The sequence below is a fragment of the Cherax quadricarinatus genome, chromosome 2 (assembly GCF_038502225.1).
Source record: "Cherax quadricarinatus isolate ZL_2023a chromosome 2, ASM3850222v1, whole genome shotgun sequence".
Taxonomy (NCBI): Eukaryota; Metazoa; Arthropoda; class Malacostraca; order Decapoda; family Parastacidae; genus Cherax; species Cherax quadricarinatus.
In genome coordinates, this window is record NC_091293.1 from 12,121,975 (window position 1) to 12,194,063 (window position 72,089).

General features: G+C 43.5%; 1 protein-coding gene across 1 annotated transcript; it reads left to right on the plus strand.

The window, feature by feature from the left end:
- The first annotated feature begins 538 nt into the window (after positions 1-538).
- On the plus strand, positions 539-49,070 carry LOC128704412 (cytochrome P450 4c3-like). The gene is made up of 9 exons (XM_070087337.1): positions 539-645; positions 32,393-32,486; positions 33,932-34,117; positions 36,271-36,340; positions 44,869-45,074; positions 45,604-45,782; positions 46,133-46,301; positions 46,745-46,924; positions 48,656-49,070. The coding sequence occupies exons 1-9, from the start codon at positions 583-585 to the stop codon at positions 48,889-48,891; spliced, it is 1,383 nt and encodes a 460-aa protein (XP_069943438.1). The 5' UTR covers positions 539-582; the 3' UTR covers positions 48,892-49,070.
- The last annotated feature ends 23,019 nt before the right edge of the window (positions 49,071-72,089 follow it).

A 72,089-nucleotide genomic window follows, 5' to 3' on the forward strand; every position in this document is an offset into this window, starting at 1 on the left:
ACTGAGCCGCTGGAACAGAAAACTAGCTGCCCTGGGATCCCTAGTTACCCTGATGAGTCTTTTTCCCAGCTCCTTAAGGAATTTAGATGCACTCTTTCCCCATGATCCAAGGGTCTCTGAGCCTATGGGAACAAACATATAATGATGGGCAAGTTCTCCATATTTTCTAGACTTTTGGGACTCCCTGATGCTGGCAGCTGCCCCTCCTTCCTCCCTGGTGTATTGGAGATAGGTATCAGCCAAGGTAGATGCACATGTATAGTCCCACACCACCTGCTTCCCATCTGTCCAGGCTATATATATATATATATATATATATATATATATATATATATATATATATATATATATATATATATATATATATATATATATATATATATATATATATATGTGTGAAAGTGGTGAAGAGAAATGGTATAAAATCTCTTCACGATTTATTAAGACACAATGGTAGTATAGAAACAGTGACAATAGAAGATCGCATAACACTGCACTTCTTTTTATCCACTAAAAATGTTTCTGACGTGTGTTGCAGTACTCTTCAAGTTAGGTGTCTGGTTGGTGAGAGAGTACGGCCAGATGATGCGAGTGTGGATAGGCATGTCTCCCCTTGTTATCATCAGCGGCGCCAGGCAAGCAGAGGTAAGATAACGTGGGATAAGGTAAAATAACCTAAAGAGTTATGCAGCAATTCTCTATGATGCAGATTTCATACCTATGCCTTTTAAGGCACAAATATGTACACGACAGTCTTGCATCATGGAGACGTAGCCTAGTTAAGTCTCTTAACAATCTTACTGAAGGGAATTTTCTGTACAATATAAGCTATGTATCTGTACAGGAATGAGGATACTTTAGCTTTGTTGCTGTCTCAACCTTTCTGCAGCTACACCCAGAAGACTCCTCCGATGTGAAACAGCTGTTCTATAGCCCTGTAGCTGATGAGGACTAAGTAAGCGAAAAGGAGAATAATTGCCCCAAAGGAGTGTTATATCAGTATATCATTCAGTCAGTGAATGACAAGTCAACTTACAGTTTTGGGCTCTATGGCCTGCAGATGATAAGCTGTTTTGGTAATCTAGTTAGGTTATGCTTTAGTTACCTGCTGTGCAGCTATATACTAAATACATGCTTAACCAGACCTACCTGGGTATATGTATCGGACCCTTAAGAGTTACCCCAATATCCACTGTCCTGATTGAAGAACAGTGTCTTACAGTGCGCTGTTAGTCTATATAGTTCTCAATACACACTGTTACACTACACTGTCCTTCAATCTTTGTCCTTTCGCAGTAATGTCACTACATGAAGCTAAGCACACTTCCTTGTAATCGTTCTACGGCAAATATTAAGACTGTCCGAGGCACAGCAATGCGCGAAACACTGGCGTCTTTGCTAGTTCTTATAGCGTGAAGCATGAGTTCCTTGTACCAGCTCTTATTTCAGTCTGATCGTCCTGCTGTGGCTTCGCCATGTGTGCCCTCCTGTTAAACACTGCGACAGTAGTTAACACAAGATGCTTGATTCCTTGTTGTCTGGGCATAGACGATAGCTTATGATAGCCTCTACTTGTAAATAAAGTGGGTGCAGGGTTTTCCTTAATTTTTCTGCTAAGTAAAGACAGTCCTTTTTATCATTAACCCACCCTATGGTTGCAACACTGATCTCTTGCAAGCAGTGGCTTAATTATGACATAATCTTTAGGTTAATGATAAGCTTGGGGAAAGTGATCACAAATCACTCAGTTTTTATATATCATGGAATTCCCCTAATAATGACAATCAAGTCTCTGTCCCTGACTTCCGCTTGGCTGATTTCATAGGACTGAAAAATTACTTGGGTGGGCTGAACTGGAATGACCTGACTATGGGTCAGGTAGGTGGTGATGATTGCCGATATGACGTTTTCCAGGGCATGGTTCTAGCTGCTCAGACAACTTATGTTCCAAATAGGGAAAACAGATCAAGCAAAAATGATCCTAAATGGATGAACAATAGATTAAAACATCTCATTGGTCAAAAGAGAGCCATATATAGGCAGATCAATAGAGGAGAGGTGCAATTAAGAAATCAATATATTCAGTTAAAAAGAGAAATAAAAAGGGAATAAGAAAAGCAAAAAGAGTTGCAAGGGAATCGAAGACTAACCCAAACGGATTCTTTCAGGTATACAGAAGTAAGGTCAGGGACAAGATAGGCCCACTCAAAGGTTATTCAGGTCAGCTCACGGACAGTGATAAGGAAATGTGTAGAATTTTTAACACATACTTCCTCTCAGTTTTTACACAGGAAGATACTAGCGATATTCCAGAAATAATAAATTATGTAGAACAGGATGATAATAAACTATGCACAATTAGGGTCACAAGTGACATGGTCCTTAGGCAAATAGATAAATTAAAACCTAACAAATCCCCAGGCCCTGATGAACTGTATGCAAGGGTTCTAAAGGAATGTAAAGAGGAGCTTAGCAAACCTCTGGCTAATCTTTTCAATATATCACTACAGACTGGCTTGGTGCCAGATAAGTGGAAAATGGCAAATGTGATACCTATTTTCATAGCAGGTGACAGGTCCTTAGCTTCGAACTATAGACCAATAAGCCTAACCTCCATAGTGGGAAAATTTATGGAATCAATAATTGCCGAGGCGATTCGTAGCCACCTTGAAAAGCACAAATTAATCAACAAATCTCAGCATGGTTTTACAAAGGGGCGTTCATGACTTACGAATTTATTAACTTTTATCACTAAGGTATTTGAGGAGGTAGATCATGGTAATGAATATGATATTGTGTATATGGACTTAAGTAAGGTTTTTGACAGGGTCCCACATCAGAGACTATTGAGGAAAATTAAGGCACATGGAATAGGAGAAGAAATTTTTTCCTGGATAGAGGCATGGTTGACAAATAGGCAGCAGAGAGTTTGCATAAATGGGGAGAAATCAGAGTGGGGAAGCGTCACGAGCGGTGTTCCACAGGGGTCAGTGTTGGGCCCCCTGTTGTTCACAATCTACGTAAACGACACTGATGAGGGCATAAAGAGCGACATAAGCAAGTTTGCCGACGACACCAAAATAGGCCACCGAATTCATTCTGACGAGGACATTAGAGCACTCCAGGAAGATTTGAATAGACTGATGCAGTGGTCGGAGAAGTGGCAGATGCAGTTTAATATAGACAAATGCAAAGTTCTAAATGTTGGACTGGAAAATAACCATGCCACATATAAACTAAATAATGTAGATCTTAATATTACAGATTGTGAAAAAGATTTAGGAGTTTTGGTTAGCAGTAATCTGAAACCAAGACAACAGTGCATAAGTGTTCGCAATAAAGCTAACAGAATCCTTGGCATCATATCAAGAAGCATAAATAATAGGAGTCTCCTCAGGTTGTTCTTCAACTCTATATATCCTTGGTTAGACCTCATTTAGATTATGCTGCACAGTTTTGGTCACCGTATTACAGAATGGATATAAATGCTCTGGAAAACATACAAAGGAGGATGACAAAGTTGATCCCATGTATCAGAAATCTTCCCTATGAGGATAGACTGAGGGCCCTGAGTCTGCACTCTCTAGAAAGGCGTAGAATTAAGGTGGATATGATTGAGGTGTATAAATGGAAGACAGGAATAAATAAAGGGGATGTAAATAACGTGCTGAAAATATCTAGCCTAAACAGGACTCGTAGCAATGGTTTTAAGTTGGAAAAATTCAGATTCAGGAAGGATGTAGGAAAGCACTGGTTTGGTAATAGAGTTGTGGATGAATGGAACAAACTCCCGAGTACAGTTATAGAGGCTAAAACGTTGTGTAGTTTTAAAAATAGGCTAGATAAATACCTGAGTGGGTGTGAGTGGGTGTGAGTTGGACCTGATTAGCTTGTGCTACTAGGTCAGTTGCCGTGTTCCTTCCTTAAGTGAATGTGACCTGACCTGACTAGGTTGGGGCATTGGCTTAAGCCGGTAGGAGACTTGGACCTGCCTCGAATGAGCCAGTAGGCCTGCTGCAGTGTTCCTTCTTTCTTATGTTCTTATGACACACGCTGGTACAGCATCAGCTTCCAATTAAATTGTTGATCATGCAGAAGCGATGCCTGCCCCTTCTGAGAGGGTTGAAAGGGCTGAAAATGGCTGAAGGGGCTGAAGGGGCCAATATCCACCTCCCTGGAGAAAATATCTCCATACTTACGTCGTGGAGACGTAGCCTAGTCTCTTAACAATCTTGCGTCGTGGAGACGTAGCCTGGGATAATCTCTAAACAATCCTGCGTCATGGAGACGTAGCCTAGGCTAGTTTCAATCTTACGTCATGAAGACGCATCTTGAACAAGTTTGTTAAAATCAAACAGCATAAATTTATCTCTAGACACACAGCTGCTATGAAGTTTTTATGACAATAAATTCAATTGTTTTTTGTTAGTTCATGGGAAGAGAGCAGTTACTGAAAGAAGGAATACTGCAGCAGATCTACTGGCCCATGCGAGGTAGGTCCAATTCTCTCACCTGCTTAAGCCAATGCCTTAACATAGTTAGGTCAGGTCACATTCATTTAAGGAAGGAGCACGGCATCTGATCTAGTAGCACAAGCTAGCCAGGTCCAACTCACACCCACCCACACCCACTCATGCATTTATCTAACCTATTTTTAAAACTACACAACGTTTTAGCCTCGATAACTGTACTCAGGAGTTTGTTCCACTCATCCACAACTCTATTACTAAACCAGTGCTTTCCTGTATCCTTCATGAATCTGAATTTTTTCCAACTTAAAGCCATTGCTGCGAGTCCTATCTAGGCTACATGTTTTTAGCACGCTATTTACATCCCCTTTATTAATTCCTGTTTTCCATTTATATACCTCAATCAAATCCTCCGTAATTCTTCTCCTTTCTGGACAGTACAGATTCAAGGTCCTTCAATCTATCCTCATAGGGAAGATTTCTGATACATGGGATCAGTTTTGTTATCCTCCTATGTACATTTTCCAGTGCATTTATATCCATTCTGTAATACGGTGACTAGAACTGTGCGGCATAATCTAAATGAGTCCTAAGCAATGATATACAGATTTGAAGAACAACCTGAGGACTTCTATTATTTATACTTCTAGATATGAAGCCAAGGATTCCGTTAACTTTATTGCAAACACTTATGCACTATTGTCTTGATTTCAGATTACTGCTAACCAGAACTCCTGAATCCTTTTTGCAACATTAATTAAGAAAAGGATTTAGGAGTGACTAGTGAGATGGCTAGGCTCACGTTGAATGTTGATAATGATTTATTCGGGTTCACAACATATGTTTTGCGGATTTTCGTATATTAATACAATATTTTATGCAATAAAGACCACAGTAAACAGGTGATGTCACAATATGAGAAATAACCGCAGTGAAAAAATGGGATTTGGATGAGCTTTCGTGATTTCTCACACCCGGCATCGCTTAGAATTTCACTGTTTTCTCACTGGTTATTTTGCACGTTTTTGTTAATGTACGAATACACCGGAGAACACACTAAGGGTTACCTGGTGCAACCCCTAAAAAAAAAAATTAAACAATGGAGGCTTTGTTCCTTTGTGCGTGGAAGTTATGTTTTGTTTACATGTTAAGTGCGACAGAACACTGTGGTTTGTTCTCTTCGTTCTTACCGGACACAGGACATCAACACCCTGATGTACATATCTCTCGGTGTATTTACATTGAGAGGTATATATCTCCTAACGTATATGCACTGAAAGTTCACTTTAATTCTCGTTTCCGGGAATATGTCTCCTTGACAGGTTATGAACAGGAGGCAGGCATTCTTCAAGACCCCCTCGAGTACAAGAGGCAGGCAGTCTTCAAGACCCCCTCGAGTACAAGAGGCAGGCAGTCTTCAAGACCCCCTCGAGTACAAGAGGCAGGCAGTCTTCAAGACCCCCTCGAGTACAAGAGGCAGGCAGTCTTCAAGACCCCCTCGAGTACAAGAGGCAGGCAGTCTTCAAGACCCCCTCGAGTACAAGAGGCAGGCAGTCTTCAAGACCCCCTCGAGTACAAGAGGCAGGCAGTCTTCAAGACCCCCTCGAGTACAAGAGGCAGGCAATCTTCAAGACCCCCTCGAGTACAAGACAGCCTCTAAGTTAACCCCATTAACCAACCAACTCACTAAACCATCTTCAAGAACATGATCCTGCATCTCTTTTTACTGAGATGTTATAACATCAACATCATAATTATAAATACAATAATGAGGATGATGATGATGTTGATAATAATAAGAATAAGAAAAATAATGAAGATGAATGTTCAGAGAACCAACAAGTTGATAAATTAGACACATGTGCAACACTTGAGTACCTTTACTGAGGAAACTTTTCGCCACAAAGTGGCTTCATCAGTCCATACAAAGGATAATGGTGAAGAAAAGGAAGAGTTTGAGGCAATCAGTCAGTCAGCCTCAGCCTAACCATTAGGCATGACCTACTTCCACATGTGAATTACTCAAGTGTGTCACAACCTACGACTGCATCACCTCATCTGCCTATAAGCAGTTACTTCGCACATATCCTATATTCTTTTCAACATTGATAGACTCATTGCGTCGACTCAAGGCTGAGGGACTGATTACCTCAAACTCCCCCTGTTCTTCACCATTCCTTGTATGGACTGATGAAGCCACTGTGTGGCGAAACGTTCCCTCAATGAAAATACCCAAGTGTTGCACATGTGTCTAATTTATCAAGAAAAATAATATTTTTATATTTTATTATTATCATTATTATTAGTAGTAATAGTAGTAGTAGCAGCATTTAAAGTAATATTAATGGGAAAGCGCTAAACCCGCATCCGATACACAGCTGACGGGGACTGGAGGGAGTCAGTAGGTTTGATCCATTGAAAGGGAAGGTAGCTTCAATTCACAAGATCAAGAGCCAGTATCAAGACACCCCGAATACCTGTACCTCTGTACCACTGTGGTACAGCCCCACACTTGTTCCTCTTTACCACTATGGTAAAAGTGTGGGAGTGTACCAGAGTGGTACAGAAGTACAAGTGTGGGAGTGTACCATAGTGGTATACAGAGGTACAAGTGAGGGACTGTATCTTAGTGGTACAGGGTACAAGTGCGGGATTGTACCATAGTGGTACAGAAGTACAAGTGTGGGATTGTACCATAGTGGTACAGAGGTGCAAGTGAGGGACTGCAACATAGTGGTACAGAGGAACAACTGTGGGAGTGTACCGTAGCGGTACAGAGGTAAAACTACGGTACACTATAGTACACTCACACTTTTACCTCTGTACCACTAGGGTACACTCCCACAGTTGTTCCTCTGTACCACTATGTTGCAGTCTCTCACTTGTACCTCTGTACCACTATGGTACAATCCCACACTTGTACTTCTGTACCACTATGGTACAATCCCGCACTTGTACCCTGCACCACTATGATACAGTGCCACACTTGTACCTCTGTAACACTATGGTACACTAACACACTTGTACTTCTGTACCACTGTGGTACACTCCCACACTTTTACCTCTGTACCACTATGGTACACTCCCACACTTGTTCCTCTGTACCACTATGGTAGAGTCCCACTTATACCTCTGTACATCTATGGTACACTCCCACACTTGTACCTCTGTACCACCATGGAACACACCCACAATTATACCTCTGTACCACTATGTTAGAGTCCCTCACTTGTACCTCTGTACCACTTTGGTACACTCACCCACTTGTACCTCTGTACCACTATGGTAAAATCACACACTTGCACCTCTGTACCACTATGTTACAGTCCCACACTTGTACCTCTGTACCAAAATGGTACAATCCCGTACTTGTACCTTGTACGACTATGAAAGAGCCTCACACTTGTACCTCTATAACACTATGGTACACTCCCACACTTGTACCTCTGTACCATTATGGTACACTCCCACACTTGTTACTCTGTAACAGTATTGTAGAGTCCCACACTTGCACCTCTGTACCACTATGGTACACTCCCACACATGTACCTCTGTACCACTATGGTACACACCCACACTTACCTCAGTACGACTATGGTACACTCCCACACTTGTACCTCTGTACCACTTGGATTCAGTCCCTCACTTGTACCTCTGTACCACTATGGTACACTCCCACTGTTTCTCTGTACCACTATGGTACACTCCCACACTTGTACCTCTGTACCACTATGGTACACTCCCACACTTTTACTTCTATACTACTATAGTACACTCCCACACTAGTGTTTCTGTACCACTACGGTACACTCCCACACTTGTACCTCTACACCACTGTGGTACACTCCCACACTTGTAGCTCTGTACCACTGTGGTACACTCCTGCACTTGTACCTTTGTACCAGTGTGACACACTCCCACACTTGTACCTCTGTACCACTGTGGTACACTCCCGCACTTGTACCTCTCCACCACTGTGGTACACTTCCACACTTGTACCTCTGTACTACTGTGGTACACTCCTGAACTTGTACCTCTGTTCCACTATGGTACACTCCCACACTTGTACCTCTCTACCACTTTGGTAAACTGCCACACATGTACATCTGAACCACTTTGGTACACTCCTACACTTGTACGTCTATACCACTGTGGTACACTCCCACACTTGTACCTCTCCACCACTGTGGTACACTCCCAAACTTGTACCTCTGTACCACTGTGGTACACTCCCATACTTCTACCTCTGTGCCATTGTGGTACACTCCCACGCTTGTACCTCTGTACCACTGTGGAACGCTCCCACACTTCTACCTCTGTGCCACTGTGGTACACTCCCACACTTGTACCTCTGCATCACTGTGGTTCAGTCCCACACTTGCACCTCTGTACCACTGTGGTACACTCCAACACTTGTACCTCTGTACCACGGTGGTACACTTCCACACCTATGCCTCTCAACCACTGTGGTACACTATCATACATGTACCTCTGTACCACTGTGGTACACTCCCACACTTTTACCTCTGTACCACTATGGTACACTCCCACACTTGTTCCTCATTACCACTATAGTAGAGTCCCACTTATACCTATGTACCACTATGGTACACTCCCACACTTGTACCTCTGTACCACCATGGAACACACCCACAATTATACCTCTGTACCACTAGGTTAGAGTCCCTCACTTGTACCTCTGTACCACTCTGGTACACTCCCCCACTTGTACCCCTGTACCACTACGGTAAAATCACACACTTGCACCTCTGTACCACTGTGGTACACTCCAACACTTGTACCTCTGTACCACTGTGGTACACTCCCACACTTGTACCTCTGCACCACTGTGGTACACTCCCACACTTGTAGCTCTGTACCACTGTGGTACACTCCTGCACTTGTACCTTTGTACCAGTGCGACACACTTCCACACTTGTACCTCTGTACCACTGTGGTACACTCCCGCACTTGTACCTCTCCACCACTGTGGTACACTTCCACACTTGTACCTCTGTACCACTGTGGCACAATCCTACACTTGTACCTCTGTACCACTGTGGTACGTTCCCACACTTGTACCTCTGTACCACTGTGGTACACTCCCACACTTGTACCTCTGTACCACTGTGGTACAATCCCACACTTGTACCTCTGTACCACTGTGGTACACTCCAACACTTCTATCTCTGTACCACTGTGGTACACTCCCATACTTGTACCTCTGTACCACTGTGGTACAATCCAACACTTGTACGTCTGTTCCATTGTGGTACACTCCCACACGTGTACCTCTGTACCACTGTGGTACACTCCCACTATTGTACCTCTGTACCACTGTGGTACACTCCAACACTTCTATCTCTGTACCACTGTGGTACACTCCCACACTTGTACCTCTGTACCACTGTGGTACAATCCAACACTTGTACGTCTGTTCCATTGTGGTACACTCCCACACGTGTACCTCTGTACCACTGTGGTACACTCCCACTATTGTACCTCTGTACCACTGTGGTACACTCCAACACTTCTATCTCTGTACCACTGTGGTACACTCCCACACTTGTACCTCTGTACCACTGTGGTACAATCCAACACTTGTACGTCTGTTCCATTGTGGTACACTCCCACACGTGTACCTCTGTACCACTGTGGTACACTTCCACACTTGTACCTCTGTGGTACACTTCCACACTTGTACCACTGTACCAATGCGGTACACTCCCACACTTGTACCCCTGTACCACTGTGTTACACTCCCACACTTGAACCTCTGTGGTACACTTCCACACTTGTACCTATGTCGTACACTTCCACACTTGTATCTCTGTACCACTGTGGTACACTCCCACACTTGTACCTCTGTACCACTATGGTACACTCCCACACTTGTACCTCTGTACCACTGAGGTACACTCCCACACTTGTACCTCTGTACTATTGTGGTACACTCCCACACTTCTACCTCTGTGCCACTGTGGTACACTTCCACACTTGTACCTCTGTACCACTGTGGTACACTCTCACACTTGTACCTCTGTACCACTGTGGTACACTTCCACAATTGCTCCTCTGTACCACTCTGGTACACTCCCACACTTGTACCTCTGTACCACTGTGGTACACTTCCACACTTGTACCTCTGTACCACTGTGGCACACTCCCACACTTGTACCTCTGTACCACTGTGGTACACTTACACACTTGTACCTCTGTACCACTCTGATACACTCCCACACTTGTACTCTCTGTGCCATTGTGGTACACTACCACACTTGTACCTCTGTACCACTCTTGTGCACTCCCACACTTGTACCTCTGTACCACTGTGGCACACTTCCACACCTGTACCTCTGTACCACTGTGGTACACTCCCACACATATACCTCTGTACCACTCTGGTACACTTCCACACTTGTACCTCTGTACCACTGTTGTACATTCCCACACTTGTACCTCGGTACCACTGTGGTACACTCCCACACTTGTACCTCTGTGCCACTGTAGTACACTCCCACACTTGTACCTCTGCATCACTGTGGTTCAGTCCCACACTTGCACCTCTGTACCACTGTGGTACACTCCTACACTTGCACCTCTGTACCTCTGTGGTACACTTCCACACTTGTACCTCTGTACCACTGTGGTACACTCCCACACTTGTACCTCTGTACCACTGTGGTACACTCCCACACTTGTACTTCTGTACAACTGTGGTACAATCCAACACTTGTGCCTCTGTTCCACTGTGGTACATTCCCACCCTTGTACCTCTGTACCACTGTGGTACACTTCCACACTTATGCCTCTCAACCACAGTAGTACACTCCCATACATGTACCTCTCTACCACTGTGGTACACTCCCACACTTTTACCTCTGTACCACTATGGTACACTCCCACACTTGTAGCTCCGTACCACTGTGGTACACTCCTGCACTTGTACCTTTGTACCAGTGTCACACACTCCCACACTTGTACCTCTGTACCACTGTGGTACACTCCCGCACTTGTACCTCTCCACCACTGTGGTACACTTCCACACTTGTACCTCTGTACCACTGTGGCACAATCCTACACTTGTACCTCTGTACCACTGTGGTACGTTCCCACACTTGTTCCTCTGTACCACTGTGGTACACTCCCACACTTGTACCTCTGTACCACTGTGGTACAATCCCACACTTGTACCTCTGTACCAATGTGGTGCACTTCCACACATGTACCTCTGTACAGCTGTGGTACACTCCCACATTTGTACCTCTGTACCACTGTGGTACACTCCCACTATTGTACGTCTGTACCACTGTGGTACACTCCCACACTTGTATCTCTGTACCACTGTGGTACACTCCCGCACTTGTACCTCTGTACCACTGTGGTACAATCCAACACTTGTGCGTCTGTTCCACTGTGGTACACTCCCACACTTGTACCTCTGTACCACTGTGGTACACTTCAACACTTGTACCTCTGTGGTACACTTCCACACTTGTACCACTGTACCAATGTGGTACACTCCCACACTTGTACCTCTGTACCACTGTGTTACACTCCCACACTTGTACCTCTGTGGTACACTTCCACACTTGTACCTATGTGGTACACTTCCACACTTGTACCTCTGTACCACTGTGGTACACTCCCACACTTGTACCTCTGTACCACTGTGGTACACTCCCACACTTGTACCTCTGTACCACTGAGATTCACTCCCACACTTGTACCTCTGTACCATTGTGGTACACTCCCACACTTGTACCACTGTACCACTGTGGAACACTTCCACACTTGTACCTCTGTACCACTGTGGTACACTCTCACACTTGTACCTCTGTACCACTGTGGTACACTTCCAAAATTGTACCTCTGTACCACTCTGGTACACTCCCACACTTGTACCTCTGTACCACTGTGGTACACTTCCACACTTGTACCTCTGTACCACTGTGGCACACTCCCACACTTGTACCTCTGTACCACTGTGGTACACTTACACACTTGCACCTCTGAACCACTCTGATACACTCCCACACTTGTACTCTCTGTGCCATTGTGGTACACTACCACACTTGTAACTCTGTATCACTCTGGTTCACTCCCACACTTGTACCTCTGTACCACTCTTGTGCACTCCCACACTTATACCTCTGTACCACTGTTGTACATTCCCACACTTGTACCTCCGTACCACTGTGGTACACTCCCACACTTGTACCTCTGTGCCACTGTGGTACACTCCCACACTTGTACCTCTGCATCACTGTGGTTCAGTCCCACACTTGTACCTCTGTACCACCGTGGTACACTCCCACACTTGTACCTCTGTACCACTGTGGTACAATCCAACACTTCTGCCTCTGTTCCACTGCGGTACATTCCCAAACTTGTACCTCTGTACCACTGTGGTACACTTCCACACTTGTACCTCTGTGGTACATTTCCACACTTGTGAAACTGTACCACTGTGGTACACTCCCACACTTGTACCTCTGTACCACTGTGTTACACTCCCACACTTATACCTTTGTGGTATACTTCCACACTTGTACATATGTGGTACACTTCCACACTTGTACCTCTGTACCACTGAGGTACACTCCAACACTTGTACCTCTGTACCACTGTGGTACACTCCCACACTTGTACCTCTGTACCACAGTGGTACACTCCCACACTTGTACCTCTGTACCATTGTTTTACACTCCCACAATTGTACCTCTGTACGACTGTGGTACACCTCCATACTTGAACCTCTGTACCACTGTGGTACACTCTCACACTTGTACCTCTGTACCACTGTGTTACACTTCCACACTTGTACCTCTGTCCCACTCTGGTACACTCCCACACTTGTACCTCTGTACCACTGACTTACACTTCCACACTTGTACCTCTGTGCCACTGTGGCACACTCCCACACTTGTACCTCTGTGCCATTGTGGAACACTACCACACTTGTACCTCTGTATCACTCTGGTTCACTCCCACACTTGTACCTCTGTACCACTCTTGTACATTCCCACACTTGTACCTCTGTGCCATTGTGGTACACTCCCACGCTTGTACCTCTGTACCACTGTGGTACGCTCCCACACTTCTACCTCTGTGCCACTGTGGTACACTCCCACACTTGTACCTCTGCATCACTGTGGTTCAGTCCCACACTTGCACCTCTGTACCACTGTGGTACACTCCAACACTTGTACCTCTGTACCACTGTGGTACACTTCCACACTTATGCCTCTCAACCACTGTGGTACACTCCCATACATGTACCTCTGTACCACTGTGGTACACTCCCACACTTTTACCTCTGTACCACTATGGTACATTCCCACACTTGTTCCTCTGTACCACTATGGTAGAGTCCCAATTATACCTATGTACCACTATGGTACACTCCCACACTTGTACCTCTGTACCACCATGGAACACACCCACAATTATACCTGTGTACCACTAGGTTAGAGTCCCTCACTTGTACCTCTGTACCACTCTGGTACACTCCCCCACTTGTACCTCTGTACCACTATGGTAAAATCACACACTTGCACCTCTGTACCACTGTGGTACACTCCAACACTTGTACCTCTGTACCACTGTGGTACACTCCCACACTTGTACCTCTGCACCACTGTGGTACACTCCCACACTTGTAGCTCTGTACCACTGTGGTACACTCCTGCACTTGTACCTTTGTACCAGTGCGACACACTTCCACACTTGTACCTCTGTACCACTGTGGAACACTCCCGCACTTGTACCTCTCCACCACTGTGGTACACTTCCACACTTGTACCTCTATACCACTGGGGCACAATTCTACACTTGTACCTCTGTACCACTGTGGTACGTTCCCACACTTGTACCTCTGTACCACTGTGGTACACTCCCACACTTGTACCTCTGTACCACTGTGGTACAATCCCACACTTGTACCTCTGTACCAATGTGGTGCACTTCCACACATGTGCCTCTGTACCGCTGTGGTACACTCCCACACTTGTACATCTGTACCACTGTGGTACACTCCCACACTTGTATCTCTGTACCACTGTGGTACACTCCCACACTTGTACCTCTGTACCACTGTGGTACAATCCAACACTTGGACGTCTGTTCCATTGTGGTACACTCCCACACTTGTACCTCTGTACCACTGTGGTACACTTCCACACTTGTACCTCTGTGGTACACTTCCACACTTGTACCTCTGTACCACTGTGTTACACTCCCACACTTGAACCTCTGTGGTCCACTTCCACACTTGTACCTATGTGGTACACTTCCATACTTGTATCTCTGTACCACTGTGGTACACTCCCACACTTGTACCTCTGTACCACTATGGTACACTCCCACACTTGTACCTCTGTACCACTGAGGTACACTCCCACACTTGTACCTCTGTACCATTGTGGTACACTCCCACACTTCTACCTCTGTACCACTGTGGTACACTTCCACACTTGTACCTCTGTACCACTGTGGTACACTCTCACACTTGTACCTCTGTACCACTGTGGTACACTTCCACAATTGTACCTCTGTACCACTCTGGTACACTCCCACACTTGTACCTCTGTACCACTGTGGTACACTTCCACACTTGTACCTCTGTACCACTGTGGCACACTCCCACACTTGTACCTCTGTACCACTGTGGTACACTTACAAACTTGTACCTCTGTACCAAACTGATACACTCCCACACTTGTACTCTCTGTGCCATTGTGGTACACTACCACACTTGTACCTCTGTATCACTCTGGTTCACTCCCACACTTGTACCTCTGGACCACTCTTGTGAACTCCCACACTTGTGCCTCTGTACCACTGTGGCACACTTCCACACCTGTACCTCTGTGCCATTGTGGTACACTCCCACACATATACCTCTGTACCACTCTGGTGCACTTCCACACTTGTACCTCTGTACCACTGTTGTACATTCCCACACTTTTACCTCTGTACCACTGTGGTACACTCCCACACTTGTACCTCTGTGCCACTGTGGTACACTCCCACACTTGTACCTCTGCATCACTGTGGTTCAGTCCCACACTTGCACCACTGTACCACTGTGGTACACTCCTACACTTGTACCTCTGTACCACTGTGGTACACTTCCACACTTGTACCTCTGTACCACTGAGGTACACTCCCACACTTGCACCTCTGTACCACTGTAGTACACTCCCACACTTGTACCTCTGTACCACTGTGGTACACTCCCACACTTGTACCTCTGTACCACTGTGGTACAATCCAACACTTGTGCCTCTGTTCCACTGTGGTACATTCCCACTCTTGTACCTCTGTACCACTGTGGTACACTTCCACACTTATGCCTCTCAACCACGGTAGTACACTCCCATACATGTACCTCTGTACCACTGTGGTACACTCCCACACTTTTACCTCTGTACCACTATGGTACACTCCCACACTTGTTCCTCTGTACCACTATGGTAGAGTCCCACTTATGCCTATGTACCACTATGGTACACTCCCACACTTGTACCTCTGTACCACCATGGAACACACCCACAATTATACCTCTGCACCACTATGTTAGAGTCCCTCACTTGTACCTCTGTACCAATCTGGTACACTCCAACACTTGTACCTCTGTACCACTGTGGTACACTCCCAAACTTGTACCTCTGCACCACTGTGGTACACTCCCACACTAGTAGCTCCGTACCACTGTGGTACACTCCTGCACTTGTACCTTTGTACCAGTGTGACACACTCCCACACTTGTACCTCTGTACCACTGTGGTACACTCCCGCACTTGTACCTCTCCACCACTGTGGTACGTTCCCACACTTGTACCTCTGTACCACTGTGGTACACTCCCACACTTGTACCTCTGTACCACTGTGGTACACTCCCACTATTGTACCTCTGTACCACTGTGGTACACTCCCACACTTGTATCTCTGTACCACTGTGGTACACTCCCACACTTGTACCTCTGTACCACTGTGGTACTATCCAACACTTGTGCGTCTGTTCCACTGTGGTACACTCCCACACTTGTACCTCTGTACCACTGTGGTACACTTCCACACTTGTACCTCTGTGGTACACTTCCACACTTGTACCACTGTACCAATGTGGTACACTCCCACACTTGTACCTCTGTACCACTGTGTTACACTCCCACACTTGTGCCTCTGTGGTACACTTCCACACTTGTACCTATGTGGTACACTTCCACACTTGTACCTCTGTACCACTGTGGTACACTCCCACACTTGTACCTCTGTACCACTGTGGTACACTCCCACACTTGTACCTCTGTACCACTGAGATTCACTCCCACACTTGTACCTCTGTACCATTGTGGTACACTCCCACACTTGTACCTCTGTACCACTGTGGTACACTTCCACACTTGTATCTCTGTACCACTGTGGTACACTCTCACACTTGTACCTCTGTACCACACTGGTACACTTCCACAATTGTACCTCTGCACCACTCTGGTACACTCCCACACTTGTACCTCTGTACCACTGTGGTACACTTCCACACTTGTACCTCTGTACTACTGTGGCACACTCCCACACTTGTACCTCTGTACCACTGTGGTACACTTACACACTTGTACCTCTGTACCACTCTGATACACTCCCACACTTGTACTCTCTGTGCCATTGTGGTACACAACCACATTTGTACCTCTGTATCACTCTGGTTCACTCCGACACTTGTACCTCTGTACCACTCTTGTGCACTCCCACACTTATACCTCTGTACCACTGTGGTACACTTCCACACCTGTACCTCTGTACCACTGTGTTACACTCCCACACTTGTACCCCTGCATCACTGTGGTTCAGTCCCACACTTGTTCCTCTGTACCACTGTGGTACACTCCCACACTTGTACCTCTGTACCACTGTGGTACAATCCAACACTTCTGCCTCTGTTCCACTGCGGTACATTCCCACACTTGTACCTCTGTACCACTGTGGTACACTTCCACACTTGTACCTCTGTGGTACATTTCCACACTTGTGACACTGTACCACTGTGGTACACTCCCAAACTTGTACCTCTGTATCACTGTGTTACACTCCCACACTTGTACCTTTGTGGTATACTTCCACACTTGTACCTATGTGGTACACTTCCACACTTGTACCTCTGTACCACTGTGGTACACTCCCACACTTGTACCTCTGTACCACTGTGGTACACTCCCACACTTGTACCTCTGTACCACAGTGGTACACTCCCACACTTGTACCTCTGTACCATTGTTTTACACTCCCACACTTGTACCTCTGTACGACTGTGGTACACTTCCATACTTGAACCTCTGTACCACTGTGGTACACTCTCACACTTGTACCTCTGTACCACTGTGTTACACTTCCACACTTGTACCTCTGTACCACTGTGGTACACTCCCACACATGTACCTCTGTACCACTCTGGTGCACTTCCACACTTGTACCTCTGTACCACTGTGTTACACTCCCACACTTGTACCTCTGTACCACTGTTGTACATTCGCATACTTGTACCTCTGTACCACTGTGGTACACTCCCACACTTGTACCTCTGTACCACTGTGGTACATTCCCACACTTGTACCTCTATGCCACTGTGGTACACTCCCACACTTGTATCTCTGCATAACTGTGGTTCACTCCTACACTTGTACCTCAGTACCACTGTGGTACACTTCCACACCTGTATCTCTGTACCACTGTGGTACACTCCCACACTTGTACCTCTGTACCACTATGGTGCAATCCCACACTTGTGCCTCTGTTCCACTGTGGTACACTCCCACACTTGCACCTCTGTACCACTGTGGTACACTTCCACACTTGTACCTCTGTGGTACACTTCCACACTTGTACCACTGTACCACTGTGGTACACCCCGACACTTGTACCTCTGTACCACTGTGTTACACTCCCACACTTGTACCTCTGTGGTACACTTCCACACATGTACCTATGTGGTACACTTCCACACTTGTATCTCTGTACAACTGCGGTACACTCCCACACACGTACCTGTGTACCACTGTGGTACACTCCCACACTTGTAAGTCTGTACCACTGTGGTACACTCCCACACTTGTACCTCTGTACCACTGTGGTACAACTCCACACTTGTCCCTCTGTACCACTGTGGTACACTCCCACACTTAAACCTCTATACCACTGTGGTACACTTCCACACTTGTACCTCTGTACCACTGTGGTACAGTCCCACACTTGTTCCTCTTTACCACTATCGTTAAAGTGTGGGAGTGTACCATAGTGGTACAGAAGTACAAGTTTGGGAGTGTACCATAGTGGTACAGAGGTACAAGTGTGGGACTGTATCATAGTAGTACAGGGTACAAGTGCGGGATGGAACCATAGTGGTACAGAAGTACAAGTGTGGGATTGTACAATAGTGGTACAGAGGTGCAAGTGAGGGACTGCAACATAGTGGAACAGAGGAACAACTGTGGGAGTGTACCGTAGCGGTACAGAGGTAAAACTACGGTACACTATAGTACACTCACACTTTTACCTCTGTTCCACTAGGGTACACTCCCACAGTTGTTCCTCTGTTCCACTATGTTGCAGTCCCTCACTTGTACCCTGTACCACTATGATACAGTGCCACATTTGTACCTCTGTACCATTATGGTACACTAACACACTTGTACTTCTGTACCACTATGGTAGAGTCCCACACTTATACCTCTGTACCACTATGGTACACTCCCAAACTTGTACCTCTGTACCATCATGGTACACACCCACAGTTATACCTCTGTACCACTATGTTAGAGTCCCTCACTTGTACATCTGTACCTCTATGGTAAAATCACACACTTGTACCTCTGTACCACTATGTTACAGTCCCACACTTGTACCTCTGTACCACAATGGTACAATCCCGTACTTGTACCTTGTACGACTATGATAGAGATCCACACTTGTACCTCTGTAACACTGTGCACACTCCCACTTGTACCTCTGTACCATTATGGTACACTCCCACACTTGTTACTCCGTAACAGTATGGTAGAGTCCCACACTTGTACCTCTGTACCACTATGGTACACTCCCACACTTGTACCTCTGTACCACTATTTTACACACCCACACTTTTACCTCAGTACCACTATAGTACACTCCAACACTTGTACCTCTGTACCACTTGGATACAGTCCCTCACTTCTACCTCTGTACCACTATGGTACGCTCCCACTGTTTCTCTCTACCACTATGGTACACTCCTACACTTGTACCTCGGTACCACTATGGTACACTCTCACACTTTTACTTCTATACCACTATAGTACACTCCCACACTTTTCCTTCTGTACCACTACTGTACACTTCCACACATGTACCTCTGTACCACTGTGGTACACTCACACACTTGTACCTCTGTACCACTGTGGTACGCTCCTGCACTTATACCTTTGTACCAGTGTGACACATTCCCACACTTGTACCTCTGTACCACTGTGGTACACTCCCACACTTGTACCCCTCCACCACTGTGGTACACTTCCACACTTGTACTTCTGTACCACTGTGGTACACTCCTGAACTTGTACCTCTGTTCCACTACGGTACACTCCCACATTTGTACCTTTGTACAACTGTGGTACAATCCCACACTTGTACCTCTGTACCAATGTGGTGCACTTCCACACTTGTACCTCTGTACCGCTGTGGTACACTTCCACACTTGTACCTCTGTACCACTGTGGTACACTCCCACAATTGTACCTCTGTACCACTGTGGTACACTCCCACTCTTGTATCTCTGTACCACTGTGGTACACTCCCACACTTGTACCTCTGTACCACTGTGGTACAATCCAACACTTCTGCCTCTGTTCCACTGTGGTACACTCCCACACTTGCACCTCTGTACCTCTGAGGTACACTTCCACACTTGTACCTCTGTGGTACACTTCCACACTTGTACCACTGTACCACTGTGGTACACTCCCACACTTGTACCTCTGTACCACTGTGTTACACTCCCAAACTTGTACCTCTGTGGTACACTTCCACACTTGTACCTATGTGGTACACTTCCACACTTGTACCTCTGTACCACTGTCGTACACTCCCACACTTGTACCTCTGTACCACTGTGGTACACTTCCACACTTGTACCTCTGTACCACTGTGGTACACTCTTACACTTGTACCTCTGTACCTCTGTGGTACACTCCCACACTTGTACCTCTGTAGCACTGTGGTACACTTCCACACTTGTACCTCTGTGCCACTGTGGCACACTCCCACACTTGTACCTCTGTACCACTGTGGTACACTTACACACTTGTACCTCTGTACCACTCTGATACACTCCTACACTTGTACCTCTGTGCCATTGTGGTACACTACCACACTTGTACCTCTGTATCACTCTGGTTCACTCCCACACCTGTACCTCTGTACCACTCTTGTACACTCTCACACTTGTACCTCTGTACCACTGTGGTACACTCCCACTCAAGTACCTCTCTACCACTCTAATGCACTTCCACACTTGTACCTCTGTACCACTGTGGTACACTCCCACACTTGTACCTCTGTTCCACTGTGGTACACTCCCACACTTGTACCTCTGTGCCACTGTGGTACACTCCCACACTTGTATCTCTACATCACTGTGGTTCACTCCCACACTTGTACCTCAGGACCACTGTGGTACAATCCCACACTTGTACCTCTGTACCCATGTGGTGCACTTCCACACTTGCACCTCTGTACCACTGTGGTACACTCCCTCATTTGTACCTCTGTACCACTGTGATACACTCCAACACTTGTATCTCTGCACCACTGTGGTACACTCCTACACCTGTATCTCTGTACCACTGTTGTACACTCCCACACTTGTACCTCTGTACCACTATAGTACAATCCCACACTTGTGCCTCTGTTCCACTGTGGTACACTCCCACACTTGCACCTCTGTACCACTGTGGTGCACTTCCACACTTGTACCTCTGTGGTACACTTCCATATTTATATCACTGTACCACTGTGGCACACTCCCACACTTGTACCTCTGTACCACTGTGTTACACTCCCACACTTGTACCTCTGTGGTACACTTCCACACTTGTACCTATGTGGTACACTTCCACACTTGTAACTCTGTACAACTGTGGTACACTCCCACACTTGTACCTGTGTACCACTGTGGTACACTCCCACATTTGTACCTCTGTACCACTGTGGTACACTCCCACACTTGTACCTCTGTACCACTCTGGCACACTTCCACACTTGTACCTCTGTACCACTGTGGTACACTCCCACACTTGTACCTCTGTACCACTGTGGTACACTTCCACACTTGTACCTCTGTACCACTGTGGTACAGTAACACACTTGTTCCTCTTTACCACTATGGTAAAAGTGTGGGAGTGTACCATAGTGGTTCAGAAGTACAAGTGTGGGAGTGTACCATAGTGGTACAGAAGTACAAGTGTGGGACTGTATCATAGTGGTACAGGGTACAAGTGCGGGATTGTACCATAGTGGTACAGAAGTATAGGTGTGGGATTGTACCATAGTGGTACAGAGGTGCAAGTGAGGGACTGCAACATAGTGGTACAGAGGAACAACTGTGGGAGTGTACCGTAGTGGTACAAAGGTAAAACTACGGTATACTATAGTACACTCACACTTTTACCTCTGTACTACTAGGGTACACTCCCACAGTTGTTCCTCTGTACCACTATGTTGCAGTCCCTCACTTGTACCTCTGTACCACTATGGTACAATCCCACACTTGTACTTCTGTACCACTATGGTACAATCCCGGACTTGTGCCCTGTACCACTATGATACAGTGCCACACTTGCACCTCTGTACCATTATGGTACACTAACACACTTGTACTTCTGTTCCACTGTGGTACACTCCCACACTTTTACCTCTGTACCACTATGGAATACTCCCACACTTGTTCCTCTGTACCACCATGGTACACACCCACAATTATACCTCTGTACCACTATGTTAGAGTCCTTCACTTGTACCTCTGTACCACTCTGGTACACTCCCCCACTTGTACCTCTCTACCACTATGGTAAAATCACACACTTGTACCTCTGTACCACTATGTTTCAGTCCCACACTTGTACCTCTGTACCACAATGGTACAATCCCGTACTTGTACCTTTTACGACTATGATAGAGCCCCACTTGTACCTCTGTAACACTGTGGTACACTCCCACACTTGTACCTCTTTACCATTATGGTACACTCCCACACTTGTTACTCTGTAACAGTATGGTAGAGTCCCACACTTGTACCTCTGTACCACTATGGTACACTCCCACACTTGTACCTCTGTACCAATATGGTACACATCCACACTTTTACCTCAGTACCACTATGGTACACTCCCACACTTGTACCTCTGTACCACTTGGATACAGTCCGTCACTTGTACCTCTGTACCACTATTGTACGCTCCCATTGTTTCTCTGTACCACTATGGTACACTCCCACACTTGTACCTCTGTACCACTATGGTACACTCCCACACTTTTACTTCTATACCACTATAGTACACTCCCACACTTGTCCTTCTGTGCCACTACGGTACACTCCAACACTTGTACCTCTGCACCACTGTGGTACACTCCCACACTTGTACCTCTAGCCCTCTCAGAAGGGGCAAATATCTTGTTTACTGCTACAGTGAGTAATTGATCACAGATGCTGTACGAGTATGCGTGGTCAAATAACCTCTGCTCCTTGCAGTCCAGTGTTGCAAAGTGTATTTTTATAAGAGACAGTACATCTCTTACTTTAGCAGGACAATTAAGGGAAATCCTGCTCCCTATTTATCACCATAGTAAAGATAGTGGACATTGTTGTCTATGCTTAAGACAGCAAGAATCAAACATTCTGCTTTGCTTCATCGAGGAAGTGGCAAGGAAGCAAAAAGTACTAGGTCATCTTTTTTTTTTTGTTCTAGGGGAGCAACGGCGTGGGGCGCTGTGGCGTCTTCAGATTACTTTTGACTCTACTGAGAGTGACACTGACGCCAGGATAACCAACAAAGAACACTGATCTGTGCGTTAGTGTGGACAAAGTGTCTCACAAAACACGATAAACACTTACAGAGAAGTGTGATCAACTTCTTAGTGATATTGTGTGAACAATTGTTGATGAGCAGTGTAACAACGAGTGTTGCGATCCAACAGAGTGTAGTGCGACATTCTTCAAAGAACACTATTCTTCAATCAATTCAACGGATATCCGGGCGTAATTACGGGTCAGATACATATACCCAGGTAAGTGTTCTAACTCGTGATGTACTACTATTGACTGCGCAGTTGAGCATAAAGTCGTGAGTTAGTCACTTATCATAAACCCCGGTGATATGCGGACCACTGAGTCCACACAAGTAGGTATTTTGTCAGCCATCAGTGAATGACATAACACCCCCTAGGGGTAATTTATAATCTTACAAATTATATTTCTTGACAGCCCAGGTTGAGATGGTTTCGACAGCTTCTAGACCTTGTCTGCAGGGGCGGCTGTGCAGGCGATGAGTTGTCCTTTTAAGTTAAGTATAAGTATTTAAACTTAACTGGTAATGCCATTTCTCAACATAAATTGTTTTCGAGATTGGAGCAGTGGATGCAGGGTACCATCCCCCGTTTTCTTGTTGGGTGAGTCACCCAGCTCCCGTTTTCTTTGGGTGAACGCTGGGTGAACGCCCGTTTTCTTTTGGCTATCCATTCTCTGTGATTGAGTCTGGAGGGACTCATTTATACTGATTTATATTGTAAAACACTAGTTTTACAGCTTTTTTCGAAGGACCTTGGCTCATAGGTTATTTGTACACTGTAGTACAACATATTTGGACCACAGTGTGGACTTTATCCGGTTCGAAGGACCAATTTATGTTGAGAAATGGCATTAACAGTTAAGTTTAAAGACTTATACTTATCTTAGAAGGACAACTCATCGCCTGCACAGCCGCCCCTGCAGACGAGGTCTAGAAGCTGTCGAAACCATCTCAACATGGGCTGTCAAGAAATATAATTTGTAAGATTATAAATTACCCCTAGGGGGTGTTATGTCAGCATATTTCATTCACTGATGGCTGACAAAATACCTACTTGTGTGGACTCAATGGTCCGCATATCACCGGGGTTTAAGATAAGTGACTAACTCACGACTTTATGCTCAACTGCGCAGTCAACAGTAGTACATCACGAGTTAGAACACTTACCTGGGTATATGTATCTGACCCGTAATTATGCCCAGATATCCGTTGAGTTGATTGAAGAATAGTATTCTTTGAAGAATGTCGCACTACACTCTGTTGGATCGCAACACTCGTTGTTACACTGTTCATCAACAATTGTTCACACAATATCACTAAGAAGTTGATCACACTTCTCTGTAAGTGTTTATCGTGTTTTGTGAGACACTTTGTCCACACTAACCCACAGATCAGTGTTCTTTGTTGGTTATTCTGGCGTCAGTGTCACTCTCAGTAGAGTCAAAAGTAATCTGAAGACGCCACAGTGCCCCACGCCGTTGCTCCCCTAGCACAAAAAAAAAGCTGACCTAGTACTTTTTGCTTCCTTGCCACTTCCTCGATGAAGCAAAGCAGAATGTTTGATTCTTGCTGTCTTAAGCATAGACAACAATGTCCACTATCTTTACTATGGTGATAAAGTGGGAGCAGGATTTCCCTTAATTGTCCTGCTAAAGTAAGAGATGTACTGTCTCTTATAAAAATACACTTTGCAACACTGGACTGCAAGGAGCAGAGGTCATTTGACCACGCATACTCGAACAGCATCTGTGATCAATTACTCACTGTAGCAGTAAACAAGATATTTGCCCCTTCTGAGAGGGCTGGGCCCCTCAGGGCAGAAAGGGGCTGAAGGGGCTGAAGGGGGCGGATACCCCCCTCCTGGAGAAAATTTCTCCACACTCCCACACTTTTACTTCTATACCACTATAGTACACTCCCACACTTGTCCTTCTGTGCCACTACGGTACACTCCCACACTTGTACCTCTGCACCACTGTGATACACTCCCACACTTGTACCTCTGTACCACTGTGGTACACTCCTGCACTTATACCTTTGTGCCAGTGTGACACACTCCCACACTTGTACCTCTGTACCACTGTGGTACACTCCCACACTTGTACCTCTCCACCACTGTGGAACACCTCCACACTTGTACCTCTGTACCACTGTGGTACACTCCTGAACTTGTACCTCTGTTCCTCTATGGTACACTCCCACACTTGTACCTTTGTACCACTGTGGTACACTGCCACACATGTACCTCTGACCCACTTTGGTACACTCCTACACTTGTACGTCTGTACCACTGTGGAACACTCCCACACTTGTACCTCTCCACCACTGTGGTACACTCCCAAATTTGTACCTCTGTACCACTGTGGTACACCCCCACACTTGTACCTCTGTGCCATAGTGGTACACTCCCACGCTTGTACCTCTGTATCACTGTGGTACACTCCCACACTTGTACCTCTGTGCCACTGAGGTACACTTCCACACTTATACCTCTCAACCACTGTGGTACACTCCCATACATGTACCTCTGTACCACTGTGGTACACTTCCAAACTTGTACCTCTGTACCACTGTGGTACAATCCTACACTTGTACCTCTGTACCACTGAGGTACATTCCCACATTTGTACCTCTGTACCACTGTGGTACACTCCCACACTTGTACCTCTGTACCACTGTGGTACAATCCCACACTTGTACCTCTGTACCAATGTGGTGCACTTCCACACTTGTACCTCTGTACTACTGTGTTACACTCCCACACTTGTACCTCTGTACCACTGTGGTACACTCCCACAATTGTACCTCTGTACCAATGTGGTACACTTCCACACTTGTATCTCTGTACCACTGTGGTACACTCCCACACATGTACCTCTGTACCACTGTGGTACAATCCAACACCTGTGCCTCTGTTCCACTGTGGTACACTTCCACACTTGTACCTCTGTATCACTGTGGTATACTTCCACACTTGTACCTCTGTGGTACACTTCCACACTTGTACCACTGTACCACTGTCGTACACTCCCACACTTGTACCTCTGTACCACTGTGTTACACTCCCACACTTGTACCTCTGTGGTACACTTCCACACTTGTACCTATGTGGTACAATTCCACACTTGTACCTCTGTACCACTGTGGTACACTCCCACACTTGTACCTCTGCACTACTGTGGTACACTCCCGCACTTGTACCTCTGGACCACTGTGGTGCACTCCCACACTTGTACCTCTGTACCACTGTGGTACACTTCCACACTTGTAGCTGTGTACCACTGTGGTACACTCTCACACTTGTACCTCTGTACCACTGTGGTACACTTCCACACCTGTTCCTCTGTACAACTATGGTACACTCCCACACTTGTACCTCTGTACCACTGTGGTACACTTCCACACTTATACCTCTGTTCCACTCTGATACACTCCCACACTTGTACCTCTGTGCCATTGTGGTACACTGCCACACTTGTACCTCTTTATCTCTCTGGTTCACTCCCTCATTTGTACCTCTGTACCACTCTTGTACACTCCCACACTTGTACCTCTGCATCACTGTGGTACACTTCCACACCTGTACCTCTGTACCACTGTCGTACACTCCCACACAAGTACCTCTGTACCACTCTGGTGCACTTCCCCACTTATACCTCTGTACCACTGTGGTACATTCCCACACATGTACCTCTGTACCACTGTGGTACACTCCCACACTTGTACCTCTGTACCACTGTGGTACACTCTCACACCTGTACCTCTGTGCCACTGTCGTACACTCCCTCACTTGTATCTCTGCATCACTGTGGTTCACTCCCACACTTGTACCTCAGTACCACTGTGGTACAATCCCACACTTGTACCTCTGTACCAATGTAGTGCACTTCCACACTTGTACCTCTGTACCACTGTGGTACACTCCCTCACTTGTACCTCTGTACCACTATGGTACACTCCCACACTTGTATCTCTGCACCACTGTGGTACACTCTCACACCTGTACCTCTGTGCCACTGTGGTACACTCCTTCACTTGTATCTCTGCATCACTGTGGTTCACTCCCACACTTCTGCCTCTGTTCCACTGTGGTACACTCCCACACTTGCACCTCTGTACCACTGTGGTACACTTCCACACTTGTACCTCCGTGGTACACTTCCACGCTTGTACCACTGTACCACTGTGGTACACTCCCACACTTGTACCTCTGTACCACTGTGTTACACTCCCACACTTGTACCTCTTGGGTACACTTCCACACTTGTACCTATGTGGTACACTTCCACACTTGTACCTCTGTACAACTGTGGTAAACTCCCACACTTGTACCTGTGTACCACTGTAGTACACTCCCACACTTGTACCTCTGTACCACTGTGGTACACTCCCACACTTGTACCTGTGTATTACTGTGGTACACTTCCACACTTGTACCTCTGTACCACTGTGGTGCACTCCCACACTTGTACCTCTGTACCACTCTGGCACACTTCCACACTTGTACCTCTGTACCACTGTGGTACACTCCCACATTTGTACCTCTGTACCACTGTGGTACACTTCCACACTTGTAACTCTGTTCCACTGTGGTACACTCCCACACTTGTACGCTGTACCACTATGATACAGTCCCACACTTGTTCCTTTTTACCACTATGGTAAAAGTGTGGGAGTGTACCATAGTGGTACAGAAGTACAAGTGTGGGAGTGTACCATAGTGGTACAGAGGTACAAGTGTGGGACTGTCATAGTGGTACAAAGTATAAGTGCGGGATTGTACCATAGTGCTGCAGAAGTACAAGTGTGGGATTGTACCATAGTGGTACAGAGGTGCAAGTGAGGGACTGCAACAAAGTGGTACAGAGGAACAACTGTGGGAGTGTACCGTAGTAGTACAGAGGTAAAACTACGGTACACTATAGTACACTCACACTTTTACCTCTGTACCACTATGGTACACTAACACACTTGTACTTCTGTACCACTGTGGTACACTACCACACTTTTATCTCTGTGCCACTATGGTATACTCCCGCACTTGTTCCTCTGTACCACTATGGTTGAGTCCCACACTTATACCTCTGTACCACTCTGGTACACTCCCCCACTTGTACCTCTGTACCTCTATGGTAAAATCACACACTTGTACCTCTGTACCACAATGTTACAGTCCCACACTTGTACCTCTGTACCACAATGGTACAATCCCGTACTTGTACCTTGTACGACTATGATAGAGCCCTACACTTGTACCTCTGTAACACTATGGTACACTCCCACACTTGTACCTCTGTACCATTGTGGTACACTCCCACACTTGTTACTCTGTAACAGTAAGGTAGAGTCCCACACTTGTACCTCTGTACCACTATGGTACACTCCCACACTTGTACCTCTGTACCACTATGGTACACACCCACACTCTTACCTCAGTACCACTATGGTACACTCCCACACTTGTACCTCTGTACCACTTGGATACAGTCCCTCACTTGTACCTCTGTACCACTATGGTACGCTTCCACTGTTTCTCTGTACCAATATGGTACACTCCCACACTTGTACCTCTGTACCACTATGGTACACTCCCACAGTTTTACTTCTGTACCACTATAGTACACTCCCACACTTGTCCTTCTGTACCACTACGGTACACTCCCACACTTGTACCTCTGCACCACTGTTTTACACTCCCACACTTGTACCTCTGTACCACTGTGGTACACTCCCACACTTGTACCTCTCCACCACTGTGGTACACTGCCACACATGTACCTCTGAACCACTTTGGTACACTCCTACACTTGTACGTCTGCTCCACTGTGGTACACTCCCACACTTATACCTCTGTACCACTGTGGTACACTCCCAAACTTGTACCTTTGTACCACTGTGGTACACTCCCACACTTGCACCTCTGTGCCATTGTGGTACACTCCCACGCTTGTACCTCTGTACCACTGTCGTACACTCCCACACTTGTACCTCTTTGCCACTGTGGTACACTCCCACACTTGTACCTCTGTACCGCTGTGGTACACTCCCGCACTTGTACATCTGTGCCACTGTGGTAAACTCCCACACTTGTACCTCTGTACCACTGTGGTACACTCCTACACTTGTACCTCTGTACCACTGTGGTACACTTCCACACTTGTACCTCTGTACCACTGTGGTACACTCCCACACTTGTACCTCTGTACTGCTGTGGTACACTCCCGCACTTGTACATCTGTGCCACTGTGGTACACTCCCACACTTGTACCTCTGTACCACTGTGTTACATTCCCACACTTGTACCTCTGTGGTACACTTCCACACTTGTACCTGTGGTACACTTCCACACTTGTACCTCTGTACAACTGTGTTACACTCCCAAACTTGTACTTGTGTACCACTGTGGTACACTCCCACACTTGTACCTCTGTACCACTGTGGTACACTCCCACACTTGTACCTCTGTACCACTGTGGTACACTTCCACACTTGTACCTCTGTACCACTGTGGTACACTCCCGCACTTGTACCTCTGTACCACTATGGTAAAATCACACACTTGCACCTCTGTACCACTATGTTACAGTCCCACACTTTTACCTCTGTACCTCAATGGTATACAATCCCACACTTGTACCTCTGTGCCATTGTGGTACACTACCACACTTTTTACCTCTGTATCACTGTGGTTCACTCCCACACTTGTACCTCTGTTCCACTCTTGTACACTCCCACACTTGTACCTCTGTACCACTGTGGTACACCTCCACACTTGTACCTCTGTACCACTGTGGTACACTCCCACACATGCACCTCTGTACCACTCTGTTGCACTTCCACACTTGTACCTCTGTACCACTGTGGTACACTCCTACACTTGTACCTCTGTACCACTCTGGTACACTCCCACACTTGTACCTCTGTGCCACTATGGTACACTCCTACACTTGTACATCTGTGCCACTGTGGTACATTCCCACACTTGTACCTCTGCATCACTGTGGCTCACTCCCACACTTGTACCTCTGTACCACTGTGGTACACTTATACACTTGTACCTCTGTACCTCTGTGGTACACTTCTACACTTGCGTCTCTGTACCACTGTGGTTCTCTCCCACACTTGTACCTCTGTACCACTGTGGTACACTCCCACACTTGTACCTTTTTGCCACTGTGGTACACTCCTACACTTGTGCCTCTGTACCACTGTGGTACACTTCCACACTTGCACCTCTGTACCACTGTGGTACACTTCCACGCTTGTACTTCTGTGGTACACTTCCACACTTGTACCTCTGTTCATCTGTGGTACCCTCCCACACTTGTACCTCTGTACCACTCTGGTACACTCCCACACTTGTACCTCTGTACCACTGTAGTACACTCCCACACTTTTTCCTCTGTATCACTGTGGTACACTTCCACACTTATACCTCTGTACCACTGTGGTACAATTCCACACTTGTACCTCTGTAGCACTGTGGTACTCTCCAACACTTGTACCTCTGTACCACTTGGTACACTTCCACACTTGTACCTCTGTACCACTGTGGTACACTCCCACGCTTATACCTCTGTACCACTGTGGTACACTTCCACACTTGTACCTCTGTACCACTGTGGTACACTCTCACACTTGCACCTCTGTACCACTGTGGTACACTCCCACACTTGTACCTCTATACCACTGTGGTGCACTCCCACACTTGTACCTCTATACCACTGTGGTACACTCCCACACTTGTACCTCTATACCACTGTGGTGCACTCCCACACTTGTAACTCTTTCCACTGTGGTACACTCCCACACATGTACCTCTGTACCACTGTGGTACACTCAAACACTTGTACACTCTATCACTGTACCACTGTGGTACACTCCCACACTTGTACCACTCTATCACTGTACCACTGTGGTACACTCCCTCACTTGTACCACTGTACCACTGTGGCACGCTCCCACGCTTGTACCTCTGTACCACTGTGTTACACTCCCACACTTGTACCACTGTGGTACACTCCCACTCTTGTACCACTGTACCACTGTGGTACACTCCCACACTTGTACCACTGTACCACTGTGGTACACTCACACACTTGTACCTCTGTACCACTGTACCACTGTGGTACACTCCCACACTTGTACCACTGTACCACTGTGGTACACTCCCACACTTGTACCACTGTACCACTGTACCACTGTGGTACACTCCCACACTTGTACTACTGTACCACTGTACCACTGTGGTACACTCCCACACTTGTACCACTGTACCACTGTGGTACACTCCCACACTTGTACCACTGTACCACTGTACCACTGTGGTACACTCACACACTTGTACCTCTGTACCACTGTACCACTGTGGTACACTCCCACACTTGTACCACTGTACCACTGTGGTACACTCCCACACTTGTACCACTGTACCACTGTGGTACACTCCCACACTTGTACCTCTGTACCACTGTACCACTGTGGTACACTCCTACACTTGTACCACTGTACCACTGTGGTACACTCCCACACTTGTACCACTGTACCACTGTGGTACACTCCCACACTTGTACTACTGTACCACTATAGCACTGTACCTCTGTACTATTTTAGTTTTCAATTATAATTAAACTTTTAATAAGACTTTGAGTCAAGTTTTTATAATATGTAAGTATGAAAAAAATTTGAGGAGCAAAACTGGAATAATTTTTGTTTTCTTTATTGTATTTCTTTGGGAACGCTAAATCGGCAAGGGTCACTCAGAGTTTTGGAAAGCAATCAGGTTTGACCTCCGTCAAGTAATCATGTGACCTCCTCCTTCAGGTCGTACTGAATAACACGAAGCATCTTGACAAGAGTCACCAGTACGACTTCTTCCACCCCTGGCTGGGCACCACTGGTCTCTTCATCTCAAAAAGTAAGTAATACATACTCTTTAAAGGTCACTTTTATCCATTATCTTCCACCCCTGGCTGGGCACCACTGGTCTTCTCAGTATCTTCCACCCCTGGCTGGGCACCACTGGTCTCCTCAGTATCTTCCACCCCTGGCTGGGCACCACTGGTCTCCTCAGTATCTTCCACCCCTGGCTGGGCACTACTGGTCTCCTCAGTTCCAAAAGTAAGATATACTGTGTGAAGGTCACTTAAGTCTGATTTATCCCACTCGTGGCTGGTGAGTAACACAGAGTGTCTGAAGGTCATTTACGTCTCGCAATTCGTGAGAAATAAAACATATTACGTTTAAACTTTTACGAATTTATGTTTTACAAACATAAGATCAGTGTTCCGTATTGATGGTGTACTAAGCTAACCTGTCACTGTGACAGGCCCAAGAGACTTTGTCACTATGTACTATGTGACGAGGTAAATATCTTGTGCGACTTTTTATGTTACGAGGTAAGCATGTGCTATGAAACCTGACGTACGAACTTAAAAAAAAAAATTGGCTTGTTGTGTATAGAACAAGATGCTATGATGGGAAGACGTAGGGGGTCAAAAATTTTCGTATACTCTGGTTAATAATCCTCCATATTCCTAATCTCGTTTCTCTCCAGTGATCCTAATCTCCCACTGCTTGAGGAACCTTAGTTCTCCAGCTAGCCTTAACATAGTGTTAATAAATCTCGCCTTTGGTCAAGTTAATTACTTTAAGGCACTATGCCTCGCAGGTTCCTTAGAATCAGTGATAGATACAATAGAATAAAGGAAAGACGGGTGGAGACCGTTTTTATTTTAACGTTTTTACGTTCTATTGTTGTTAGGTAAGACACATATGCAACAGTTAGGTATCTTTATTTCGAAACGTTTCGCCTACACAGTAGGCTTCTTCAGTCGAGTACATAAAAGTTGATAGAAGCAGAAGATACTTGAAGACGATGTAATCAGTCCATCACCCTTAAAGTTTTGAGGTGGACTGACCACCTCAAAACTTTAAGGGTGATGGACTGATTACATCGTCTTCAAGTATCTTCTGCTTCCATCAACTTTTATGTACTCGACTGAAGAAGCCTACTGTGTAGGCGAAACGTTTCGAAATAAAGATACCTAACTGTTGCATATGTGTCTTACCTAACAACCTGTCGGTATTTTATACCATTTTAATGTACGTTCTATTGTTTTAATAAAGCTCTACAAAGAGCGACACCTTTGTCAGAATTAAAACTTGCTCTACATTGGTTCTTTTCTTAAGTCACTGGTAATTGTCCACAGCATGTATGCACTGAGAGGTGTATGTCTCAGTACATACACGCTGAGAGTTTACTTTAATCCCTACTTTACGGATTAAAGCGCCCTTGACCCCTCGCACAGTCGACAGGCTTGAAGCCCAGTTAACCAACTTTGTCCTCTTCTTCGTGTTCAGCGAGCGACTGGCACACACGCAAAAAGCTCCTCACTCCGGCCTTCCACCTCAAGGTCCTGGAGCAGTTCGTGGACGTGTTCAACATCCAGAGCAACAAACTCGTCAGCAAGCTGAAGAAGGAGGCTGACGGTTGTGTCTTCGATATCTTCCCCTACATCACCAATTGTACTCTGGACATCATCTGTGGTAGGTACTCACACCATCACCTATTATCCTTATGCCTTTCCACACAGGTCGGTATATAGGTAAAGAGATATTATCCTACCTCAGAATATTTTAAATCCAAGCAGCAGTATCTAAAATATTGTCAGTCCACAGGATATCACCAACAACAATCGACTAAATACATGAATAGGTGCAACAAGATGTCTCGCTCCGCCTGGCAGTTGAACCTCACCTCTTTTCGTTTGTGACGCAAATGCTCTTATAAGTAATCCTTAATTATATAGTATTAGTAGTAATGACAGTAGTAATAGCATTTGCAGCAGCAGAAGCGATAGTTGCTGTAGTAGTAGCAGTTGTAGTTGTAGTAGTAGTAACAGTAGTGGTCGTAATAATATTTAATTACCAGTAGTATTATTGTCATTATTATTATAATTATTTTTTATTTATTATTATTATTATTATTATTATTATTATTATTATTATTATTATTATTATTATTATTATTTTATCGTTCATAGAAGCGAGTACATTCTTTTCAATCAAAGAGAAATTTCATTACTATTGATATATTATTGGTTCCATAATGACATTTTTACGTTTGATATAATATTTAGATTTTAATGCCAGCTCCTGTTGATGTGTTGATTGCACGTGAAATGCCTAGAACTATCATATACAGTGGACCCTCGACTAACGCTATTAATCCGTTCCTGAGAGCTCATCGTTAGTCAGAATAATCGTTAGTCAAGTTAATTTTCCCCATAAGAAATAATGGAATTCAAATTAATCCGTGCAAGACACCCAAAAGTATTGAAAAAAAAAGTTTTAACACATGAAATATTAATTTTAATACACACAAACTGAAGAAGACATGCACAGTTACATGACACTTACCTTTATTGAAGATCTGGTGATGATTGATGGGATGGGAAGAGGGGAGTGTGTTGATGGTCTTAGTGTTTAGAAGGGGAATCCCCTTCCATTAGGACTTGAGGTGGCAAGTCCTTTTTCGGGGTTACTTCCCTTCTTTTAATGCCACTAGGACCAGCTTGAGAGTCACTGGACCTCTGTCGCACAACAAATCTGCCCATAGAGGCCTGTACCTCCCGTTCCTTTATGACATTCCTAAAGTGTTTCACAACATTGTCAGTGTCACCATTAAACACTTGTTCAGGTTTCAGTCCTTCACTGTCTATGTACTCCTTGAATTCCTGCACATATTTTTCAGCTGCTTTTTGGTCCAAACTGGCAGCCTCACCATGCCTTATCACACTATGTATGCCACTACGATTCTTAAATCTCTCAAACCAACCTTTGCTGGCCTTAAATTCACTCACATCACTACTAGTTGCTGGCATTTTTCTAATTAAATCGTCATGCAACTTCCTAGCCTTTTCACATATGATCGCTTGAGAGATGCTATCTCCTGCTATCTGTTTTTCATTTATCCATACCAATAACAGTCTCTCAACATCTTCTATCACTTGCGATCTCAGTTTCGAAAACATAGTTGCACCTTTGGCAAGAACAGCTTCCTTGATTGCCGTTTTCTTGGCCACAATAGTAGCGATGGTTGATTGGGGTTTTGTGTACAGCCTGGCCAGCTCGGAGACATGCACTCCACTTTCATACTTAGCAATGATCTCTTTCTTCATATCCATAGTAATTCTCACCCTTTTTGTTGTAGGGTTGGCACTAGAAGCTTTCTTGGGGTCCATGGTGACTTATTTTGCAGGTGCAATCACTAAAAAGGCTGTGATAATATGAAATGTTCCGATTGTATGCTTGGAAGCGACCTCGGTGGCTGGCTGGCTTGTAAACACTGGCCAGAAGTGGACGCGTCTCAGACGGAGCGAATAGTGTTGGTCGAGTTTTTTAGTGCTAATCGAGGCAAAATTTTTGCAATAAAATGTATCGCTAGTCAGATTTATCGTTAATCGATGCCATCGCTGGTCGAGGGTCCACTGTATATATGTATATATATATATATATATATATATATATATATATATATATATATATATATATATATATATATATATACATATATATATACATGTATATATATATATATATATATATATATATATATAAATATATATATATATATATATATATATATATATATATATATATATATATATATATATATATATATATATATATATTGACAGAGACAGCGATGGGGTGTTCAGTCAACGCCCAGGACAACCCTGAGTCAGACTACATTATGGCCATCCACAGGTAAGCCACAATTTTTTAAATGGTTGAATTTTTATGGTTGATGTTCCACCCTACATATAACATTAGTATTAATTTATTAAGTAGTATAAAATAAAGTTAGGTTAGGCAATACATTGTTTTGAGTTAACTTGCAGAATAAAAGGTTAGGTTATTTTAGGTTAGGTAAGGTAAGTCTAGGTTAGGTTAGGTTAGGTTAGGTTAAGTTAGGTTAGGTTAAGTTAGGTTAGGTTAAGCTAGGTTACGTCGTGGAAAAATATGGGTGATACTTCTTTTAATAAATCTTTTAAGCGTTGAATAAGTTCCATAGTTTTTCGATGTTGTTATGTCTACTTATGGCACCTTATTGTATGTTATTTTTGTAGCTACCAACTTGTGAATTTTATTTTGTCAATTTAAATCTAGTTATACTCTTGATCTTGTTAACAACCTATATCAGACCCTAGTGCAATTGTTCTTGTTAACAACCTATATCAGACCCTAGTGCAATTGTTCTTGTTAACAACCTATATCAGACCCTAGTGCAATTGTTCTTGTTAACAACTATATCAGACCCTAGTGCAATTGTTCTTGTTAACAACCTATATCAGACCCTAGTGCAATTGTTCTTGTTAACAACCTATATCAGACCCTAGTGCAATTGTTCTTGTTAACAACCTATATCAGACCCTAGTGCAATTGTTCTTGTTAACAACCTATATCAGACCCTAGTGCAATTGTTCTTGTTAACAACCTATATCAGACCCTAGTGCAATTGTTCTTGTTAACAACCTATATCAGACCCTAGTGCAATTGTTCTTGTTAACAACCTATATCAGACCCTAGTGCAATTGTTCTTGTTAACAACCTATATCAGACCCTAGTGCAATTGTTCTTGTTAACAACCTATATCAGACCCTAGTGCAATTGTTCTTGTTAACAACCTATATCAGACCCTAGTGCAATTGTTCTTGTTAACAACTATATCAGACCCTAGTGCAATTGTTCTTGTTAACAACCTATATCAGACCCTAGTGCAATTGTTCTTGTTAACAACCTATATCAGACCCAAGTGCAATTGTTCTTGTTAACAACCTATATCAGACCCTAGTGCAATTGTTCTTGTTAACAACCTATACCAGACCCTAGTGCAATTGTTCTTGTTAACAACCTATATCAGACCCTAGTGCAATTGTTCTTGTTAACAACCTATATCAGACCCTAGTGGAATTGTTCTTGTTAACAACCTATATCAGACCCTAGTGCAATTGTTCTTGTTAACAACCTATATCAGACCCTAGTGCAATTGTTCTTGTTAACAACCTATATCAGACCCTAGTGCAATTGTTCTTGTTAACAACCTATATCAGACCCTAGTGCAATTGTTCTTGTTAACAACCTATATCAGACCCTAGTGCAATTGTTCTTGTTAACAACCTATAACAGACCCTAGTGCAATTGTTCTTGTTAACAACCTATATCAGACCCTAGTGCAATTGTTCTTGTTAACAACCTATATCAGACCCTAGTGCAATTGTTCTTGTTAACAACCTATATCAGACCCTAGTGCAATTGTTCTTGTTAACAACCTATATCAGACCCTAGTGCAATTGTTCTTGTTAACAACCTATATCAGACCCTAGTGCAATTGTTCTTGTTAACAACCTATATCAGACCCTAGTGCAATTGTTCTTGTTAACAACCTATATCAGACCCTAGTGCAATTGTTCTTGTTAACAACCTATATCAGACCCTAGTACAATTGTTCTTGTTAACAACCTATATCAGACCCTAGTGCAATTGTTCTTGTTAACAACCTATAACAGACCCTAGTGCAATTGTTCTTGTTAACAACCTATATCAGACCCTAGTGCAATTGTTCTTGTTAACAACCTATATCAGACCCTAGTGCAATTGTTCTTGTTAACAACCTATATCAGACCCTAGTGCAATTGTTCTTGTTAACAACCTATATCAGACCCTAGTGCAATTGTTCTTGTTAACAACCTATATCAGACCCTAGTGCAATTGTTCTTGTTAACAACCTATATCAGACCCTAGTGCAATTGTTCTTGTTAACAACCTATATCAGACCCTAGTGCAATTGTTCTTGTTAACAACCTATATCAGACCCTAGTGCAATTGTTCTTGTTAACAACCTATATCAGACCCTAGTGCAATTGTTCTTGTTAACAACCTATATCAGACCCTAGTGCAATTGTTCTTGTTAACAACCTATATCAGACCCTAGTGCAATTGTTCTTGTTAACAACCTATATCAGACCCTAGTGCAATTGTTCTTGTTAACAACCTATAACAGACCCTAGTGCAATTGTTCTTGTTAACCTATATCAGACCCTAGTGCAACTGTTCTTGTTAACAACCTATATCAGACCCTAGTGCAATTGTTCTTGTTAACAACCTATATCAGACCCTAGTGCAATTGTTCTTGTTAACAACCTATATCAGACCCTAGTGCAATTGTTCTTGTTAACAACCTATATCAGACCCTAGTGCAATTGTTCTTGTTAACAACCTATATCAGACCCTAGTGCAATTGTTCTTGTTAACAACCTATATCAGACCCTAGTGCAATTGTTCTTGTTAACAACCTATATCAGACCCTAGTGCAATTGTTCTTGTTAACAACTATATCAGACCCTAGTGCAATTGTTCTTGTTAACAACCTATATCAGACCCTAGTGCAATTGTTCTTGTTAACAACCTATATCAGACCCAAGTGCAATTGTTCTTGTTAACAACCTATATCAGACCCTAGTGCAATTGTTCTTGTTAACAACCTATACCAGACCCTAGTGCAATTGTTCTTGTTAACAACCTATATCAGACCCTAGTGCAATTGTTCTTGTTAACAACCTATATCAGACCCTAGTGGAATTGTTCTTGTTAACAACCTATATCAGACCCTAGTGCAATTGTTCTTGTTAACAACCTATATCAGACCCTAGTGCAATTGTTCTTGTTAACAACCTATATCAGACCCTAGTGCAATTGTTCTTGTTAACAACCTATATCAGACCCTAGTGCAATTGTTCTTGTTAACAACCTATATCAGACCCTAGTGCAATTGTTCTTGTTAACAACCTATAACAGACCCTAGTGCAATTGTTCTTGTTAACAACCTATATCAGACCCTAGTGCAATTGTTCTTGTTAACAACCTATATCAGACCCTAGTGCAATTGTTCTTGTTAACAACCTATATCAGACCCTAGTGCAATTGTTCTTGTTAACAACCTATATCAGACCCTAGTGCAATTGTTCTTGTTAACAACCTATATCAGACCCTAGTGCAATTGTTCTTGTTAACAACCTATATCAGACCCTAGTGCAATTGTTCTTGTTAACAACCTATATCAGACCCTAGTGCAATTGTTCTTGTTAACAACCTATATCAGACCCTAGTACAATTGTTCTTGTTAACAACCTATATCAGACCCTAGTGCAATTGTTCTTGTTAACAACCTATAACAGACCCTAGTGCAATTGTTCTTGTTAACAACCTATATCAGACCCTAGTGCAATTGTTCTTGTTAACAACCTATATCAGACCCTAGTGCAATTGTTCTTGTTAACAACCTATATCAGACCCTAGTGCAATTGTTCTTGTTAACAACCTATATCAGACCCTAGTGCAATTGTTCTTGTTAACAACCTATATCAGACCCTAGTGCAATTGTTCTTGTTAACAACCTATATCAGACCCTAGTGCAATTGTTCTTGTTAACAACCTATATCAGACCCTAGTGCAATTGTTCTTGTTAACAACCTATATCAGACCCTAGTGCAATTGTTCTTGTTAACAACCTATATCAGACCCTAGTGCAATTGTTCTTGTTAACAACCTATATCAGACCCTAGTGCAATTGTTCTTGTTAACAACCTATATCAGACCCTAGTGCAATTGTTCTTGTTAACAACCTATATCAGACCCTAGTGCAATTGTTCTTGTTAACAACCTATAACAGACCCTAGTGCAATTGTTCTTGTTAACCTATATCAGACCCTAGTGCAACTGTTCTTGTTAACAACCTATATCAGACCCTAGTGCAATTGTTCTTGTTAACAACCTATATCAGACCCTAGTGCAATTGTTCTTGTTAGCAACCTATACCAGACCCTAGTGCAATTGTTCTTGTTAACAACCTATATCAGACCCTAGTGCAATTGTTCTTGTTAACAACCTATACCAGACCCTAGTGCAACTGTTCTTGTTAACAACCTATATCAGACCCTAGTGCAATTGTTCTTGTTAACAACCTATATCAGACCCTAGTGCAATTGTTCTTGTTAACAACCTATATCAGACCCTAGTGCAATTGTTCTTGTTAACAACCTATATCAGACCCTAGTGCAATTGTTCTTGTTAACAACCTATATCAGACCCTAGTGCAATTGTTCTTGTTAACAACCTATATCAGACCCTAGTGCAATTGTTCTTGTTAACAACCTATACCAGACCCTAGTGCAATTGTTCTTGTTAACAACCTATATCAGACCCTAGTGCAATTGCAAGTACCATTTTAATTTGTATTTTTATATTATAAGTTTATACCTAGTTGTACTTTAGCTCATTCTAGCTCAATACATAGACAACACTAAATTCATTATATTAGACCTTAGTGCAATTACAAGAGTGAGTCTGGTGCCACTTATAATTTTTTTTATAGTATTAGTTTATACCTAGTTGTACTTTAGCTCATTCTAGCACAACACATAGACAGTATCAACTTCATTATGTTTATTAGTGACTATACTCTATATGACAAAAGTGCTTTAGCTATATACTTGTCCATACCTCCCACCACTACAGAAATCAGTATTAGAACTCACCACATAATACAGGATATAAACAACCACTATTTAAACCTAAAAGATTAATGATCACGTTGACCCTGATCTAAACCTCCATAATCTAACACAAAATCAAAACTTATTGGAAAGTAACTGCCTTTATTACACAGCATCACAAGCCAGCACTATCCTGAACACTGCTCAAAGTCTATCAGTTCTTAACTACAACATCAGGTCCTTAAGCAAACACTATGATGACCTCCTGGCACTCCTTGAGTCACTAAAGACACCCTTCTCCTGCATTATTCTTACTGAGACCTGACTTAAGCAGGACACAATTGATATCTACCCACTACCAGGATACACAGCAATCCACAACTACAGACCATACCAAGTTGGGGGTGGTACTGCAATCTATTACACTAACCAACTATCTTGTATTAGCACTAATTGCTTTAGTGATGAATGTGGGGAATACATTTTTGCTAATTTTACTGTAAAAAACCTCAAGACGCCTATAACAATCGGTGCCATATACCGGATACCCCACACAAACATCCCAAACTTCAGTGAGAATCTAAAGTCACTAATAACAAACAGACAAATAAACAAGCACCATCATCTCTTAGCTGGAGACTTCAATATCAACCTTGGCCTACCAGATGATCAGACTGTAACTGATTTCATCAACAATATGAACAACACACTTCTCATTCCAAAAATAACTAAACCAACCAGGCTGACTGAGACAAGTGCAACCATAATAGACCACATATGGACCAATGTACTAGCCCCCCTTAAATCAGGGATAATCACAGACAGCACTACTGACCACTACCCAACCTTCCTCTTAACAAACATTAGTAAGCCACCACTCGAATACAACAAAGTTCCATTTAGACTACATGACGAGGCCTCAATAAGGAATTTCACAGCAGACCTAGAGACTGTTGACTGGCCTACAGAATTCTCCAATGCCAATGGTATTGACGATTGGACAGACATTTTTCTTAACAAAATACTTAGACTATACAATAAACATTGTCCTATAAAGACGAAACATATCACAAATAAACGGCTTGGTTGCCCATGGCTAACCAGCAGCATTCTAAAATTCATTGATAAGAAACACCAATATGAAAAGCAATGTAGACAGGGCTTAATGCACAAAGATATTCTTAAACAATATTCAACAGTTCTCACCAAATTAATAAAGAAAGTCAAACAACTGTACTACTCCAGCAGATTCACTGACACAAGAGGAGATATAAAAAAGACCTGGAAAATACTTTCCCAGATTCTGGGGACCCACAAACTGAAAAAAAAACAAGAATATTGTCCTAACTAAACCTCATGAAACACCACTACATCCCACTGATACAGCTAACAAGATAAACGACTTCTTCTCAAACATAGGATCTAATCTCGCCAGTAAAATCCCACGTACCAATGCCCGTGCCGGGGACTACCTAGATGGGAATTTCCCAAATTCCTTCTATTTTGTACCAACTGAGCCCATGGAAGTCACCACGATCATAAAGTCACTTAAAAATAACTCGGGGAATCTGTCTCACGTCCCACCATTATTGTACAAGCGAGCGGCCCATGTCCTTTTGCATGTATTACGTTACTTTATAACAAGTCACTAGAAACTAGCACTTTCCCGACACTACTCAAGACAGCAAGGGTTACACCAATACATAAAGGTGGTGACCCTACAGACGTAAACAACTATAGGCCAATATCAAACTTACCATTGATATCCAAAATCTTCGAGAAACTCGTGCACAAGGAGACTATATTCATTTATAACGTCACAAAACATACTCAACCCCTGAAAATTTGGATTCAGGAAAAATAAAAGCACTAATGATGCAATTATAAAAATGCTAGACCTGCTTTACACAGCATTGGAAAATAAGGAATATCCGCTATGAATTTTTATTGACCTAAGAAAAGCGTTTGACAAAGTAGACCACGGCATCCTACTCCACAAACTTGACCACTATGGTATAAGAGGCCATGCACTTGCATATTTTAAATCCTACCTTTCTAATAGGTATCAATATGTCACCATTAAAGACACAGCCTCATCAATACGGCCACTTGATACTGGAGTTCCGCAGGGAAGTGTCTTTGGACCCCTGCTCTTCCTCATTTACATCAATGATCTTCCAAACATATCCCAACACCTGAAAACCATTCTCTTTGCTGACGACACGACTTATGTCATCTCCCACCCTAATCTTGCCACCCTCAACACCATTGTTAACGAGGAGCTGCTCAAAATATCGACCTGGATGACAGCCAATAAACTTACACTTAACACTGGCAAAACCTACTATATTATGTTTGGTAGCACAGCAGGTGTTGCGCAGCTTAACATTAAGATCGACAACACTAATTGCCAGACATAATGAGGGCAAATTCCTTGGCCTATACCTCGACAACAACCTAAATTTCAGCACCCATATCCAACACATAACAAAAAAGTATCCAAAACGGTTGGGATCCTCTCCAAGATACGATACTACGTGCTGCAAACTGCCCTTCTCACACTATACCATTCAATTATATATCCATACCTCACCTATGCTATCTGTGCTTTTGGTTCAACTGAAGCAACACACCTAAAGATAATAATAACCCAACAAAAAGCCGCTGTAAGAATAATCACTAAATCCCATCCCTGGCAACACACCCCCAACTCTTCATAGATCTAAAATTACTCCCTGTCCAGAACATCCACACTTACTACTGTGCAATCTATATCTACAGGACCTTAAATTCCAATATTAACCTTGACCTAAAACGCTTTCTTGATAGTTGTGACAGGATCCACAGGCATAACACCAGACACAAACATCTCCATGACATTCCCCATGTCCGACTAAACCTTTACAAAAATTCAATGTATTTCAAAGGACCTAAAATCTGGAACACCCTACCTGAAAACTCTAGAACTGCAGACACATTCATCACTTTCAAAACTACAGTTAGAAAACATCTTATCTCCCTCATCCACCCCGACAACTAACTACATTATAACCACCTGGTGGTTCACAATTACACTCACTCACCCACTGACTATAAACCCAGAAATACTAATCTTAATCTTAAAATAATAAATCCTAACTAGTCATAACTTTGCCTATGATACTCCAATATAGACACTTTGTATTGTGCCAAAACAAAAGCATTCACATTGCTAAACTCACAAATTATGATGTAGTCACTTAGCCGTAATACCATAATCTGTAAGGATTTAATGTTAAGAATTAATCTAAGTCTGCCCTAAATGCCTAGCCATGCTAGGTGTCCTAGTGGCCCCCTCTGTAATTAGTATTTTATAACATGTAAACCACACAATACCCAAAACCTGTAAACCCTATATTGTAACCCTTATAGAGAATAAACTTGAACTGAATTGAATTGAATTGAATTTATTGTTTTGGTAGAGTCCAGCAACCAGTTTTCAGCTTTCTCGGGTTGACAGTCATTTTACGTTTTATTTTTCGGATTCAACACCTTATACCGTAAATTAAGATCGTCCTTTGGATGCAGACTCATTTTTTTCAGGATTCAACGCCTTAATCAGCAACGCATGATCATCCTCTTGACGCAGCCAGGCTCATTTTATGTCTTTTTTTCTGAAGGATTCAGTACTTTATAAAAGAACACATGATCGTCCTGTGAATGCAGACAGACTAACTGTATTTATTTATTTATTTTTTGCAGGATTCAACATCTTATACAGCAACGCATGATCGTCCTGTGGATGCAGCCAGACTTTATATTCCGACTACTTGGGTACGCCCGGGAGCAAGAAGAGCTGTTGAAGACACTTCATTCCTTCACCCGGAACATCGTCAAGGCGAGACGAAAGCTGTACGAGCAACAAAAGCAGCAAGGCGGTGCAGGGAGTGACGACGAGCAACATCTTGGTATCTATGACATGTTCTTAGTAATAAATAAAACAGCTGAAGATATGAATCCAAATGTACTCCTCGTAACCTTTTTTTGTTTTTTAATGGGGGAAGGGGGCTAGATCTTAGGCCTTTTGCGTACCCATTTGTTCACAGGATGGATACGGGGTGCACAATAAACTTGCCGCTTCAGCGGGGAAATCTAAATCTAAATACGACTTTGATATTGAGTTTAGATATTCTCTCTTGGCTGCCGTTAGAGAGAACTCAAAGTACAGAAGTCATCCGGCTGCTTGTGTTGACTGTTTGTATTATTTCGTGATCTAGTGCGCCTGCATTTTTAATATATTGCTTTGTTATGTTTTAAAATTATTGCAATGATTGTATTTTGCTCTGTCATTTTATAGGTAGATAATACAAAAAAAGTATTATCAAGTATGAGCAAGAAAATGAGTAGGAGAAAGAGAGAGAGAGAGAGAGAGAGAGAGAGAGAGAGAGAGAGAGAGAGAGAGTAAACCAAAGTGTGGCTGATAGTATTTCACTTCAGGTAAGAAACAACGGTTGGCTTTCTTGGATCTGCTGCTGGAGTACTCTGAAGGAGGTACAGTTCTCACCGACGAGGACATTCGTGAGGAGGTGGACCTCTTCGTGTTCGCCGGCCACGACACCACCACCGTAGCTATTAACTGGTGCCTCTACGTCCTTGGTCGTCACCCAGAGATACAGGTGAATACTGAAGGTACCTTATCGTTAGTCGTGAATACTCCAAGAACTCTGAGTGTGTCATCTCCAAATGTTAACCAGAATTAGTTTTCTGCCATGATAAATCCTTCCTGCGTCCTCCTGTGGTCAAGCTCTCTTGGGGCAAACACCACAGGAACTTTCTTTGTGATTATTCAATTTTAATAATTTAAGAGCAGCCTTGAACCTTTCTTACATATTCAGAAAATCAGTCCAAAAACTGTACCCATACACAATATGCTTTATCAATACGACCAAGACATCGTTCTCGCAGACTTTAACCACAGCAATCATTGATTTTTTTTAATCCTCTCTATAATTGTCTCTCCCTCCAGGCTCGAGTTCATGCAGAACTGGATAGCATCTTCGAAGGAACAGACCGACCAGCCACCATGGATGACATCCGTCAGATGAAATACACTGAGAACTGCATCAAGGAAGCTCTCAGACTCTTCCCGTCTGTTCCTTACGTCGGCAGACAACTCAGTGAAGATATAAACATTGGTAAGAGATGATGCTGTATACTCTCAACTTCACTATATATTTTTGCAAATTAATACTCTCTCTCTCTCTCTCTCTCTCTCTCTCTCTCTCTCTCTCTCTCTCTCTCTCTCTCTCTCTCTCTCTCTCTCTCTTTCTCTCTCCCAGGGAGAAAGAGTATAATTGATGGCAAATTGACATGATAAAAGTGTGTTCCAAGTGATCTGATGAAGTCCTTAATAGATTAATCAAGTGGCTTAACATCTTTATTGGTTGAAAACACAAACATTCCTCATCCAGGCATGAAGATTAGTTGCTTCTGTTTGTTACTTAGTTGAAATGATTTGGCCGACTAGAGATTTAGAAGGCAAAGGTTGATATAGGAAGCTCTCGTAGCTCTGTACCAGTCCGGACTCGTACAGGAACAAGATAGTAATGTATATTGATCTTTCTTCATGATCCATCAGGGAAGTATCGCATCCCCGCCGGTGCCTCAGTCATGGTGTTCACCTATGCCCTACACCGTGACCCTGAGCAGTTCCCTGACCCTGAGGTTTTTGACCCTGACCGCTTTCTGCCGGAGAACGCCAGCAAGCGACACCCCTTTGCCTACAACGCCTTCAGCGCCGGACCCAGGAACTGCATCGGTTTGTGGGACTTGATTTCATGTGACATTATATTACAGCAAAATTATTTTTCGTTGTTTATTGCATCTTTCATTAGCTGCGAAGGTGATCTTTGGTGAAGGAGTCACTAAAGAAGGCTCATACTGACTCGGATAACAGCATGTAAGGAGAATTCGTTGATGGAAGGAGAGACACACATGCGGTGCAATGAGATCTTTCACTGACAAGGTGTCACCTACGCAGTTGGGCTTTCTCAAGTAACAGAGCGAAATGACGTGACCAAAGGATCTCATTGCACTGCATTTGTGTCTGTTGCAGTCGAATTGGTATTTTATAACATCTTTCTCTAAAACTGAGTTATAATTATGGGGAAGTCACCACAATGACAACTCTACTGATAAGTGGACTTATCGGCCGCTTAGGGGCCCTGATTACTGAGGGGGCTACGACTACTGAGGGGCCCTTACTAATAAGGGGCCTCTGGTCGTTAAATATTCTAACACTAGGCTTGCATAAGTTAACAGCACAGAGCTTAAAACCGAATTTACCTTCGATGTCCTCCTAGGCACAGGTGTACAGGAAATTATTTCCCAGGCGCTGTATGACTCCTGTAGGTTTGGTGTTTCTCTTATTGAACATACAAAACAGTACAGGAACCTCAGTAACAAGGACAACATCTCGTATTGTTGTTCATGCCATTTATCAAAGTTACCTTATGAGTTAGCTCCAGGTTGTTCCACTCATCTACAAATCTATTGCTAAACAATTACTTTCCTATAGCACTACTTCGAAACAATAGTTTCGAGCTAGCGCTTTCTTGGTTAGAAATTTGTATTACCCTGTTTATGGATATTAAGTTTATGTCTTCCATTAATGTACTTCAGTCATATCTTCCTTCATTCTATGTCCTTCATGTTTAGGTCTCTCAGTCCATCTTCATATGAAAGATTTCTTATTCAGTAAATTTTGTCATCCACTGCATGTTTTTTCAGTGCACTTACATCCATTCTGTGGTGACAAGAACTAAGCCGCATAATCTTAGTAAGATCTACTAATAATGGACATAGCTGTAGAATAACGACCATTAGAGTTATTACTCATGCTCCATGATACCAGTTGAGATAGGCTTATTACACATGTTTAGGCACTGTTGTCTTGATTTGAGGTTTCTGTTTTCCAAGTATTTAAAGCCTACTCTCGCACTCTGTATGATCAAACGCTGTGTAACCTGGTTTATGAGTGATGTCAGCTAGGCCTGTATACCTTGTACATGTACTTGTAGAAATAAATATTATTATTATTATTATTATTATTATTATTATTATTATTATTATTATTATTATTATTATTATTATTATTATTATTATTATTTAACTAACTGTCAGATGAAATTAAGACACATGTGCAACATCTGGGTATCTTTATTGTAGACGTTTCGCCATCCAGTGGCTTTATTAATACAAATTCCAGGACATAACTTGAAGACAGTAGAACATGACTACGGTGTTCTTTGCACCAACTCCAAGTCTGAGGGTCTGGTTACCTCATCTTCTGTATATAGTTCTACTGTCTTCAAATTATGTCCTGGAATTTGTATTGATAAAGCCACTGGATGGCGAAACGTCTACAACAGATACCCAGATGTTGCACACGTGTCTTAATTTCATATTGTCGGTATTGTATACCATTCTGGTATAACTGTAAGATGTCTGAGCTTCAGTGCTGATGTTTACAACCTTTCGTGTCTTCCAGGTCAGAAGTTCGGCATGATAGAAGAGAAGGTGATGGTAAGCAGTGTGCTGCGCAAGTTCCGAATTGAGAGTATCACTCCAATGAAGAAACTTAAACTCCTTAGCGAGATTGTCCTCAGACCCAAGGATGGCAACCACGTCCGGCTCTTTCCCAGGACAGCAGAGAGCCCGACCTCAGCCAGGGGCAGCAACAGCGTGCAAGACAACAACACCAGGTGTCAGGGTGAAGGTAGTTGATAAAGACAATCCTATATGGCTTCATAACCGGGCGCAACACTCAAGCTGACACGTACCATCGTCTGTTTCACTGAAGCTTTATGCAAAGATACATACACATTCTGCAATGTTATTTTACATATTTTAGAAGCAGATTACCTATTTAAAAATAACTCTGTATAAATATCACTCTTTAGCAATGATGACATTGATTTACCTAATTTTAATACAAATGACTCATGCCATATATTGATGATTATAATTGTTTTATGAAAACAGGCCTGACGACGAGGTCAAAATAGAAGGTTACAATATAAAACGCTTAGATAGGAACAGAAAAGGTGGTGGGGTATGTGTCTACATAAGAAATGACTTAGCTTACAACCCAAGACCTGAATTAAATAACAATAAACTGGAGATTCTATGGTTTGAAGTGCTGCTTCCTAAGACCAAACCCATCTTAGTAGGAACTAGTTACCGCCCTCCTACCCAGGACCAGTTCTTAGAAGACTTTTCCAAAGTCTTGTCCGGACTTGAAAATAATTGCGAGACAATAATACTGGGCGACTTCAATATCTGTTTTCAGCAGCAAAATAACGGGCTATGCAAAAGGTATCAGCAAATTCTAGGATTAAATAGTTACACTCAACTAATTAATACTCCAACCCGGATCACACAGTTCTCAGCCACCCCAGAGGCGTCGTAAGGGGGGGGCGGGGGGGGCCGCCCCGGGTGACACCATTTAGGGGGTGACACCATAGAGCAGTGGTTCCCAAACTTTTTCAGCTTGTTACCCAATTTAACATGCCACATAAAGCATGTTACCCCTTTCACAAAATGTTGTTATTATTGATATATATGGGTAAACGTGAACGTATACAGCCTCGCATACTCTGCTAATCCTAGCAAAACCATTGAAAACGTAAGAACCACACATACATTTTATATAAAATTAATAATAGCTACAAATTCACAGTAACAGTGGGTAAATACTAACTATATACTGCACAGGGCAGTACACATACATACCAGCTTATGTCTACCTCGGCTGATGCTCACAGATAAACTGACAGTGTGAAATAGAGGCAGCCTCAGGAAGTGAGTGACGCGTACTGGACAGGTCGATCTGGGCTACTGAGTGACTTTTGTCCTGAAGCATACTTGTCAAAATACTTTTGGGTTTCCACACACTTAGCTATATATTTCTTCTTTTCTAATACTGTAAATTAGTTTTTGATGTTTATTGTTATTTGGTTTAACTTTATTACTTACTTATAATAGGTTTACTTTACAACTTTATATACTAAGACAAAGTTAACAATAATCCTCATACCGGGTACCGCATTGTTTTCTTGATTTTCAGAATTCATAACTTTTTTTCTGTCACCCCTCCATTACCCCCCAAAAATGGTTAAGTTACCCCCAGGGGGTAATTTACCCCCAGTTTGGGAACCACTGCCATAGAGCCTCTAAAGAAGGTAACACTAATGACCAAAACCATGCTGCAGTAACCTAAGAGAAAATTTCTTCGTTTCTATATAGGATTACAGAGTACAAATAGGCCTATATAGGGAAAATCGTTGATTTTGATGATGTGATAGATGATTTTGCAGGATTGAGGCAATGAAATATCAGATTCTTTGAGATGTTACCTGTACTTAAGGTCAAATCGGAACTAGTGTTTTTCTTTATTTTTTCAAGTTTTTTTTTTTTATTGTTGAAGATGAATAAATGTAGGATGTGTTGGTGGTCATGCAGCAGTGATGTAACTGGTCATGCAGCAGTGATGTAACTGGTCATGCAGCAGTGATGTAACTGGTCATGCAGCAGTGATGTAACTGGTCATGCAGCAGTGATGTAACTGGTCATGCAGCAGTGATGTAACTGGTCATGCAGCAGTGATGTAACTGGTCATGCAGCAGTGATGTAACTGGTCATGCAGCAGTGATGTAACTGGTCATGCAGCAGTGATGTAACTGGTCATGCAGCAGTGATGTAACTGGTCATGCAGCAGTGATGTAACTGGTCATGCAGCAGTGATGTAACTGGTCATGCAGCAGTGATGTAACTGGTCATACAGCAGTGATGTAACTGCTCATGCAGCAGTGATGTAACTGCTCATGCAGCAGTGATGTAACTGGTCATGCAGCAGTGATGTAACTGCTCATGCAGCAGTGATGTAACTGGTCATGCAGCAGTGATGTAACTGGTCATGCAGCAGTGATGTAACTGGTCATGCAGCAGTGATGTAACTGGTCATGCAGCAGTGATGTAACTGGTCATGCAGCAGTGATGTAACTGGTCATGCAGCAGTGATGTAACTGGTCATGCAGCAGTGATGTAACTGGTCATGCAGCAGTGATGTAACTGGTCATGCAGCAGTGATGTAACTGGTCATGCAGCAGTGATGTAACTGGTCATGCAGCAGTGATGTAACTGGTCATGCAGCAGTGATGTAACTGGTCATGCAGCAGTGATGTAACTGGTCGTGCAGCAGTGATGTAACTGGTCATGCAGCAGTGATGTAACTGGTCATGCAGCAGTGATGTAACTGGTCATGCAGCAGTGATGTAACTGGTCATGCAGCAGTGATGTAACTGGTCATGCAGCAGTGATGTAACTGGTCATGCAGCAGTGATGTAACTGGTCATGCAGCAGTGATGTCACTGGTCATGCAGCAGTGATGTAACTGGTCATGCAGCAGTGATGTAACTGGTCATGCAGCAGTGATGTAACTGGTCATGCAGCAGTGATGTAACTGGTCATGCAGCAGTGATGTCACTGGTCATGCAGCAGTGATGTCACTGGTCATGCAGCAGTGATGTAACTGGTCATGCACCAGTGATGTAACTGGTCATGCAGCAGTGATGTAACTGGTCATGCAGCAGTGATGTCACTGGTCATGCAGCAGTGATGTCACTGGCCATGCAGCAGTGATGTAACTGGTCATGCAGCAGTGATGTCACTGGTCATGCAGCAGTGATGTCACTGGTCATGCAGCAGTGATGTAACTGGTCATGCAGCAGTGATGTAACTGGTCATGCAGCAGTGATGTAACTGGTCATGCAGCAGTGATGTAACTGCTCATGCAGCAGTGATGTAACTGCTCATGCAGCAGTGATGTAACTGGTCATGCAGCAGTGATGTAACTGCTCATGCAGCAGTGATGTAACTGCTCATGCAGCAGTGATGTAACTGGTCATGCAGCAGTGATGTAACTGCTCATGCAGCAGTGATGTAACTGCTCATGCAGCAGTGATGTAACTGGTCATGCAGCAGTGATGTAACTGCTCATGCAGCAGTGATGTAACTGCTCATGAAGCAGTGATGTAACTGGTCATGCAGCAGTGATGTAACTGCTCATGCAGCAGTGATGTAACTGCTCATGCAGCAGTGATGTAACTGGTCATGCAGCAGTGATGTAACTGGTCATGCAGCAGTGATGTAACTGGTCATGCAGCAGTGATGTAACTGGTCATGCAGCAGTGATGTAACTGGTCATGCAGCAGTGATGTAACTGGTCGTGCAGCAGTGATGTAACTGGTCATGCAGCAGTGATGTAACTGGTCATACAGCAGTGATGTAACTGGTCATGCAGCAGTGATGTAACTGGTCGTGCAGCAGTGATGTAACTGGTCGTGCAGCAGTGATGTAACTGGTCATGCAGCAGTGATGTAACTGGTCATGCAGCAGTGATGTAACTGGTCATGCAGCAGTGATGTAACTGGTCATGCAGCAGTGATGTAACTGGTCATGCAGCAGTGATGTAACTGGTCATGCAGCAGTGATGTAACTGGTCATGCAGCAGTGATGTAACTGGTCATGCAGCAGTGATGTAACTGGTCATGCAGCAGTGATGTAACTGGTCATGCAGCAGTGATGTAACTGGTCGTGCAGCAGTGATGTAACTGGTCATGCAGCAGTGATGTAACTGGTCGTGCAGCAGTGATGTAACTGGTCGTGCAGCAGTGATGTAACTGGTCATGCAGCAGTGATGTAACTGGTCATGCAGCAGTGATGTAACTGGTCATGCAGCAGTGATGTAACTGGTCATGCAGCAGTGATGTAACTGGTCATGCAGCAGTGATATAACTGGTCATGCAGCAGTGATGTAACTGGTCATGCAGCAGTGATGTAACTGGTCATGCAGCAGTGATGTAACTGGTCATGCAGCAGTGATGTAACTGGTCATGCAGCAGTGATGTAACTGGTCATGCAGCAGTGATGTAACTGGTCATGCAGCAGTGATGTAACTGGTCGTGCAGCAGTGATGTAACTGGTCATGCAGCAGTGATGTAACTGGTCATGCAGCAGTGATGTAACTGGTCATGCAGCAGTGATGTAACTGGTCATGCAGCAGTGATGTAACTGGTCGTGCAGCAGTGATGTAACTGGTCATGCAGCAGTGATGTAACTGGTCATGCAGCAGTGATGTAACTGGTCATGCAGCAGTGATGTAACTGGTCATGCAGCAGTGATGTAACTGGTCATGCAGCAGTGATGTAACTGGTCATGCAGCAGTGATGTAACTGGTCATGCAGCAGTGATGTAACTGGTCATGCAGCAGTGATGTAACTGGTCATGCAGCAGTGATGTAACTGGTCATGCAGCAGTGATGTAACTGGTCATGCAGCAGTGATGTAACTGGTCATGCAGCAGTGATGTAACTGGTCATGCAGCAGTGATGTAACTGGTCGTGCAGCAGTGATGTAACTGGTCATGCAGCAGTGATGTAACTGGTCATACAGCAGTGATGTAACTGGTCATGCAACAGTGATGTAACTGGTCGTGCAGCAGTGATGTAACTGGTCGTGCAGCAGTGATGTAACTGGTCATGCAGCAGTGATGTAACTGGTCATGCAGCAGTGATGTAACTGGTCATGCAGCAGTGATGTAACTGGTCATGCAGCAGTGATGTAACTGGTCATGCAGCAGTGATGTAACTGGTCATGCAGCAGTGATGTAACTGGTCATGCAGCAGTGATGTAACTGGTCATGCAGCAGTGATGTAACTGGTCATGCAGCAGTGATGTAACTGGTCATGCAGCAGTGATGTAACTGGTCGTGCAGCAGTGATGTAACTGGTCATGCAGCAGTGATGTAACTGGTCGTGCAGCAGTGATGTAACTGGTCGTGCAGCAGTGATGTAACTGGTCATGCAGCAGTGATGTAACTGGTCATGCAGCAGTGATGTAACTGGTCATGCAGCAGTGATGTAACTGGTCATGCAGCAGTGATGTAACTGGTCATGCAGCAGTGATATAACTGGTCATGCAGCAGTGATGTAACTGGTCATGCAGCAGTGATGTAACTGGTCATGCAGCAGTGATGTAACTGGTCATGCAGCAGTGATGTAACTGGTCATGCAGCAGTGATGTAACTGGTCATGCAGCAGTGATGTAACTGGTCATGCAGCAGTGATGTAACTGGTCATGCAGCAGTGATGTAACTGGTCATGCAGCAGTGATGTAACTGGTCATGCAGCAGTGATGTAACTGGTCATGCAGCAGTGATGTAACTGGAGTTTACTATCCCCCCGCCCTTGGATTTCATGGAGGTGACACCAAAGATGCCACCCCGGGTGACACCAAAGATGCCACCCCGGGTGACACCAAAGATGCAGCAGTGATGTAACTGGTCATGCAGCAGTGATGTAACTGGTCATGCAGCAGTGATGTAACTGGTCGTGCAGCAGTGATGTAACTGGTCATGCAGCAGTGATGTAACTGGTCGTGCAGCAGTGATGTAACTGGTCGTGCAGCAGTGATGTAACTGGTCATGCAGCAGTGATGTAACTGGTCATGCAGCAGTGATGTAACTGGTCATGCAGCAGTGATGTAACTGGTCATGCAGCAGTGATGTAACTGGTCATGCAGCAGTGATGTAACTGGTCATGCAGCAGTGATGTAACTGGTCATGCAGCAGTGATGTAACTGGTCATGCAGCAGTGATGTAACTGGTCATGCAGCAGTGATGTAACTGGTCATGCAGCAGTGATGTAACTGGTCATGCAGCAGTGATGTAACTGGTCGTGCAGCAGTGATGTAACTGGTCATGCAGCAGTGATGTAACTGGTCATGCAGCAGTGATGTAACTGGTCATGCAGCAGTGATGTAACTGGTCATGCAGCAGTGATGTAACTGGTCGTGCAGCAGTGATGTAACTGGTCATGCAGCAGTGATGTAACTGGTCATGCAGCAGTGATGTAACTGGTCATGCAGCAGTGATGTAACTGGTCATGCAGCAGTGATGTAACTGGTCATGCAGCAGTGATGTAACTGGTCATGCAGCAGTGATGTAACTGGTCATGCAGCAGTGATGTAACTGGTCATGCAGCAGTGATGTAACTGGTCATGCAGCAGTGATGTAACTGGTCATGCAGCAGTGATGTAACTGGTCATGCAGCAGTGATGTAACTGGTCATGCAGCAGTGATGTAACTGGTCATGCAGCAGTGATGTAACTGGTCATGCAGCAGTGATGTAACTGGTCATGCAGCAGTGATGTAACTGGAGTTTACTATCCCCCCGCCCTTGGATTTCATGGAGGTGACACCAAAGATGCCACCCCGGGTGACACCAAAGATGCCACCCCGGGTGACACCAAAGATGCCACCCCGGGTGACACCAAAGATGCCACCCCAGGTGACACCAAAGATGCCACCCCGGGTGACACCAAAGATACCACCCCGGGTGACACCAAAGATGACACCCCGGGTGACACCAAAGAGGCCACCCCGGGTGACACCAAAGATGCCACCCCGGGTGACACCAAAGATGCCACCCCAGGTGACACCAAAGATGCCACCCCAGGTGACACCAAAGATGCCACCCCGGGTGACACCAAAGATACCACCCCGGGTGACACCAAAGATGACACCCCGGGTGACACCAAAGAGGCCACCCCGGGTGACACCAAAGATGCCACCCCGGGCGACACCAAAGATGCCACCCCGGGTGACACCAACTCTAGCGACGCCTCTGAACCTCCCTAATTGACCACATACTTTGTAACCGCTCTGAGAACGTTAGTCAGTCAGGCGTCATTACCACAGGTCTTAGTGATCACTTCTTCATTTTCTGCACCAGGAAAATCGCTAGGGAACGGATAGGCCTACACAGGACAATAAAAATGAGGTTAACTAGAAACTACAGTAAAGAAACACTGGTAAATAGGCTACACAATTGTGACTGGACAGAGATAACAAGTTGCACGGACGTAAATGATACCTGGGAAAAATTCAAAACAATGTTCACTACCATTCTTGAAAATATTGCATCAGTTCAAGAGGTTAGAATTAAACGAAGAACTGAACCCTGGATGACTAGTGAGATACTAGATAATATGAAATTCAGAGGCCAGCTGCTAAAAAGATTTTTTTTTATATTTTATTTAAAACAGTACAATACATTACATAAATAAATAAAAGAACACAGTATTAGTTCTTCCACAGAATTATAAATTTTCATTGTGGAAATACACACAGGACGTTTAACTTTGTGCTGACACAAACTGTCCCTCATCCCTTCTTCTTCTTATGACCAGAGCTTTGGTAAGATGGGTAAGGAAGAAGGATGGGTAAGGATAGAAATATTGGAAAAGGGTGGGAGTGGGGAGTGAGGAAGGATATAAAAGGTAAGTGGCCCAACCACTTTGGTGTAATTTAAAAAGTGTATGTGGAATAATAAAATATTTTTTGAAGGGGTATAATACTAACCCATCAGAGTCACATAGATATAACAGATATATAAGTACAGTAGGGCCCCACTTATACGGCGGGTTAGGTTCCAGGCTGTCGCCAGAAAGCAGACATCGCCGGAAGGCAGAACTCCATTTTTTCCATTTATAAATGCATATAAATGCCAGACAGCAAGTTTACACTAAATTATATTAAGTTAGTAATAGAACTAGGCATTAAAAACACACAAAGTAAAATACAGTCACAGTAAATTCATTACTTATCTTAAAGTATTTGTAATCTTAATGTAGGGAGAGGTGAGTAGTACTTATTTGTAGGAAGTCAGGTGCAGGTAGCCCAGGTGTAGGTCCCCCTCTCAAACTTAATATACGATATTTAAAACATCCCAGAGAGGTAAAATGCACATACAGTACACTCATTATTTACCTTAAAATATGTGTAGTCTTAATATAGGAAGAGAGGTGAGTAGTATTTATTTGTATAAAGTCAGTGTAGGTAGCCGGTAGGTGTAGCCGGTAGGTGTAGCCTGGGCTACACCTACCGGCTACCTACACTGTGGCCCAGAGCCATATTATTAACATCGACATGCCTTGTTCACTGAATTTAATCATTTCTAACAACTACCTTTAGATGCCATCATAAACGAAGGTAGAAGTAATGAATAATTCATGCCGAAAATTGTAAACAAAAGCGGAGTGAGGGAGTGGCTGGGCCAAACGCAGATTCATACACGTTTTCTCTGATGGCTGAACAGAGAAAACGTAATGTTGTCACTCCACCCTGCTCCAAAAGTATTATCATCAGAGCATATAAAATATGCAATAAATGCCAGACAACAAGTTTACACTAACTTTTATTAAGTTAGCAATAGAAATAGGCATTAAAAACACAATAAAAGGTAAGATACACACAGAGTACACTTATTACTTATCTTAAAATATTAATATTAATGTGTGAGAGATGAGTGGCAGGGTGTTTATTGAATAAAATCAGAATGGCACACCATCATCCTCTAACTTGGAACTTAAAGCAAGAGGCTTATGACTTCTCTTTTTATTACAGCTAACCTTAGACGCCATCGTCAATGAGAGCCAACTAGTTAACGAAAGAGTAAACGAGAGAGAGAACGAGATACAGAATTGAGACAATGTAAGAACACAAACTGAACAGGTAGTGGACGATCACTTGGTCAGGCGAAATAAATGCGTATTAATATGTGTCTACTTTTAGTTCATTCACGTCCATTTGTAAGAGTTTGTAAAACATTTACCTCAATATTTTTTTATTTTAATAATAATTACCTCAAAATACAAATGCTCTTACATTGTGTACAAGTTGTACAAGTTAGTTCAGAATAAACAAACAGCAACACACCATTTTTAGAGTGAATGAAGATAATAATATTAATAATATTAATAATAATAATAATAATAATAATAATAATAATAATAATAATAATAATAATAATAATAATAATAATAATAATGTTGGAACTTATTCGGTCCGAGAAGTCCCAACGGGGAAAAACACACTGTTCGAGGGCCCTTACACCCAACCCGAAACACAAACATTCCCTCCCGAGTTGGCGTGGGTGGATGGTAGGCACTTCTTAATTTATAGATTTACCCTTCAGGGAAGAAGTAGGTAGTTTTACTGTTAGTACACTAATATTAGGATTATTGAGGCAACTGTAGATAATAATAATGTAGACCTAAGACCTTAACATAGGTAGTAATAGGTCGATAATGTAGGCAAACACTAGGTTAAGTTAGCTAGGGAGAACTGGCAGCCCTAGTTTGAATGACGAGGCGCGGGTCTCGAAGACACGAGAGCACCCTTCTTAGACCAGACATCACCTGGAAAAGACGTGCTGTGATCAGCAGACGGCGCCCCCCACGTATCTTCACATATGAGTCCTGGTGAAATCTGGTAGAGGCACCTCGATGTACCATAGATGACCTCCTCCGTCAGGCCCCTACAGTAAGACAAGACCTCCACTCTTTTGTAGGATTCTGACCAGTTTCTGGGGAAAGCTGTGAGTTGAACTGTGGGCCTTTGTGCAGATGGCAGTACATGCCCAGTACGTACCAGCGTCTCTTGTCAGTCTAGAACCTAGTGTCCATGTCTGCATAGTTATACTAGGGAATACACACCCCCTTGGATATAGGAATTTCTGAGGTGCAGGCAGGTCACTAATAACGATTGAATATTGCAGGATTTAAGGCTCCCGGTTGCAAGTGGTTTCTGAGGGGAAGTTCAAAGGGGCTAAGCTTAGGGAGGTTGAAGATCAGGATATATGCTGCAATACTAAGCAAGTTAGTCCTTTAAACGTGCATGCAGGCGAGGTTTCTAGCAACATCAGTCATTTATGAAAATATGTCCTATAGGCCACTTGTGAGGCTGAGGTACCGACCTCAGAGCTCGGTGTCAACAGAGCTTGCCAGGGTAGGCGATTATTATCATTATTAAAGATTCGCCGGTATTCTCCCGGCTAGGGCCTTTTCCAAGTGGTGGCCCGGCCTTGGCTCCCTCTTTAGGGAGTGTCTGAGACCGAAGTCTCCCATGGGAAGAGGCACAAATACCTCCTCATCTTTGGGACCAATTGTCCCCAGGCCTAGCCACAAACTAGGCCTCTCTGGTCTGCCATCCCCGCCCCAAGGGGGCTAATGGGAATGACAGTCTTGTGAGCTACAAGCTCCGGCTCAGGCATCTACCCTACCCTAGAAGGGTTAGGCATGGTGTCGATGAGGGTAGGCGACTCACTTGGAGGCAGTCCAGACAAATTTTCACAAATAATAATATTATTAGTAGTATTAATATTAATAATAATAATATTATTATTATTATTTTTAATATTGATAATAATAATAATAATTATTGTTATTATTATTATTTATTATAAAAAGCACTAAACCCATAAGGGTCGTGAATTGCTATACATAGAGTAAAGGCATACGAAAACAATATTTTTCTACAGTTACCCCCCAGTGTTTGACTAGAGAAAACGTAATTCTTCTGACACTACCTGTGTGTGTGTGTGTGATAAGATAAGATAAGATAAGATAACCCAGGATAACCCAAGAAAGTCAGTGCGTCATCGAGGACTGTCTAACTTATTTCCATTGGGGTCCTTAATCTTGTCCCCCAGGATGCGACCCACACCAGTCGACTAACACCCAGGTACCTATTTGCTGCTAGGTGAACAGGACAACAGGTGTAAGGAAACGTGTCGAAATGTTTCCACCCGCCGGGAATCGAACCCGGGCCCTCCGTGTGTGAAGCGGGAGCTTTAGCCACCAGGCCACCGGGCCACTCGTGTGTGTGTGTGTGTGTGTGTGTGTGTGTGTGTGTGTGTGTGTGTGTGTGTGTGTGTGTGTGTGTGTGTGTGTGTGTGTGTGTGTGTGTGTGTTTATGTGTGTGTGTGTATGAATTTGTATGTGTGTGTGTGTGTGTGTGTGTGAGAGAGAGACTCAGCAATCAACATTTGCACCAATAACTCACTACAGTTGTGACCGGGTGTGGAAGTGTGAATTGCTCATTACTCTAAAATTTGTTCATGATTGCAGCCATGTATTAACGTAAGTAACCATTCTTACAGTATTCATTACCTTTGTAACTTGTGAGTTCATTACCTTTGTAACTTGTGAGTTCATTACCTTGTACCTAGTTCAGCCATCAAAACTTTGGAGCCCGGTCCCTGGACCCATTGTGTACCTCTGTAATCTGTAAATACCCTTGTAACTTGTCATGATTGTGACTAGACCTACCTGGAGTTCATTACCTTTGTAAATTGTGAGTTCATTACCTTTGTAAATTGTGAATTCATTACCTCTGTAACTTGCTCAGCTATCAAAACTTTGAGGCCCAGTCCCTGGACCCATTATGTACCTCTGTAATCTTTTGACTACCGCCCACAGGATGGGTATGGGGTGCATAATAAACATTAAACTAAACTTCCGACACTACCTACACAGCTGCTTGGTAAACAAATCTCGTATTTACATCAATTTTTATTCTGAGTGTATGTATCATGTTTATATGCTATGTAATGGGTTTCATATATAATTTTGAGGAAAATATCATAGATGGATTAATGGAAATGCCTATATTGATGTAAAATAAGACATTTAGTGTGCCCAAGAGTGATTATTATTACGTAGTATTGGCGTCATGAGTAGAGAGACTCTTAGTGATTTTAATGTGTACCTGCACACCAGCACAGTGTGTAAGTATATTTAGGTACAGGTACACATAAGTATAATTATCAGAGTACATATAAAATATGCAGTAACTTTAAAACACTTGAAATTTTGGAAAGTTTCCTGACATAATAGATGTGGTCACGGAAAATGTAAACAAACCGGGTGAGGGGCACCGTATTTAAAAGACTGCTTGCCGTATAGCAAATTTTGGTCATAATTTGACATCACCGTATTAGCGGAACGCCGTAAGGCGAAACGCTGTAAAGCAGGGCCTTACTGTACATGATTCTGAATTGGTAGTAAATATACAAGTTGCAATTGCTTTTTTTTTTTTCATTTTTTTTCATTTTTTTTTCGATTGCACAACGGATATTTAAACGACAATGAGGGCAATAATTTTCTGGCAAGTTTATAAAGAATTACTTGACACATAGCTTCTTACAAGGTGGTGTCCCGCCATAGTAAATGTAGCATAATTTTAACAGTAGAATGTTATACAAGATGTCTCCCTAATTGGGGGCGATGATTTTCTTAGTAAACATAGAAGGGTTCTGGTGTTACCCAATCATCTTCGTCTGCAGGGAGGTTGCTCAAGATCATTGGTCGATGGTAATCGTCTTTATGGATAAAACGACGGACCCTCTGTGGGAGAGTCATTCTTTGAGTCCTGTGAGGAGGAGTGTTGATGATATAATCATCAACCAAATCTTCGAATGGGCCACTCAAAACTATATGAAGTTTAACGAGGAGAAATTTCAACTACTCAGATATGGAAAACTTGAAGAAATTAAAAATGTGTCAGGGTATACCACAAATTCTAACCATACAATAGAGCGGAAAAGTAATGTGAAGGACCTGGGAGTGATAATGTCAGAGAATCTCGCCTTCAAAGACCACAGCAATGTATCTACCTCATCTGCTAGGAAAATGATAGGATGTATAATAAGAACCTTCAAAACTAGGGGTGCAAAGCCCATGATGATTCTCTTCAAATCGCTTGTGCTCTCTAGGCTGGAATACTGCTGTACATTAACAGCCCCCTTCAAGGCAAGCGACATTGCAGACCTGGAGAGTGTACAAAGAACTTTCACGGAACACTTAAGTGCGATAAGGCACCTAAACTACTGAGAATGGTTGAAGGTCCTTGATCTGTATTCCCTCGAACACAGGCGAGAGAGATACATGATAATATACACTTGGAAGGTTCTGGAGGGACTGGTGCCAAACCTGATTCGAAAATCACTCCATATGAAAGCAAAAGACTCGGCAGGAGATGCAACATTCCCCCGATGAAAAGCAGGGGTGCCACGAATACACTGAGAGACAGCACAATAAGTGTCCGGGGCCCAAGACTGTTCAATTGCCTCCCAGCATACATAAGGGGGTTACCAACAGACCCCTGGCTGTCTTCAAGAAGGCACTGGACAGGCACCTAAAGTCAGTACCAAACCAACCGGGCTGTGGTTCGTACGTCAGCTTGCATGTGGCCAGCAGTAACAGCCTGGCTGATCAGACCATGATCCACCATGAGGCCTGATTTCAGACCGGGCCGCAGGGGCGTTGACCACCGAAACCCTCTCCAGATAAACTCCAGGTAATCCCCTTTGACCCATGCATGTCAGGAGAACTGATAGGGAACAGTGTAGTAAAGAAAGCGAATGCCAGACTGAAGTTCCTCTACAGACAAGCACAGTGTCTACCTACTGAGGCTCGCAGAACCCTATGTCTAGCTCTTATACAGTGTCATATGGACATGGTACTCTGCCTTGACAAAAAAAAACTGAAAGATAGACTGCAAATCACCCAGAACTAAATGGTAAGATTCATTATGGACCTGGGTCCAAGAGAGCATGTAGGCCAGAATGAATTACAGCAGTTGGATATGCTGAATGTTGAAGACAGAGTAAAACAACTGAAGCTAAATAATGTTTATAAAATTGCTCACAAACAGTGTCCAAAATATCTTGCTGCTAATTTTGTCAAGGTTGAGAACCAAAGCAATCATAGTACTAAGGGGAGAGAGCACAACTTTGTAGTACCCACAGTCAGTGGCCAGGCTTCAAACACCTTTTATTGTACAGCAATAAAGGAATGGAACAGACTGCCTGCACATGTCAAAGCCAGTCATAGCATGAACCAGTTCAAGAAGAGTGCTAAAAGGTATCTGATGAATGTAGCTACAGAAAGGGAGGGGAATGAATTTTTTATTTTTTAGCTAACACACGTGTAATTTTACCTTATTCCTAGTATTGACCCTCGTGTAGTAGATAGTCTTTTTAGTATGACAATAAGATGTTATCTTCATTATAGAATAATAATAAGATATTATAACCTTTATATTATAATAATGAGGTAAAAGGACCCCAATGGAAATAAGTCACTCTGTCTGACTTTTTTGGGTTATCCCAGGTTATCTACACATATGATAATCTATGTAACTGTATTTGTGTGTACCTGAATAAACTTACTTACTTACTTACTTACTTACTTACTTAGGCTTATTGTTATGCAGCGTTCTGCATGACATTGTAATGTATATACAGTAGAGAAGGGCGCCATAATAGTATGAATGTTATAATTGTAAAACACCCGTTCTGTGATTTGTTTACAATCTTGTTATTACAATTTTGTGAGTCATACCCAGGTGTTGCATGTCTTATTCAACAGCTCATTAGTAGTGGATCGGGTGGACAATACAGTGAATGTTGTCCACTCAAAAATGATGACTCTTAACCCTTTATTTTACTATTTTATTTTTTGGAAGTCCTTGTCATCGAGACTGATGGTCATTTTAAATGTAAATTTACTGAAAACCTACTATCAAGGCTTACCTGATTCATTTTTCTCACACCACCTCAGACCTAAAAGAAGAGTAATTATATAGTCTTATATGCCCTCTGGATCTGCAGCAGTGAATTATGATTAGTCGCACAAACATATATTGAAGTAGGCAAATTTCCTCTGCACATCATCCACTCTGCAAAGAAAGGTGTCTACTCTTGTGTCCATCTCTGAAGAAGACATAACCAGTGATCAACGATTATTTCTTCACACTGGACCTGCCGCAGTCATCACTTCCCTTCTCCAGAAAGTCAGCATGGCGTCGTTGCACTCTCCACCAAAACAATCAAGGAATTCGCTTAAATGATGCGTAATGCTTGCATGATGCATAACCTAACACAGGGATATGCTGCCACTTTACATTGCAATTAGATGACCTGATACCTTCACCTGATCTTCACCAGTAACCTGTTTTCTCCAGTGTGTTATTCTCTTGTACCAGTCCGAATAACCAAGGTCCCAGGACCAAAATTTATCCAATAAAGACGTCCAAAATGCATATTTTCAACCTTATTATCGGTATTGTCGCATATTCTGTTTTATTAAGTCTCAATTGGCCGATTTTATTGAGTAAATCAGTACTAGTAATGTCCATCCTGTAACTAAAAACGCCTTAATTTATCATTAAAATATTAACGCTGATCCATCATTCCGTAAGACAGAAGGAGCAAATCTGGTGCAAATCTGAAATTTTGTTGAGAATGTTAAAAATGTTAAAAAGAAATTTGGTATTCTTGGATTCAGAGCAATTACTGAAGAATGCTTTTTCCTGATAAGATCTAAACTTTCATGGTTTCCAATTATGTAAATTTAGAATTGCCAATTTTATTAAATTTGATTTCCAAGTGATAACTAGAGAATACATCTTCTTATCGGCTTCAAACCCTTAAGCATTGGTGTGCCTTAACTGGAAGTATTTTTACCTAGATTTGCTTTTTAAGTGCCAATTTGTCAATTTTATAGATTTTTTTGTCAAATTGGACTTTCTTATAAAAAACTACATGAAATCAAATGCTTTTTCCAAGAGAATTGTCCATTCTTTTAAACAGAAAAGAACTGCAAAAGAAAAATTTAGAACTTTTGAAAATTCGCATTTACATAGCATTTTCCGTTTTTTTTTAATTTTCATGAGTTTAATGAACCCTTAAATACTGCACGACTTGATACCAGAGCCGGTCGACTGTAAGTTACACTGTCTGTGTTCTACCTAGTTATCTCCAAATATTTTATTTATAGCTTCAGGAAGTCTTGTCTGATCAACGTCAAATTTTCAACCCTGGTCAACTATTACTAAGTGAAGATTCATGGAAGAATTGACAGGTGCAGGTGACCTCTGTTCTATTTTACGATATATTGTTCCCGAAATTAGATTCCAGGAAATAGCCTTCAGGAGCCTCATCCGATTGGCTTCAAAATTTCAACGTTAGTTTAATGGAGTGTGTAGCAGCCATTTTGCCACTTTTAGTCACGAAATAGTATAGCAATGTTTTGCGTTATGTAGCTACATTATGATTCCTGAAAAGGGTGGGGTTCCTTGATGCTGATGAGGGGTTCTTGACCCAAGGAAGACAGCACTACTGACCACTACCCAAACTTCCTCCTAACAAACATTTATACGCGACTGATGGAATATAATAAGTTCTCTTTTCGACTCCATGATAAGGCATCAATAAGCAACTTCACTGCAGAACTAAGATCAATTGACTGGCTTACTTCTGCAGTTGAAGGAATTCCTTGATGCTGATGAGGGGTTCTTGACTCAAGGAAATGGATTTATCTTCTTGTTTGAATAAAAAAATAAATGCAGCTAATTGCACAGAAATTATATATATGACCCCTTATGGGTTTATCGTTTTTTTCCACTGATTAAACTAAAACAATTGTAAACGGCATCAATCTCTTTTACTCATGAAGATACTAGCGAAATTCCAGAAATAATAAATTATGTAGAACAAGATGATAATAAACTATGCACGATCAAGGTAACTAGTGACATGGTCCTCAGACAAATAGAGGAATTAAAACCTGATAAACTGTTTGCAAGGGTTTTAAAGGAATGTAAAGGGAAACTAAGCATACCTTTGGCTAATCTTTTCAATATATCACTGCAAACTGGCATAGTGCCAGACAGTTGGAAAATGGCTAATGTAATGCCTATTTACAAGGCAGGTGACAGGTCCTTAGCTTCGAACTATAGACCAATAAGCCTTACCTCCATAGTGGGAAAATTTATGGAATCAGTAATTGCCGAGGTAATTCGTAGCCATCTTGACAGGCATAAATTGATAAATGAATCTCAACACGGTTTTACAAACGGGCATTCCTGTCTTACGAAGTTACTAACTTTTTCACTAAGGTATTTGAGGAAGTAGATCATGGTAATGAATATGATATTGTGTATATGGACTTCAGTAAGGCAGTTGATAGAGTTCCACATCAGAGGCTATTGAGGAAACTTAAGGCACACGGAATAGGAGGAGAAATTTTTTCCTGGGTAGAGGCATGGTTGACAAATAGGCAGCAGAGAGTTTGCATAAATGGGGAGACACCAGAATGGGGGCACATCACAATGTGATGCAGTTCAGATGGGCTTGTGAGGTCTCTAGGGAGACCTAGTTACATGGTCACACCTGCCTTAGCAAATGTCAGGTAGTCACGCCCACGTCTGAGGTCTTTTGTTCTTGATGGCGTCAGACCTCAGCGTCAGGTCGTAACACGTGGTACATACCCCATTGGGGAGGGGGTACTTTGACTACGATATAAGCCCAGGGAACAGCTGAGCAAGGAGGTTGTTGGTGACAGGTCCGGGGAGCGAGAGCTCTGGACAGCTGCGTGTGTAGTGGACCACGCATTGGGAATCTCGGGTCAGCTGGTCGGTGAATTAAGAGTGAGTACTAGTCCATGTTACTGATAACATCTACCTTTCCCCCTCGTAATAAGTCTCATAGGTCAATTGTTATATTATGTAAATGTCCATCAGTATATGTGGTATTCTAGCCCTTTTATGTTATTAAGTAAACTATAGCCATAGTTCCCATTTTTTTTATTTTGTACCTCCATATGCTATTCCCTATTCTGTTAAGCACTGGGATACACAGGAGACGTGCTCACTCGCTGGGATACCTCATGTAGAGTGGGTAGAGGTCTCACAACAAGCGGTGTTTCACAGGGATCAGTGTTGGGCCCCCTGTTGTTCATAATTTACATACACGACATAGATGAGGGGATAAATAGCGATATAAGCAAATTTGCTGATGACACCAAAATAGACCGTCCAATTCATTCTAACGAGGACATTAGTGCACTCCAGGATAATTTGAATAGACTGCAGTGATCGGAGAAGTGGCAGATGCAGTTTAATATAGAAAAATGCAGAGTTCTAAATGTTGAACAGGACAATAAGCATGCAACATATATATTAAATAATGTAGATATTAATGTTACTGATTGCGAAAATGATTTAGGAGTTCTGGTTAGCAGTAATCTGAAACCAAGACAACAGTGCATTAGTGTTCGCAATAAAGCTAACAGTATCCTTGGCTTCATATTAAGAAGTAAATATAATAGAAGTCTTCAGTTCTTCAGCTCTGTGTATCTTTGGTTAGGCCTCATTTAGATTATGCTGCACAGTTCTGGTCACCGTATTACAGAATGGATATAAATGGATTGGAAAACGTACAAAGGAGGATGACAAAGTTGATCCCATGTATCAGAAATCTTCCCTGTAAGGATAGACTGAGGGCCCTGAATCTGCACTCTCTAGAAAGGCGTAGAATTAGGGGGGATATGGTTGAGGTGTATACATGGAAGACAGGAATTAATAAAGTGGATGTAAATAGCGTGCTAAAAATATGTAGCCTAGACAGGACTCGCAGTAATGGTTTGAAGCTGGAAAAATTGAGATTCAGGAAGGATATAGGAAAACACTGGTTTGGTAATAGTTTTGGATGAGTGCAACAAACTCCCGAGTACCGTCATGGAGGCTAAGACGTTGTGTATTATTATTATAATCAAGGGGGAAGCGCTAAACCCGGAGGATTATACAGCGCCTGGGGGGGATGTGGAAGGCATTCAGGCTTAATTCGGGGAACTGGAGCACAGATCCAATTCCCTAAATCAAGAGCCCCTCACCAACATCAAGGAACCTTCCTTGAGGGGTAAGACGTTGTATAGTTTTAAAAATAGGTTTGATAAATACATGAGCGGATGTGGGTGGGTGTGAGTTGGACCTGACCAGCTGTGCTACTAGGTCAGTTGCCGTGTTCCTTCCTTAGTGAATGTGACCTGACCTGACTACATTAAGGCATTGGCTTAAGTTGGTGGGTGAGTTGGACCTGTCTCGCATTAGCCAGTAGGCCTTCTGCAGTGTTGATGCATCGTATGGAATGGATGGAACTTTCCAAGGATATAGGCAGTGTGGGTGCGATTTTTTTGGATGCTTTACAATAACTGGAAAATGCATCTTCTGCTCGGTTTTGAAGTTTTAGGTCAGTTTTTTTCCTCCATAGGAAGGTTCACGTTGAACTCAAGTTGTTTCAGTTATATCACTCTTATTGCTCAAATTCATTTCTCTGAAATAATTGGAAAATTTCTTTGCTGGTCAGAAATAAGTCACAGTGTTTGACTTTATTTGGTTTTCCCAGGTTAAATTAGCATAACGAAGTTCATGTTCCTGCAACAGCCTAGTTGATCAGGCCTTGATCCACCGGGAGGCCTAATCGTGGACCGGGCGGCGGGGGCGTTGATCCCCTGAATACCCCCAGGTAGGAGGATATCCAGAGGATGAACGGGATCTTAATTTTATTCTTAATTATATACTTACTTAATTACTTAAACGGTGGTCAATCTTGCTTAGAAGAAATGTTGGGTTGATTTTGACTTGTGTTGGTCCTAGTTTGCTTTTTCTCGTGGAAAAATTAAGAAACTGGAAATACTGCTTTTCATGAAATAATTTTTGATTGTATCGCATCGCATTACCTTCAACAATCATACCTTGATAATGCAAATTCTGATCGGCTTCTAACCTAATATTCAGGTGTATTTTAGGATATTGATTTTTTGTCAGAAAACAAGTGCATGCCTCATCAGTTTACCTTCATAGCTGGTGTTTATTATATGGAAAGTTTACATTAGATTTGGGTCGTGTATGTTCTAGTTTACCATTTTTATCGAAAAGTTTTGGATGTCAGTTTCCATGTGATGACTAGTGAACGCCTCTTCTGATTAGCATGAACTCTTCATCGTTAATATTTAACTGCACTACACATTAATGCCGCACTCTGCACTATTCCAGTCGCGTGAAATGAGGTTGGGGGAAATGGGGTTATGCGTTAAGCGGATAACTGTCTCGGATCATGCAGCGATCGAATTATGTGCAGCAGTATTGTAGATTCTCTTGGTTGTGGATGCTAGGTTACGTCCCTGCCATGACAGAGAACATAGCAGTGATTCTCACTCAGGGGTAAATTTACCACATGGATGTAAAAAATTACATGGCAAAGGGGTAAATATTTGATGTACCTGGCAACTGAATAATTTTTTTTTTTTTCTGACCTTTTTTTTCTTGTCCCTTTATGATGGCGATAATTATTTTGTATGAAGTCAGGGGGTATATGGAGAAATACATTAAGCCGAGGGTGTTAATGATGGAGGAAAAGTTGAGAATCCCTGAAAAGAGTAAGAGACTGTGTTGTACCGCTTAGGTAGCAGCCAGAAGCAGATTCATTTGCTGTTACTAGCCACTTGCTGTTACTAGCCACTTGCTGTCACTAGCCACTTGCTGTCACTAGCCACTTGCTGTCACAAGTCACATGCTGTCACTTGCCACTTGCTATCACTTGCCACTTGCTGTCACTTGCCACTTACTGTCGCTTACCACTTGTTGTCACTTGCCATTTGCTCTCAGTTGCCACTTGCTCTCACTTGTCACTTGCTCTCACTTGCCACTTGCTCTCACTTCCCACTTGCTCTCACTTGCTACATGCTGTCGTTTGCTATTTGCCACATGCTGTCACTTGCCACTTGGTGTCACTTGCTACATGCTGTCACTTGCCACTTGTTGTCATTTGACATTTGTTGTCAGTTGTCACTTGCTGTCATTCGCCACTTGCTGTCACTTGCCGCTTGCTGTCACTTGTCACTTACCACATGCTGTCACTTGCCACATGCTGTCACTTGCCACTTGCTGTCACTTGTCACTTGCTGTCACTTGCAACATACTGCCACTTGCCACTTGCTGTCACTTGCCACATGCTGTCACTTGCCACTTGCTGTGACTTTCCACTTGCTGTCACTTGCAACTTGCTGTCACTAGCCACTTGCTGTTACTAGCCACTTGCCGTCACCAGCCACTTGCTGTCACTTGCCACGTGCTGTCACTTGCCACTTACTGTCACTTACAACTTATTGTCACTTGCCACTTGCTCTCACCTGCCACTTGCTGTCACTTGCAACTTGCTCTCACTTGCCACATGCTGTCGTTTGCTATTTGCCACAGCTGTCACTTCCCACTTGCTGTCACTTGCTACATGCTGTCACTTGCCACTTGCTGCCATTTGCCATTTGTTGTCACTTGTCACTTGCTGTCATTCGCCCCTTGCTGTCACTTGTCACTTGCTGTCACTTGTCACTTGCCACATGCTGTCACTTGCCACATGTTGTCACTTGTCACCTGTTGTCACTTGCCACATGCTGTCACTTACCAGATGCTGTCACTTGCCACCTGCTGTCTCTTGCCACATGCTGTCACTTGCCACCTGCTATCACTTGCCACATGCTGTCACTTGCCACCTGCTGTCATTTGCCACCTGCTGTCACTTGCCACTTGCTGTCACTTGCCACCTGCTGTCACTTGCCACATGCTGTCACTTGCCACATGCTGTCACTTCCCACTTGCTGTCACTTGCTACATGCTGTCACTTGCCACTTGCTGCCATTTGCCATTTGTTGTCACTTGTTACTTGCTGTCATTCGCCACTTGCTGTCACTTGTCACTTGCTGTCACTTGTCACATGCTGTCACTTGCCACATGCTGTCACTTCCCACTTGCTGTCACTTCCCACATGCTGTCACTTGCCACATGCTGTCACTTGCCACATGCTGTCACTTCCCACATGCTGTCACTTCCCACATGCTGTCACTTGCCATTTGCTGTCACTTGCCACTTGCTGTCACTTCCCACTTGCTGTCACTTCCCACATGCTGTCACTTGCCACATGCTGTCACTTGCCACATGCTGTCACTTGCCACATGCTGTCACTTCCCACATGCTGTCACTTGCCACATGCTGTCACTTGCCACATGCTGTCACTTCCCACATGCTGTCACTTGCCACTTGCTGTCACTTGCCACTTGCTGTCACTTCCCACATGCTGTCGATTCCCACATGCTGTCACTTCGCACATGCCGTCACTTGCCACATGCTTTCACTTGCCACTTGCTGTCACTTCCCACATGCTGTCACTTGCCACTTGCTGTCACTTGCCACATGCTGTCACTTGCCACATGCTGTCACTTCCCACATGCCGTCACTTGCCACTTGCTGTCACTTCCCACATGCTGTCACTTGCCACTTGCTGTCACTTCCCACATGCTGTCACTTGCCACTTGCTGTCACTTCCCACATGCTGTCATTTGTCACTTGCTGTCACTTCTCACATGCTGTCACTTGCCACTTGCTGTCACTTCCCACATGCCGTCACTTGTCACTTGCTTTCACTTGCCACTTGCTGTCACTTGCCACTTGCTGTCACTTGCCACTTGCTGTCACTTCCCACATGCTGTCACTTGCCACATGCTGTCACTTGCCACATGCTGTCACTTCCCACATGCTGTCACTTGCCACTTGCTGTCACTTGCCACTTGCTGTCACTTCCCACATGCTGTCGATTCCCACATGCTGTCACTTCCCACATGCCGTCACTTGCCACATGCTGTCACTTGCCACTTGCTGTCACTTCCCACATGCTGTCACTTGCCACTTGCTGTCACTTGCCACATGCCGTCACTTGCCACTTGCTGTCACTTCCCACATGCTGTCACTTGCCACTTGCTGTCACTTCCCACATGCTGTCACTTGCCACTTGCTGTCACTTCCCACATGCTGTCATTTGTCACTTGCTGTCACTTCTCACATGCTGTCACTTGCCACTTTCTGTCACTTCCCACATGCCGTCACTTGTCACTTGCTTTCACTTGCCACTTGCTGTCACTTGCCACTTGCTGTCACTTGCCACTTGCTGTCACTTCCCACATGCCGTCACTTGTCACTTGCTGTCACTTGCCACTTGCTGTCACTTGCCACTTGCTGTCACTTGCCACATGCCGTCACTTGCCACTTGCTGTAACTTGCCACTTGCTGTCACTTGCCACTTGCTGTCACTTGCCACATGCCGTCACTTGCCACTTGCTGTAACTTGCCACATGCTGTCACTTCCCACATGCCGTCACTTCCCACATGCCGTCACTTGCCATTTGCTG

What these genes read in the sequence shown, in the direction of transcription:
- LOC128704412 (XM_070087337.1), top strand. Translation starts at nt 583, where the DNA reads ATGATGCGAGTGTGGATAGGCATGTCTCCCCTTGTTATCATCAGCGGC. An exon ending in TACTCTGGACATCATCTGTG is followed by an intron (nt 34,118 to 36,270) that starts GTAGGTACTCAC and finishes ATATATTGACAG; the next exon opens with AGACAGCGATGGGGTGTTCA. An exon ending in CGGACCCAGGAACTGCATCG is followed by an intron (nt 46,925 to 48,655) that starts GTTTGTGGGACT and finishes CGTGTCTTCCAG; the next exon opens with GTCAGAAGTTCGGCATGATA.